This window comes from Heterodontus francisci, chromosome 36, assembly GCF_036365525.1.
Source record: "Heterodontus francisci isolate sHetFra1 chromosome 36, sHetFra1.hap1, whole genome shotgun sequence".
In the NCBI taxonomy this organism is placed as follows: Eukaryota; Metazoa; Chordata; class Chondrichthyes; order Heterodontiformes; family Heterodontidae; genus Heterodontus; species Heterodontus francisci.
Window position 1 is genome coordinate 18,069,407 of NC_090406.1, and position 72,089 is coordinate 18,141,495.

The 72,089-nt window shown below is 43.9% G+C and overlaps 1 long non-coding RNA gene across 1 annotated transcript; it reads right to left on the bottom strand.

Moving 5' to 3' along the window:
* Positions 1–6,351: 6,351 nt before the first annotated feature.
* LOC137351623 (uncharacterized) lies at positions 6,352–51,378 on the bottom strand. The gene is made up of 3 exons (XR_010969530.1): positions 51,250–51,378; positions 46,220–46,361; positions 6,352–6,762 (listed from the first exon to the last, which is right to left on the bottom strand). It is a non-coding gene; the product is annotated as an uncharacterized lncRNA (long non-coding RNA).
* Positions 51,379–72,089: the final 20,711 nt, after the last annotated feature.

Below are 72,089 nucleotides of genomic sequence, written 5' to 3' on the forward strand. Positions count from 1 at the left end.
AAGGAGGAGGAGGGGAAGGGGGAGGGAGCAGCAGTGAATCCTTACCCAGAAAGCTTTATTAAATGACGAGACTATGATGAGGATAAGGTCAGCCTGATCACAATTAACCATGCTAAGATGTCATTTTCAATTCACTGCACGGAAATGAATTTGAGTGGCTTGCAAAATACAGCTGCTGACATCTATTCATGCAGCTATCTGGGGATGCACAAATGACTTGCAGAAAGACAGGCATGTCACAGATTGAGGCAATTTCTATCAGTCCTCCCAAAGCAGCTAAAGGTCACAGTGACCCAGATAGCCAGCATTCTGTTCTCTGTGTACTGACCACTTCTGATGTCCAGGGTGCTGGGTCTGATATATAACCCTTTGCCTAATGGGATGTTTCTTGCAGTCATGTATGTTATTGTTTTGTCGCATCTGCAAACACAATGGTCTTTGAATTTGTAAGCCTGAATATTATATGTAAATGTTTCATTTTTTTTACAGTGAGCCCAATTTTAATTCTGTATAAGGGGATAGGTTTTCAGTCAGTTAAAATCAGGCCCAATTTAGTGTGTCTGAAAAAGCTAAATTCTAAACCTGCCACAAGGGTTTGTTTGTGTGTAATAGGCCTTCAAGCATTAAAGCCACAATAGTCACATCTCTAAATCTCCCTGAGCCAGCAATTCTTGATTTATGTGAATCTTTCTGTTAAATTACAATGCTATCTAAGCTCTTTATTCCAATGGTAATACTTGTGCAGCACTAAGTCTACATTGTAGATTTTAACATTTTTTGAGACTTAATTTCTACAATGCTTTCTGCGACAAAGTCACTGGTTAGAGATACACATTCCTCCATAAAAGTAGTTATGCTCAGGGGAATTCTTATTCATTCACTCTTCATCACAATTATTTACATCAGTGTATTTTTTTTAAAGGATACAGTCACAAGCAATATCTTATTACAGGGACACTTTTTGCAATGCTGCTACATTCACTACCATTCGGTGTGGAGATGCATGTCTGTTTCCCTAGGTCCTTCACGTGATTTTAATTTTGATTTTAAGAGTTGGCAATCGGCCCTTCTGTTCTGTTCTAGATGCTGAGGTAACCCTTCCTCCTGATAGTGCTGCTTTGTTTCCTCTCACTGGAGCACAATCGAAGAGGCTACAACACTGAATCCGGGCTGTGCCAACATCCCACTGCTGAGCAGGCAGTGGGCAGAAGCCCAGAGACACACCGAACAGCATGGCTGCCAAGGCCCACAGGTGAGTAGGAACCAGGCCGCAAGTGTTTACAGAGCTGTATAATGAATACCAGTGACTTGCACGCACAAAGCATTTAAATATTTGCTTGCACTGTTAGGAGTCTGGGCTATAATTAACTAGGACTTCGTAATGGAAAAAAAAGATTAATTTTTTACCAGAATAGGTATTAACATTTTCCTAAGTGCAGTAATGTTGTTACTCCGGAGAATACTTGGCATCAGGTGGCAGGACCCTATCTCCGACGCAGAAGTCCTCGAGGCGGCCAACATCCCCAGCTCGTACACACTACTGAGTCAGCGGCGCTTGAGATGGCTTGGCCATGTGAGCCGCATGGAAGATGGCAGGATCCCCAAAGACACATTGTACAGCGAGCTCGCCACTGGTATCAGACCCACCGGCCGTCCACGTCTCCGCTTTAAAGACGTCTGCAAACGCGACATGAAATCCTGTGACATTGATCACAAGTCGTGGGAGTCAGTTGCCAGCGTTCGCCAGAGCTGGCGGGCAGCCATAAAGACGGGGCTAAAATGTGGCGAGTCGAAGAGACTTAGTAGTTGGCAGGAAAAAAGACAGAGGCGCAAGGGAAGAGCCAACTGTGCAACAGCCCCGACAAACAAATTTCTCTGCAGCACCTGTAGAAGAGCCTGTCACTCTAGAATTGGCCTTTATAGCCACTCCAGGCGCTGCTTCACAAACCACTGACCACCTCCAGGCGCGTATCCATTGTCTCTCGAGATAAGGAGGCCCAAAAGAAAAGAAGAAGTGCAGTAATGTTGTTACTACTGTTAAATAAGCAACAATAAACACACCAACGACTCAGTGAACAGCTGAACTATACAGACTAGGAAGGTGTCCGTTTGATCATTAGTCTGTGCCAAGTTTGCTGATTTAAATTGGAGTGACAGTTGGGACATTAGAATTGACCTCAGCAACCCTGAGATTTTACTCCTGATCATTATCTGGCTTCTTCTACTGGATGTCAGGTGAGGGCATAGCTGCACCCAAGGAGCAGTCAATACTTTGAGGAGTTGAGAATGGAATGGAGAGAAAATTGGAAGAAAAAGGAAGAAACGATGAAAAAAACAAAGAAAATTTTTTTCACTGTATGTCTGACATTAAAATCTTTATCTAGTTTATGAAGCCATCATCTTCAGCCCCTGCCTGCACCTACAATGCTCTAACCTGCACGACATCAGCTTCCCTGACTGCAACTTTGTCCAGCAGTGTGAAACATTGGCCCACTGCTCGGTCCCTAAGGTAAACTTCCTTCCCCACACCCTTTTCTTTACCAACGCTACTTCCTTTCACCTGAAACATGATCTACCTCCACCCCTACTGCTCCCCCACTTTTGTCAAAGCTTTGTTCCATACCTTAGGCCCATGCCCACACCCAAAGAGAGTCACACCTCCATCACTCCATCAAAGCTCCAGTGGATCCCCAATAAATTGATCTCAAGATCATTATCATTGTCTTCCATTCCCTCCCTGGCTTCATGCTATCCTACCTCAGAGACATCCTAATCTCATATATCCCTGCTTATCTGCTCCTCCCTATTCCCTGCTCCCTGTATTCCACTATTGGGAATTATTCTCTCAGCCACCATACACCAACCCTCTGGAGCTTCTTTGTCAAATAACTCTGCCTTGCCACTACCCTCCCTGAGTTCAAAAGCCTCCCGAAAGCATTTATTTTTGGCCATGCTTTACAGTCCTTTTTGCTAACCTTTCTATTTCCCTTTCCCCTTTCTGCGCAGTGTCCACTTGTTTTCCTCCACTCTAACGTCCTGACACGATGGGATAGAAATCTGAGTTGCAATTTATTGTATATTTGTAAACCCACTCTACATTGGTTTGTACATCATTTTATTTTGCATTTCAAACATTTGAGTGTAATTTTATTCATTTAGCTATGATTAACCCTTTTACTGTAATTAGAAGTAAGTGTTGCTATGCAATTTCTCTTAGATCAGTGTGTCTAATTGTGACAGATTATTTACATTAATGAAATGGCACAAAGTGTACTGTATTTTTGGAAGATTATACTAAATATTAATAATCTAAATCAGTTGTTTTAACCAGGTGAGATAGGGGTCTTGGGGTTCCCTCTCAGCCTTTGCCTGGTTTAACTGTAACAGGGTTCAATTGTAGAAACATCACGTTTTTAGCTCCACCTTAGTGAATCCTTGTTCACTGCTTTCCAATTATAAGGTAAAGAAATCAATTCAGACAGGTTTTCTTAGATTTAAACAAGAAAGGTGGAAGTTTATTAATCTTAACTCTAATTTGGTTAACGACTACAGATATGTGACGTGACCATGTGAAAAACACACACGCAGATAGAGACAGTAAAAGTAGCAAGAATAAAGGGGAAAAGTTTGAGGCAATAGCTGGGTTTCTATTTATGGTCCTTTGAGTTTGATGTAGAGTCTTTGGTTCTTGATAAATCTTGCCATTTCATTGGGGCCTAGTGCATGCTTTAAAACATGTTTCGATGTAGAAGTCTTTTCTCTCTTGAGGTTTAAGTGACTTCACTGGATCTGGAAGATAGTGGGAGAGAGAGAGCCAGACAGAAGAGAGTCTCTTGTTCCAAGTTCAGTTGCAATCTGCAGTCTGACCCAAGCTGTCCCGTGCAGTTCAAAACCAGACCTGAGCCAGCAGGTTAGTCATATGACTCGCTTTTTTAACAAACTCCTGCATTTGTGGATTCCATAGCTCTCAGTGGGGGGGTGGGGGGGGGGGGGGCGGCGCTTGGTGCAGAAGATGTGGATCACCATTTCCCAGACCAATCTCTGTTCATTGGATCAGTGAGCAGTTCCCATTGTCTTTTCCTAGGCGACTGTCTCTTAGAATGCAATTTTTTTACCAACCACTGCTGAACTCTTTAAACAAGTCATCTCTCCACTCCAGCAACAGTTTAAAAATTAATGTTCAAGTGACAAAATTAATATGTCTCATTTGTGGCAGGTGGAGGTCTTCATGACACAGTGGCATACTTCTGCTCCTAATTGATATGGTCATATCGTCATTTATCTCATTGCTGTTTGTGGGACTCTGGCTGCGCACTGACTGGCTGTCGTGTTTGCCTGCACAACAGTGACTACACTTCAAAAGTAATTCACTGGATGTGAAACATTTTGGGACATCTTGAGGATGTGAAATCTGCAATATAAATGTTTACCTGAATCATAGGCCGGTATTTTGTGTGGCCCTTTGAGGCGTTGTCGGAGGCAGGGGGGGACACGGAGTGTCGTGATGAGTGCAGGGGCTGTGAGGGGTCAGAGTGCCCATCACCAAGCGATCTTCCCGGGGGCAGGATAGGCCAACGATGACCTTCCCAAACAGAGGCCAACTGAGACCCTTAAGGGGCCTATTAACACCCAATTAAGGGCCTCCCCACCACCATTGGGATCTTACCAGCAGTGGGGGGGGGGGGCCTGTGATGTGTGGGGAGGACGCCTTGTAGCAAAAGGTGCCCTCCCTGCGGGCTTGGGAGTGTGGGGAGGTTCTACCTCCATGGGCAATCCATGGCCCACGGAGGACACCTGCCAGGAACCAGTTTATCCCCCTGGGATGCCCTCTCCCCGGACTGCATGATCACCCCCACCCACCCTCGCCGGGGCCTTCTGGACTGCCCCCAATGACCCCACCTCACCTACCTCTGGTCAAGGGTTCCCGCGCTGGGCCTGGGTCCGAGGCCTCTGCAGTACCACCAGTGGCCACCGCGCCTGGTGGTGCTGCTGAAACTGCAGAGCTGTCAGCCCTCTGATTGGCCAGCTGCTCTTGGAGGGCTGATGAAATGTTGACTGAAAAAGACTGCTCCGGGGGTGGGGTGGAGCGGGGCGGGGCTGGAACTCCCCCTGCCCATTCGGCTGGGAGCCCCGGCTCCAGCACAAAATGCAGCACATAGTTTGAAGCATAGAGTATTTGCACCACATTGTCCTATGTGTGACATAATTTGGGATGTTTTTGAGAGGCATGATAACAAATATAGAAACAAGGGAAGTAGGAGCAGGAGTAGGCCATTCGGCCCCTCAAGCTTGCTCCACCATTCAACTAGATCATGGTTGATCTTCTATCTCAATGCCATTTTCCCGCACTGTCACTATATTCCTTGATCTCTTTAATATCTAGAAATCTATAGATCTCTGGGCATTTCTAGATATTGAAGATATCAAGGGATATGGGCACTACATAAATCCAAGTTCTTTCTTTCTTACACCTTACAGATCCTTCAGTGGCTGGTCATAGGAGAGTGACATTATAACCTCCACTCCCTGTTCTTCCCAATTTCTATTTATTATTATGCACTGCACATAGTCTGCTTCTTGGGCAGTTATGCACCTTTTGGAAATCATCTATAGCATAGACACATGAAACTGGCTCCCATGTGTTTATCTCCACAGGAAGAAATGTTAGAATGCTGAAGATTGCACACTATATATTTTAAAGTACTTTCAGTACAGTGAGAATCTTGGGTCTGCAGTCAACTAAAACTGCGATTAGTCTGGGTGAGATGATGACAATGTAAGAGTACTAGCTCTGCAGATGTAGGTACAGGAGAATTAAATCCAGATGCCCAACAAAACTGATCAAAAAATACTGACCATTATCCACCAGTCCTCCTTTCAAATGAAATGAGAATTGCTGGTATTAAATCAACAATCAATAAGGGAATCATAGAGGAATTTCCCAGATTTTTCCCCCAAATTGGCCTGAGATTTTATCTTTCTTTGCCTCTTTTTGGGATCACACGGCTTTCGGGTTTGGTATGGAGTAAGGAGCAAAGCATCGCTGTTGTGTGGGGCAAGCTGGATGGGCCAGAGGGTCTTTTCTTGCCTGTCACTTTTCATATGTCCTCATGTAACAGTAATAAGACCTCTGCTGTGCTGAAAGTTCTACTCATGGGGAAATGTTTTATTCACCTCATGGAACTGGTACCTTGTTGACATGGCCAGCATGCATAAACTGAGTTTCAGGAACCAATACTGCAGACTTTTCTCATATCCTCAAATTTATAAATGCTTCATTTTTATCAAACATCTCATTTAAACAAAAGCAAGGCTCTCATTACAAACATAAATCTTATTTAATCCATCATAACAAGCGATGCTTTTATTATGTAAATGATTAGCTCCTTCATCTTAAAGCAGAATAACAAGTGCAAACCAAGTGAAAAAACCTTCATTTATTGTGATTGACACCATCAAAATAAAATGATTTGGTGTTATTATTGGTGATACTAATGTTCAAACACTTAGCACATTCAAATGACATTTCTCTGTCTGTTATTTTAACAAAAATATTTACCCATCGAAAGTCTCTGCTAAGTTAACAGACAGCTGAACATTGTAGGATTTAATTAAGTCTTTGTACACTAATATTAGCAATTATAATTTCTAGGTGACAGAAGCAGGATCTTGATGCATGGTCCAATGTTTAATTCCAAGACTCTGCCGGCATTCAAACTTTACTTCTTCTGGGAATGACTTTGTCAGATGTCATCTGCTCATCTTGGGATAAGGGTGGAATGAGAAAGGTAAAAATTAGTCATGATGAGATATCTTTCTGCAGTCCAGGGAGCAATGTTATCGATGTTATAGCGTCTTGGAGCAGGAGGGCATATCAAAATAATACAGCCATTTAGCAAAATGTAGAGAAGGAAAGTGAATGGGAGCTAAACTGAAGCATGCAGCGCCGCTTCGATCTGTGCAATGAACACCTACCCGGCTTCCCCAGGAGAGGCAGCACCGTTGGCCACTACCTGTACAGTCTGAGGGGCATTCTCCTTTGAGATGGGCCCATGCAGTTGCATCGACTGCGAGTGCCTGAACATGTTGAATTGGTGCTATCCTGATGTCACAGAGCCCAACCAGTTGATGTGATACCCAGATTCCAAATTTGGATAATGCAGGTCCTGGTCATGCCTGCATTGTCCACGCCTGAGAAAAGAAGCATGAAACAGCAAGGTGGGCCCTGCAGTGACATTATTTAAAGGGCCAGGCACCCTCATTGCAGGTAAGTTAAATTCTTGGAACTTTTTCTATTGTAAAGTGTATTATGAAAGTGATTCTTTTATGTTAAAAAATATTTTTAAAGGAATTTATGGTTAAGCTGAATAAATGTTGGAACAGGCTTTTTGTTTTAAAAGGAAGCCAAGAAGGGGACACTGAGGGAACCGGATTGGCAACAGTGTTGTTGGTTGTCACATGACTCGGGTTGGAGAAGGAGTGGAAACCCTGGTAACAGGAGCAGAAATTGACAAGCGCTCCTTTGATTGGACAAGCCCAGTAGTAAGAGAGAGCACCTGGAAGGGCAGAAAACTGACAAGCTTTCTGGTTGTCATTCAGTGGGCATGTGGTTTTACCTTCTGAAAGGAAATAAAAGTCAAGTCTGCTGCAGAAGAAGAAGAGAATTCCAAGGAACAACAGAAGACTATAACCCAGCTCGCTTTTCCGCAGTTCTTTAAAAGATTCTGTGATGTTCACTGTGTCGATTTGTCTTGTTCCTGTATTTCAAGAAAGCCTGCAATTCTCAATGCCCCCTGAAGAGAACTGTTCTGGAAGATTCTAGTGACCTGTCTGTGTGTGCTCGGAAGTTGGACTGTGTGCAAGTTTGATGCAGCGCGTCTCATCTGCTATTTTCTTCAGGGGTGGGCAAGTGATCTGCCCGGGGATTTATTTTGTCTGTAATGGAGCTCTGATCTCAAAATCCTTTAAAAAAATTTTTTGGTTAACCCATGTATCTGTGCGTATGTGTGAGTCTGAAGGGACTAAGATAAAAAGTGACTTTAAAATTTGGTTAAGGTGGAAAGGGGACTTAAAAAAATTTAATGTTGGATTTTTAAAAATGTGATCTGTGTGGTATTGTTTTTCTTCATTACTAGTTAAGACTGTTAATTTTGTTGTTCAGTAAAGAAACCTGGTTAGCGTGTTCTATTCTGGGGAAAATAATATATCTGATTGTTTCAGTAAGTGGGAAATTTTTTAAAAATATGTTGTCACCAGTGGAGGAGTGGGACTGAATTAACAGTGCACTCCTCCCACCTCAGTTGTAACAAGTGTCTGAAAGTATTCTTAAGTGTTTTTGGAAGTGTTTTGGTGCATTTGCCAAAGAATGTTGCCGCATCCTCACAGGGATGGCAGAGGAGTAGTTGACATCTCCACACAAACTCTGCAACAGGCATGGGCAGTGTCAGTGCCTCTGGGTCTGCAGCAAGGAGATGGAGCAAAGGCTGTGGAGAGGGCAAGCTCCATACCATGCCCTCTGCAAAGTTGGAGCTGGACTCCTCCATGCCGCTTAATAGTGAGATGAGGCTGGCTGGCAGGCCAGGCATCTCAGTGTGCATGCCCATTCAGCACTCTCCTGTATGCTGCTCCAAGGACGTCCTCATCTTAATTCCTGCAACAGTACTTGTTTCCAGTAGTACCTCACCCGCCAGTGAGCTGGCAATTGAACCATCCTTTACCCCGGCCTGGCTGCAGCCCATTCAAGCCTGGTGATGCACCATGTGCTAATCCCAACTTTATACAAGCCTTCAAAGTAAGTGCAGTGCCAATACATGAGCTGGTGGCTGCGCGTGTCAAATAAAGTGAGGGGGGCCTCTTCATCAGTGCTGTGATGTTGCTCTCTTTCCTCCTCCTGGTGCTCCTGTGGCTGGGTAGGTGAGAGGTCTAGGGTGTCTGAAAGCAGCAACTCAGAAGGGGAAGGTTGGTTTGAGGGAAGTGGTGTGGGATGGGAAGCAAGATGTTCATGGTCACACGTTCAGCAGCTTGTTCATCATGCTAGATAGCAGGATGAGAGTGTGCTAGGAGTTGAGAAGGGACATCAAGGCAGGAAGAAGCTGTCATCAGTGTTCTCAATAACCTCGGATGTTGCGGATCCTTTCGCAGCTGACCCCATGGTGCTGAGAGCCATCTCCTCTGTAGGTCTCAGGAGATGCAGGCATCCTTGTCCCCCACTGGCTCTCTTCTGCTTCTTTCTATTGTGTTATTGTGTACCACCTTATCTTATATGAGAGAGGGCAGAATATCAGTGGATGTGTAGCACTGTGTTTGGGTGAGCTGCCTGCCAAAGCTGAATAGCTGGAGGTAATTGGAAGCAGTGAGAAGTGAGAGTGAAGCTGCCAGCATTGGTAGGTGTGGAAGGGTGAGGTGCAGTATCTGGATGTTAGGCGTGAGTCTTGAGTGCCGGGGAGTGCTACTGAGTGAGTGATGGTTGTGCGGTGCACTGAGCAGCATGAGATGTCGATGGAATGGTTGGTAGGGGATGTCATATGAAGTTGCTTTCACTGACTTTGATCACCCATGTGAGGTCATTATACCTCATGACACTTCTGCCAGGTTCTCGGGTCCAGACTCTGGAAGTTGACCTCCCTGGTCATCTGCTCCCACTCCCTTCTGAGGGTGGTCCTGAGGGTCTCCTGGTCCCCCATAGGACCATGGTGTCTCTGCTCGCGCACTTGCACTATAGATGTCTCTTGTGCTTTATCCGTCAGTCTGGATCCCTCTGTCTGCCCTGGCGTTCAGTTTGCAAGAATTTACATTGCAGCAATCTTTTTGTGCCTCTTCCCATTAAGAAGCAGCCTGCCTTTAAGAAAGAGCAGGCTGCTTGTTCCAAGTGTTCTGTTGCAATGGTGCCATGCTGTTGCAATGCTGTGCGCTGATCTTACCAGCAGCATCAAGAAGGAGATAGCAGCACTGGAGATACAGGAACTAACACCAAAATCATTCAGAAGAGGTGGGTAGACAAATTTTGTCTTACCAACCTCAATCTAAACAGGCACGCAGTGAATCACAGTCCTGCGCCCAAGAATCAGGGAGCTTGAATTTCGTACCCTATGTTTTCTTTATCAAATAATATTTCAACTTAATTCACCTTAACCAGCTGCACAAAGGCGCTGAAATTGCACTCTGGAATTTTTAATTAATTCATCTGAAATTCCTTACCATGCAGAGGCTTTATTTTAGATGGGTTAATGCTTCCACTAAAATATCAGAGAAAGTTATTTCAGATCAATGTGTTAAGCATTCATTCTCTGGAAGGCTTCAGAGTAATTTCCAGGTCAGTCAAGTTAATAACTAGCTCAGTGGGTTGAGCTGCTTTAAGTTACATTTACCTTAATGTTCTCTTTCAGAAAGGGGATAATTCTGACCATGCATGGTAAATCATTAAAGATAAATGATTTGATTAATATTGTTATTACTCCTGCTTTATTGTTGGCATGACTATTATTGATACAACATTTGCTAACTTTTGTTTGAGCAGGAATTCATTAGAAGATGAGGAATTCAATTTTCATCATTATTAGAATTGGTATTAGCTTCGCAAGGTATCTATAGAGCTGACTGGAACAACTAATCTCAATCTTGATTGACCAGCACTTGGACACATTCCCCGACCCACTGAACTATTAAGTAATGGCAAAGTAGTTCTTAGGAATTTATTTTCATTGTTATAATTAGTATTCTAGTTGCATACAGAGGTAGCACAGTACAAAGCCCCATTTGTAGGCCTGCTGAGTTCATATCAGGACATCATGCATACACAGCCCACAGATATCCATCCATTCACTTTAATGAGCACTAAATCTGAGATAAACATGTGCAATCTTCTTATATGGGTTCCTGTTGAGCAAGGATCCACAGCAGGAGCATGAGAGTGGAATTTACCTTACAGATCCTCTCCTTAATATTTGACACCCTGTTCCCACATGGTTCAAGCACATATCTCTTCTAATTTCATACCTATGCTGACTTTTCACATCATACATCATACTAGTTTACCAAATTCCAGTCTGTATACTATTTTTCTATTTTGCTTATGCTGCCAGCTTTGAGTTTCCAAAGAATATTTAAAAAAACTATGAACCTGTAAATTGAGTGGGAGGAGGCTCATGTGGAGCATAAACACCAGCATGGACAATATTGGGCAGAATAGCCCATTCCTGTGCTATAGCTTCCATATAACCTTTCAGTGACCTTGCAACACCAGGACTCTTATTTAATTAAGCTTTAATGGTGCATTCACATCACAAGTTTAGCTTCTGTCTGAAGCTGTTGCATGCTGATGGTATACTTGTGTAGTTAGGCTTTCTGGCCTTATGCCACCAATTTTCCAAAGGATCTAAGGTGAGTAGGGCTGAAATGCACATGGAATGCATTCCACCATGTCCCCACCTTGCTTCAGTTTTCTAAAAGGAAATCCCGATTCTGTCAAATGTGCTTGATTAAATCTGTGCGGTTGTGTGCAAATGGCAGGCTAATGAGGGAATGAGGGAAACAGCCTCCACCGTCTTGCCCCCATTTGTACTGGTGCAATACTGTTAGGCCCTTGTTTTAATGGAAGGAACCCTGGGCTAACTGGAAAAGAACAGTATGTTCAGAGCACTGCCATACATAGGCCCAACAGGATGAGGTGAATTTAAGCATGTAAAAGTAATTTTCACAGGCAGTGGACTGACTGCAGCCTGCTGCAGCAAGTTTCTTTTCTATAATGATGTGACTGTTCAGAAGAGACTGGAGAGCTTCCTTTCAGTATGTTAATGATTTCAGTGTTGAAGTGCAGCTAAGGTTCTATGGGTTGATGATGCTTCATCCCACCAGAGATGTGGCTCAATTAAGTTAATGTAGGCCCTAGAGGACAAATCAGGTGTCCCGGCCTAAATGGACTCCAGAGTGAAAAACAATGAGACTGCTTCCTCCGGTGTCAGGTTTGACCCTCACACTGGTTTCAGACTGTATTTATACTATTACTCCAGAATTGGTATAATGTCAACTACTTCATACCATGTGGTTATCTTCTGTGAATTTTACTCGCCCTATAGGAATGGCTGGGAGGCGGGTGGGGTGGGGCCATAAAACAGTGAGGGAAGACTGGGGGCGGAGTGCCTGTCGCCTTCATGACACCGTGTCATGTTATCAGCAACGGGGAAAGTCGAGGATGTCCTCCCTGTCCAGAAGCCAATTGAGGCCCTTAAGTGGCCAATTAAAGGCCACTTAAGGGCCTCTTCCTGCTGCCGGCTGGGGAGGCTGCCCAGTAAAAATCTGACGGCCTCCTGATTGGGCACTCTGTGGCCCACAGAGGGCCTCCATGGCAGCAAGGGTCACCTCCTCAGAAATCCCCCCCTTCCCTAAACAAAGTCTTGGAGGTGGGATCTTCACCCTTAAAGAAGCCCTGACGCCAGGCAGTTAATTACCTGACGTGCATAGAATTGCGTGGGGCTTCTGTAAGCGGCCGTGGCAAGGTTGCCCCCAGCTTTACTGCCTGGCCACTGCCATGGCCATTAAATTCAGCCCTAAGATTGCGACAGCTTGGAAAGCAAAGGTTTACAATTCCCATGCCAACTCTTGATTGAAGCAATAGTAACACCCCTTCACAAAGGCTGATTTTCAAATTCTACAAACTTCAAGCACCAACTTTGCACGTACAAACTTGCCTCATGAGTACGGGATCCATCTGATCCCACAACCCTGCATGTGTAGAACATCATTCTGGGTCAGCCTCTGAGCAGAGTGGCAAGTTTAAACCGCACGCAGATGTTTGACACCAAATGCTGACAGGTGGATGCTGGATGGAAAAGTCTGAATGCTAGCACGAAATGTTCATAGTTGGAATGTATATATGCACAAAGGAATAACCAATCCCATCTCAAAATAACCTGATTAGATTACATTCAGATATTTGCGAATAAACCCAACACTGCCTGATCCATGTTGCTTCAGATTGGTCAAGACCTTCATCCTGCTCATTAGGTTTGTGGTATGCAAGGAATTGCATCATTGAGGTAATTAAGGCATTCAAAGTAGAGTTCATGGTCTGCAAGTCAATGGAGTATTTGCTGCACTTAAACTATTTGACAAAAGATTTCCATTTTCAAAGCCATAGTCAGAAATTTAGATGTGAATGCCTAACTCCCTAATCTGAAACCTTACACAACCTTTCTCCATTTCAAGAAAAGCAGAATAACATTTAGTCAAACAACAATTCAGTGCCTCCTAATATATGACTGAAATAATTCTTTGATGGGAGGAGGCTTGCGTGGAGCATAAATACCAAAATAGACCAGTTGGGCTAAATGGCCCGTTTCTGTGTCCAGACATTCGATGTAATCTATGTAAATATAGTATGAGATTCTGAATCAAATTCATGCAGTTCCACATGGATGCATATGACAGTCTTGATGGAATCATTGGGATGGCTTAGGGACCTTAATCCATTTATATCAGGGTTATTCAAACTAGACTGACTCAAATTCATGCAGTTCCACATGGATGCATATGACAGTCTTGATGGAATCATTGGGATGGCTTAGGGACCATAATCTATTTATATCAGGGTTATTCAAACAGACTAGACTGGAACATCCTGATCTCATTGCTGATTCCACTCCAGAAGAACTCTGGGAACACATCAAAGCTGCAGTACTGGATACTTCCAACATCGGACCCAGCACCAAGAAGAATAGGGACTGGTTTGATGAAAATGACAAGGAAATTCAAGTTCTGCTAGAAATAAAAAGGTCAGCTCATCAGGCTCAGCTGGCCAGCCAAGAGAAAAGACAGCCTACCATCAAGCATGCAGCACCCTTCAATGTAAACTGAGGAACATCCAAAATGACTGGTGGATTGCACTTGCGGAAAAAACTTAACTATACGCTGATACTGGCGACATAAGAAGTTTCTATGAAGCATTAAAATCTGTTTATGGGCCAGCATATGAAACCCAAAACCCCCTGAGGAGCGCCGATGGCAAGATCCGACACACCAACAAGTAGTCAGTCCTGGATCACTGGTCGGAGCACTTTGAAACTCTCTTCAGTGCTAATTGCACAGTGCATGATACTGCCATCAATCGCATCCAACAACAGTCTGTCAAAGAAGAACTGGTTAAGAACCCAACTCTGGAGTGAACTGTGACTGCCATCAACTAGATGAAGAACAACAAAGCCTCTGGAGCTGGTGGAATTCCACCTGAACTCTGAAGCATGGTGGCCCTGCCCTGTATACCAAGCTCCATGGGTTTTTCACGGCCTGCTGGGAACAGGGCAGGATTCCACAGGATCTTCGTGATGCCTTTATCATCACCTTGTACAAAAACAAAGGAGAAAAATCAGACCTCTCCAACTACCGTGGAATCACCTTCCTTTCTATTGCTGGGAGGATCCTGGCTAGAATACTTCTGAACAGGCTTGTGCCTACCATTGCAGAAGCAAACCTCCCAGAGAGCCGGTGTGGTTTCAGAGCAAACAGAGGCACCATAGACATGGTATTTGCACTCAGATAATTACAAGAAAAGTGCCGTGAGCAAAACAAAGGCCTGTACGTCACTTTCGTAGACCTCACCAAGGCATTCGACACTGTGAGCAGAGATGGACTTTGAAAAATCCTTGAAAAACCTGGATGCCCACCTAGGTTCCTGGCCATGGTGAAGCTGTTTCATGAAAATCAGTACGGACAAGTCAAGCACAACAGCGACCTCTCAAGTCCCTTCCGTATCTCCAATGGCGTGAAGCAGGGACGCGTGCTGGCCCCAACCCTATCCACCATCTTTTTCAGCAAGATGCTGCAGCAGGCAACAGAAGACCTTAAGGAGGGAGTTTATGTACACTTCCGGACTGAGGGAGGCCTTTTCAACCTCAGGCGTCTTCAGACTCACATAAAGACGCAAGAAAAACTCATCCGTGAACTTCTTTTCGCCGATGACTGTGCTCTCCTAGCCCACAGTCAGTCAGACCTGCAACGTATTAACAACACATTTTTCCGAGGCGGCACAACTCTTCGGACTAAAAATCAGTTTAAAGAAAATTGAAGTCCTGCATCAGCCTGCAAGCGAAGAAGAATATAGACCATCAAGCATTGTCATTGAGGGAACCAAGCTGAATTCTGTCAAGCAATTTACGTATTTGGGGAGCATCATCTCGTTTGATGCCACCATAGACAAGGAAGTGGACAATAGGCTCACAAAAGTAAACAGTACATTCGGAAGACTCTACAAACGTGTGTGGAGCAACCACAGCCTCAGAGCACAGACCAAACTCAAAGTGTACAAAGCCATAGTCCTCACCACCCTTCTGAATGGCGCCGAGTCATGGGTCCTTTAACGCCGTCATGTACGCCTTCTAGAGCATTTCCATCAGCGCTGCCTCTGCAGCATCCTCAAGATCCGCTGGCAGGAATGCATCTCAAACATTGAAGTCCTGGAAACAGCCAACATCACCAGCATCGAGGCCATCCTCCTGCAAAGCCAACTGCATTGGGTGGGTCACGTTCCCCGGATGGACGACAGTCGCCCGCCCAAGATCGTGTTGTATGGAGAGTTGACCACTGGTAAAAGGAACAGACAGACTCCATGCAAATGTTTCAAGGACTCCCTGAAGAAGTCCCTCTCTGTGTGCCACATCGACCATCGCCAGTGGGAAGCGCAAGCCATAGATCGTGATGCCTGGAGATGCTACATCAGGAGAGCTACAGACACCTTTGAGACTGAGTGAAGAACCAGCATAAAAGAGAAAAGGAGCAGAAGGATAGATCCAATTGCCCCCCAGCAGCGACTACACTTTCACATGTACCCGTTGTGGGAGAATCTGCCGGTCAAGGATAGGCCTGACAAGCCCACCAGTGGGCCTGCAACCGATGACTACAACCTTCCCAAAATCTTCGTCCATGAAGAAATGGCAAGAAGAGAAGATTCCAAGATGAGAATGCTATAGACCAGGATAATGAATATTCCCTTACATTACCAAATTCAAAATGTAAATTGCAACAGTGGGTGATGCCATGAAATAATAATGCACTTACTTATCTAAAACAATTTTGAAACCCTATTCCTTATAGTCAGCAGAATGGCTTTGCAATCCCAGAGAGTCAGAGAGAAATCTTTGCCAACCCTCTTTTGACATCGGTGCGACTGAGATATTCTTGGTGTTTGAATTGAAAAGCAAAGTACAAACTATGACCTCCTTTACCTTATGACATCCTGGAGATGTATTGAGGGATCATAGATACTTGATCTAGACTTGTCGTTGGAGTTACTATGACAAGTAAATTAGGTGGCATTCAGCTCCCTGCATGGGTCAGACTGCCCAATGAGATAATACAATTAGACTTCAATTCTGGGTTGCAAAAAATTAGGGTAAAGCATCTTTCCATCACAATAAATAGAAACATACAAAAGGTGATCCGTGCAATACTGCCCATTTTTCTCAGCACTAACTTCTACCCCATAGAATGGAAGGAAAATAACTCAAAATAATTGGGAGTTGGGGACAGGGGGAAGAGTACTCCCAGATCTGAAAAATGAATTAGTAGAGCACAGCACATCAGGCTATTCGTGCTGGCATCCTGAAATGGCATAAAATGTCTCTTGTTTTCTACAGGGGTGGGGGAAAAGCATCATAAAGTACTGTTGTCTGGTGATGATTATTCCTTCCGGATTAACTGATCTGGGACATGGGTGGAAAGAACACATTTATTTTGGATCATCCGAATGTAATGAGAACTTTTTCTGTTGTCTGATGCAAGGTAAATGAGATGTATGGAGTTCAGTTAATTGAAGATCTCAAAACAGGTTTATTAAACAGCTGACAAGTATATACAGTGCAGAGCTAACCATTTACAGGACTTGCCTCTTGGTGTTACAGTAGCAGAGTCTGGCACGTAATCACATGACCACATCCTTGTACTTAGCACATTATCATATTAAGATCTTAAAGGTACATTACTCTTAAAGGCAATCACACAACACCTAACACAAATGGAAGATTCACTGGTACACTTGCTGTAGAATAAATGTAACTTGAGAGTGGTACAGAATGTTGGCAGCAACTAGAATCAGTCACTGGATACAAGCCTGCTTCATAGTCACATTGCAATCCTGTGAATTAAACTTAATTTCTCCCTGACTGTATAAAGTATGACAAATCAACAACATAGCCACTTAATATAGGAGAACAAGGCTTTATAGAGGCAATCGTTTAGAATGTGGGGAAAGATATGTAATAGCGTAAATGTCAAATGTTTGATGGGCTGTATTATGCTCAGCTATATCTTACATAGAGTAAATAATACCTTTGCACCTTGTGCCTGCTGATTTTAGTTTAGATTTTAGATTTTTGATACGTCTAGTGTTTCATCTCTGTACCTCAATGCTTGACTGTTTTTGCAGTTCTCGGCATATTCTATCCAGATGACGCATTAACATCCTTCAAAAGTGGACTTAGGTGAGGTTACAGCATAGTGCAGCTACCTACACACAGAGAAATGGTATAAAACAGCCCTGCCTTGCACCTCCTAATTCATGCAAAGGTGGTATCTGATGGCTATCAGTGATAAAAGGTCAAGTAGGGGAAACGTGCTAAAAGCTTTGTTAGAAATAAGCACTGTTGTAAAAACATTTATTCTAACTGCCACTGTGCAAAGAAGGTCAAAAGTTTTCAGCTGTTTAACCCTTCTCAGCCTGGCAATTAGCCAGTGGCATCTTTTATTCCCAGGAAACTCAGCTACCCACATCCCTTGGCCAGTACCTCCCAATATTTCTCTCACCAATTCAGTGATTACATCACACTTAAGATACATGATTTATTATCACACAGATCTACTCACAAAATTCCATTTGCACTGCCTCTGGGCCTTTTGATGCAAAATTGCAATACATGGTCAGTAAACCAACATCACACGCAAAAACTCCAAATATCTGAGATATTTTTTAGGGTGTTACACTATGCCAAATCACTCAGTCTCATCCTGATATAATTATTAATTTAGTGGCTTAACTAACAGTTTCAATCTCATTTTGAAGAGCTGGTACCTGTCATAGCCGCTAAGCACATTGCACTGTTGAACTACAAGAAAGACCCCAGCGAGTTAACATCCGTAGCACTTAAAGTAGCCAGAAGCGCGGCACAAAGAACAGCCAGGCACTGTGCAAATGACTACTGGCAACATCTATGCAGTCGTATTCAGCTGGCCTCCGACACTGGAAACATCAGAGGAACATATGATGGCATTGAGAGAACTTTTGAGCCAACCATCAAGAAGATCGCCCCTCCCTCAAGACTAAATCAGGGAAAACGATCACTGACCAACGCAAGCAAATGGACCGCTGGGTGGAGCACTACCTAGAACTGTACTCCAGGGAAAATATTGTCACTGAGACCGCCCTCAATGCAGCCCAGCCTCTACCAATCATGGATGAGCTGGATGAACAAAATCGGAAGTCAGTGATGCCATTGATTCTCTAACCAGTGGAAAAGTCCCTGGGAAGGACAGCATTACCCCTGAAATAATCAAGAGTGCCAAGCCTGCTATACTCTCAGCACTCCATGAACTGCTTTGCCTATGCTGGGATGAGGGAGCAGTACCACAGGACATGCGCGATGCCAATATTATCACCCTCTATAAGAACAAGGGTGACCACGGTGACTGCAACAACTATCGTGGAATCTCCCTGCTCAGCATAGTGGGGAAAGTCTTCACTCGAGTCGCTTTAAACAGACTTCAGAAGCTGGATGAGCGTGTCTACCCTGAGGCACAGTGCAACTTTCGAGCAGAGAGATCCACCATTGACATGCTGTTCTCCCTTCGCCAGCTACAGGAGAAATGCCACGAACAACAGATACCCCTCTACGTTGCTTTCACTGATCTCACCAAAGCCTTTGACCTCGTCAGCAGACATGGTCTTTTCAGATTACTAGCAAAGATTGGATGTCCACCAAAGCTACTAAGTATCATCACCTCATTCCATGACAATATGAAAGGCACAATTCAGCATAGCGGAGCCTCATCAGACCCCTTTCCTATCCTGAGTGGCATGAAACAGGGCTGTGTTCTCGCACCTACACTGTTTGGGATCTTCTTCTCACTGCTGCTCTCACATGCGTTCAAGTCTTCAGAATAAGGAATTTTCCTCCACACAAGATCAAGTGGCAGGTTGTTCAACCTTGCCCGTCTTAGAGTGAAGACCAAAGTACGGAAAGTCCTCATCAGGGAACTCCTCTTTGCTGACGATGCTGCATTAACATCCCACGCAGAAGAGTGTCTGCAGAGACTCATCGACAGGATTGCGGCTGCCTGCAATGAATTTGGCCTAACCATCAGCCTCAACATAATGAACATCATGGGACAGGATGTCAGAAATGCTCCATCCATCAATATCGGTGACCACGCTCTGGAAGTGGTTCAAGAGTTCACCTACCTAGGCTCAACTATCACCAGTAACCTGTCTCTCGATGCAGAAATCAACAAGCGCATGGGAAAGGCATCCGCTGCTATGTCCAGACTGGCCAAGAGAGTGTGGGAAAATGGCGCACTGACACGGAACACAAAAGTCCGAGTGTTTCAAGCCTGTGTCCTCAGTACCTTGCTCTACAGCAGCGAGGCCTGGAAAACGTATATCAGCCAAGAGCGACGTCTCAACTCATTCCATCTTCGCTGCCTCCAGAGAATCCTTGGCATCAGGTGGCAGGACCGTATCTCCAATGCAGAAGTCCTCAAGGCAGCCAGCATCCCCAGCATATACACACTACTAAGCCAGCGGCGCTTGAGATGGCTTGGCCATGTGAGCCGCATGGAAGATGGCAGGATCCCCAAGGACGAATTGTACAGCGAGCTTGTCACTGGCATCAGACCCACCGGCCATCCATGTCTCCGCTTTAAAGATGTCTGCAAACGTGAAATGAAGTCCTCTGACATTGACCACAAGTCATGGGAGTCAGTTGTCAGTGATCGCCAGAGCTGGCGGACAGCCATAAAGGCGGGGCTAAAGAGTGGCGAGTCGAAGAGTCTTAGCAGTTGGCAGGAAAAAAGACAGAAGTGCAAGGAGGGAGGCAACTGTGTAACAGCCCCAACAACCAATTTTATCTGTAGTGCCTGTGGAAGAGTCTGTCACTCTAGAATTGGCCTTTATAACCACTCCAGGCGCTGCTCCACAAACCACTGACCACCTTTAGGCGCTTACCCATTGTCTCTCGAGACAAGGAGGGCAAAGAAAGAAGAGTGGCTTAACCTGCTTTTAATGTACTGATTGCGCTTTAAACAATAATTCCATTTTTCCTCACATTTTTGTAATATACTCAAAGGAATGTACACTAGGAATATGCAAATTTGGAGCTGCTGTATGTTACAATTAAGGCCCAACTGAATAGCCAATCATAAAAAGCTGCATTAATGAATCACCAGTTAATTCCCATAGTAAGAAACAACTTGCATTTACACAGCATATTTCATCTCCTTAGGACTTCCCAAATTCCCACAATATTACAGCCTCAGCGGAGAGGAGGGTGATTAAGCCTAGTGATAGGGGAACCAATCAAGCAAGCTACTCTGACCTGAATGGTATCAAGTTTCTTGAGTGTTATTGTGGCTGCATTCATTGAGGCATGTGGTGAATATTCCTTGCACTTCTCTGTTGGTTCAGTTGGATGTTAAAGATCCTGTAGCTCCATTTGAAGAAGAGCAGTGAATTTTCCTGGTGTCCTGGCCAACATTCCTCCTTCACTAAAAAAGTTGATCATTGGTCTTCTACTGCTGTTGCAATAATAGTGTACCTGCTCACTTTGAGATGTCTCTATCAGAGAGAAAGTGCTACATATTTGCACTTCTTTGTTTCATTTTCATTCTGAGTGCAATGATTTTTTCTTCTTATTCCTTCATCTCAATGGGAAAGTAATTGACTTATCTTGACTTTTATTCAGTCAATAATTCTTTGATTTGTAATGTACATTTGTATGTAAATTGTGCCCTATTCTTCTCAAAGGGCTTTCACCTTGCAGCTTTTAGGTGCTGTGGTGAGGCATTAGAGGATGTTCTTGCCATACACTGAAATGGAAAGAAAATAAAGGGTGTGCATCTCTATAAGCATCTTTCATGACCTCAGGACATCCCAAATCTTCTTTACAACCAATGAAATACTTTTGAACTGTAGTCACTGCTTTAATGTAGGAAACACAGTGGCACAGTGGTTAGCACCGCAGCCTCACAGCTCCAGCGACCCGGGTTCAATTCTGGGTACTGCCTGTGTGGAGTTTGCAAGTTCTCCCTGTGTCTGCGTTGGTTTCCTCCGGGTGCTCCGGTTTCCTCCCACATGCCAAAGACTTGCAGGTTGATAGGTAAATTGACCATTATAAATTGCCCCTAGTATAGGTAGGTGGTAGGGAAATATAGGGACAGGTGGGGATGTGGTAGGAATATGGAATTAGTGTAGGATTAGTATAAATGGGTGGTTGATGGTCGGCACAGACTCGGTGGGCCGAAGGGCCTGTTTCACTGCTGTACCACTGTAAAAAAAAACTAAAAACAACTGCCATATTTGAGCACTGTAAGGTCCCAAAAACAGCAATGTGATAATGACTAGATAATCTGTTCTAATGATGTTGGATTATTGACAAATATTGGCAGGACACCAGAGAGGACATCTCTGTCTTTTTTGAAATAACGTCTTGGGATCTTTTACATCCACCAGAGGGGGCAGACGGAGGGTCCTTCGTTTACATCTCATCCAAAAGACGCGAACTCCAACCGTGCAACCCACTGTTGCCAGGCTAGATTGTGTACTCAAGTCTCTGGAGTGGGCCTTCTGACTCAGAGGCAAGAGTACTAGCACTGAGCCATAACTAACACTTACAAAATGTAATGCAGTCAAATGTTGTTAAAAAGTTACCCTAATGCAAATGAGAGAGTCAGTACATGAGGGCATAAAGAGGAGGTGGGGAGATGGCAATTAATGTAAAAGTTCAGTTTGGTGTACTTTCTGCAAAACAGACGTTGTTATCTTCTCGCCTTCAAGTTTGATCCTGTGGTCTCACATTGTGTGAGCATTGCAGCCATTGGCGAAACATTACTGGCTACAAATACAGGCTGTCACCTACGTAAACCACAACTGAACTTTAAAAATAAAAAATCCAGCTAATGGTAGTTATTACAAGCTATAATATTTTACCACATCATAATATATGGGGCTGTGGTAAGACTTCAAATAGAAAGAACATGCTGTTTCAGTGGACTTAAACTGTTCAGGTCATTGGTAAAAGAACGGGGGTGTGGCTGTCCAGGGTTAAATTCTTAGAATTTTCTGTTGTAGCCATTAGCCCTTTGCGGCCAGATGACATTTAATACTCGAAAAGGTGAGTGTCACTCCTCAGTTATCTAACTTGCTGAGTGGGAGGACTGCTTAGTCAGTGAGCTTTCCCTGCTGAAAGAGATGAGAATAGTGCTCCTGCTGTGGGGGACTTGGTGTGGGGAAGGCCTGAAAGAGTGTCCCCATTTGTGTGGTGAAATAATTAGGTGTGCCTTGCTCCCACCTACACCCCTTCCCATGAGGAGGTGAGTGTTTGCAGCCTGGTCACTGTGCTCAGGGGCTGAAGCCTTTCTGAAGCTTTCTGGCTGTAAAAATTCAGAGAAAGTGAAAGCTGAACTTACTGCAGTACTTGTGACCATAATTTAGAATTTCTCAAAGAGCTTCCTCTCAATAAATGTTTTGGTTATTGTAGGGCCAGAGTTTGCTGTAGCATAACATCTAACAACACCTGTTGGAATTTAGGTGTGTCCCTGCATCCTTCCAGCTCAAAAGATTTTTGCCCATTAAGTTCCCAAAAGCGCAAGCTGATAACATTGCTGAGAGAAAAACAGGGCATCTGGAACCTGAGTGAACAGGGCAAGCTATAGGTTATCTCCTTTATCAATGAAATTTAAGGGCTGAAGGACTGAGAAGGAAGTGTAAATCAGAGTGGGTGAAACCAATGTCAAAGCAAGTACAGAAATAAAAAGAGGGAAAGAAAGATTGGATAAAGAGAGAGACAGAAGAAAAAATAAAAAGAAAAAATTGACATTTGATATTTTTAAAATCTTGACATAAAGTTCAAAACTTAATGGAGTGAGTCTCCACACTTACAATAGTTAATTGTTGCTGTTAGAGCAGTTGTTTGGCAGTCATTAACACTTCATCATCACCATCATTGCCAATCCCTCGTGTCGAGGATGATTCTTCCTTGCGGATGACTGAGTGAAGTGAGATGTCACGGTTGGCTTTGGGTTCGCAGATGCCCTATCTTAACCTCATAGTCTCTCCCACAGTGAGGACATTGGTTTTTGGCTGGTAGAGGTGGTGGTGGATTGTTGGCACGAGCAGCTGCCCTCTCTTTCCATCTCTTTCACTGTTCTCTCTCAGTGGCTGCTCTGTTGATTGGAACATCCTGACACCATTTTTAATGATGAATCGCTGTTTTGGTTTCGATTGCGCATCTGCTTCCCATGTGTGGATGTTAATACAGCAGATGTTCATGGAGCCTTTGAGATCATCTTTGAAATGTTTCTTTTGGCTCTCATGGGAATGGTCTCCCTGGCATAGCTCTGAGTAAAGCATCTTGGGCAATCTTAAGTTGGGCATTCTGATGATATGTCCCCTCATCTCAGCTGATCTGAGATTATCATGGCCTCTATACTTGGCATATCTGTGTCTTGGGAGATGCTCATGTTTGTTCTTTTGTCCTCCCACATGATTCGCAAGATCCTTCTAAGACAGCATTGATGATGTTTTCTAGGGCCTTGATATCTAAAAGTTGACAAAGCTTCAGCATCATAGGGAAACATGGGGAGAACCACTGCCCAATAGACTTTGAGTTTAGTGTCTGGTCTGATATTACGATTTGCGAAAACACGAGTACGTAATTTGCCAAAGGTTCAGCCAACACATTGGATTTGGTGGAGTATCTCTTCATCAGTCTCAGCATTTTGGGATTGATAGCTTCCAAGATATGGGAAGTGAGGGACATTGTGCAACACTTCACCACTAGGGGAAGGGGCTAGAAAAGGTGCCCTAAGAATAGCCTATCTCACTCCAAACACAGCTAGAAAAACACATCCAGCAGGATCACTCATCAGCGGTCGAAACTCACAAAAACAATCAAGATAGGATCTTGGAATATCAGGACATGAACGGAGAACTCAGAAAGACAAACAGCAATAGTAGCCCATGAGCTCTGACGCCTAGACATTGGCGTAATGTCCCTTAACAAGACTCGTAGAGCAGATGAGGAACAGATCAAAGAACATGGCAGTGGCTATACTTTCTTCTGGAAAGGGAAATCATAAGAAGAATGGTGAATTCATGGAGTCGGCTTTGCCATCAAAAACGATCACATGAAGAGAGTCCACAAACATCCTGTTGGGATCAATAAGCTCAAAGGCAATCAATCTGCCACCCTCATCAGTGCTTATGCACCTACCTTGGACTCCCAGGACAAAGTGAAATAAACCTTCTATTCCAACCTAGTTGCAACTCTGGCAGCTGTACCATCACAGTCAAAGATAATATTTTTTGGGTGATTTCAATGCCAAGATGGGGGGACAACCATGCCCTGTGGCCAAACACCACTGGAAAGCATAGAAATGGAAAGTCCAATCCCAGTGGTGTACATCTCCTTACCCTGTGCGCTGAACACGATCTTGCAGTCACTAATACCCTTTCCACCAAAAAAAATTTCTAGACATCCTGGCAACATCCAAGATCGAAGCCCCGGCACTTATTAGATTATGTGATGGTCAGGACCCAGGATCAGAAATATATGCACATTACACGTGCTATGGTCATGGCTGAGGAATGCTGGACAGACCACTGACTCATTTGCTCGATACTGGCATTTGAGGCAGCCGCCCACCACCCCACCCCCACACACACAAAAGTAACCGACAGCTGCAACAGATACAGAGGAAGTTTGAGCTTTCTGGCCTGTCAAATGACACCAAGTTCAAGGAATTTCAAGAAAGAAATCAGTTGGAAACTACAGGAAAAGATATCGTCACTTCATCAAGCAATGTCCAAGATGACTGGCAATCATTGAAATCCATCATCACTCAAACATACCAAGAAATCCTTGGACACACCACTAAAATAACACCAAAACTGGTTTGATGAGAGCAATACAGAAATATGCAAACTCTTCGCTTGTGATTGGAAACCATTCCAAACCTAGCAACATGACTCAAACGCCACAAAAATAAGCTCGCCCAGCAGACAGCCGTTAACCCTTATCACATCATTAAAAAAAGTACTTAGCTTGTAATTACTAGCCTAAATATCTGTGGTGGGTTCAGTTCATATCTGTGCACAAATACAGTAACTTCATGACATTCAATGCAACACTTTGATTTTAACATTTTCATCCTCATTTTCCTCTCCTTCCATGGCCTCGGCTCTCCCTTTCTCTGCACTCCTCCATTTCTGGCCTCTTGCACATTCCTGACTTTAGCTGCTCCACAGCCGGGATGCCTTCATCTGCCTTCGTCCTAAGCTCTAGAATTCCCTTTCTAAACCTTTCCACCTCTCTGCCCTGCTCTCTCCTCCATTCAGACTCTCCTTAAAACTTACTTCTTCACTTGTCCTAATATCCCCTTATGTATCTCAGTGACAAATGTTGTTTGGTAATATTCCAGTGAAGCATCTCGGGACATTTACTATGTTAAAGGTGTTACATAAATGCAAATTGTTTTGTTGCTGTTTTAATTAACTTCAGCTCAGTAGGTTGCAATAAAAGGTACTATTATTTAAGACTCGATTCCCAACCAGAAACTATAATGTTAAGAGTTACTTGCCATTTCAATACTTCCTTGGCCTGGTTGAATAAGGTTTCTGCCAATTTAAGGGTGAGGAATGAGCATCATGAATGCTCTGAACTTGAGTGGGAAGTTGAGGGGAGGCAGAGTGCCTCTGTGAATAGGGTGAGTGTTGGAAGGTAGTGAAATGGGAGGAGGACATGAGGCCAGGCAGAGCATGCTGCAGGAGAGAGAAAGAGACACACAGGAGGGTGTGGAGGGCAAATTGGCATCCTTCCCCGCAGCAGGTATAGGACATCTCTCCTCCTCTACAGCGCCTCCACCAGGACCTCCAGTGCCGCATCCGAGAACATGTGTGCCCTCTCCCTCAGTTCCTGAGCCATGCTGTAATGTGCCACTGTGTGCCAGAGCGCACCACACTTTCAGTGGAAGTGGGTGTTGGGAGACTACGGAAATTGTGTCTAATCAGCACTTGAGTACCAAACCTGCAGCTTTCTCATTTCATACCTCCAGGCAAATTCAAATTATGCTAATCAGCAATTAGGACCAAAATTGTGTGCTAAATCCAGACTTTCAAACAGGCTAGTCTCATTAGCACTGCACCCATTTAGCACCTGTTTTCACTCTTTAGCCAAAAATAACAGCAAAATCATTTAATGTAATTACTTGCACAAAAAGTTCGATTAAAGTGTGAAAATGCTAAAAAGAAAATAATTAACTTAATAGCACCAATGCAGAATACAGTCAGCATTAAAATGCTCTCAATATTTTTGACACACCAAAGCTAGATAGGTTCCAGTTGGTGAATAAGGTATGATAAGTGCCTAACAAAGTATGGGCACCCATCCATGTCACCATGCCAAGGACATTGCCTAATGAATAGTCAAACTCAAGCACAGTGTACACATAATATCAGCACCATAATCTGTGGTAAACTATGTTCACTGTTGCTATTGATCCCCACTGCAACTGACCAGGAAACCTAACTGAAGTCTTGCTATCATGATCCACTATCTTCCCCAATAGATCCAGGAAATTTTTCACACAAATGCCTATAGTTTTTCTGAATGGATTGCGATGTTATTCTAGTGAGATTTATCCTTTGCTGGAATTTCAATATGGCTTTATGATCCTTTTGGCTCACCCAATAACGTGACTCTGAAGCTACTTTTCAGAAGTATGTTCTACCTTGGTGGCCCCTCCCTCTTTAAATAGCTTTCTGGGATCTACTTATAGCTCAGCATGATCATGCAATGAGGAGCTGAGCAATACACATAATGAACATTCAAAGTTCAAAGTCTAGTCTGAGCTGAGTTTGGTGGAATCAAGATCAGTTTGGTGATCCCAGCTAACGTGGTGGAAGGAATGCTATCTTATTACCCCTGGGGTAAAAACTGGAAAAATAGGCCTTCATTACAAATCCTGATTGCTATCTATCTACCACAGCTGCAAATGTGAGTGTGCAGATTTCAGATGAGGCTCTGTCAGGCTTGGATGCCAAAGATCACACATGAATAATGGACACTTCAGAAAGTGTCCATGGAACCATACCCAAGGAAAAGTCAGCATTCTGAGGGATGCGTGGGGACGGGGCGGAAATAATTCAGTTCCACTACAATTGTGCATGCTTCTGGCATACTTTAGTTGCTCCAGGCATTTACTGTAAGCGACAAAACATTACTTACAAGGCATTTTGTTCTGACAGTCCACCTCCCCCCTGAGTATTTGGAGGTTAGAAGAGCATGCAGTGCTGGGCTAAGAATCATATAGCACAGAAGAGGCCATTCAACCATCATGACTGTGCTGGTTCTTCAAAAGAGCTATCCATTACTCCCACTCCCTGCTCTTTCCTCATAGCCCAGAACATTTCATATTTTTAAGTATATTTTCAATTCCCTTTTGAAAGCTTCTGTAGAAATTTCTTTCACTGCACCTTTCAGGCAGTGCTTTCAAATTCAGAACAACCCCCACCAACATCGGCTTTTTTTTGCCAATTATCTTAAATCTGTGTCCTCTTGTTATTGACTGTCCTGCCACTGGAAACAGTTTCTCCCTATCTACTCTACCAAAGCCCCTCATAATTTTGAACACCTCCATTAAATCTCCCCTCAACTTTCCCTGCGTTAAAGGAGAACAAATCCAGGAGGGAGGACAGTCACAACACCAGCATGCAGTTGAGAACAATAAATCCAAATGAAGCAGGCTTCTGCTGTGGAAACCTGCTTTTGTGTCTTTGCTATAAATGGGAAGATTTTGTTCTTTGTGGTCATTGTCTCATGACGCTTGTACATTCCATTGATCAGAGGTTAAAGGCAAACTATGTCAATGCACCTTATTTCTTTCAGGTACAGAATGTTTGGGTCTCAAAGACTATGTTAATTGATATGGAATTGTGCAGAAAGGCAGCAGACACTAGTCAGCTATTCAGATCACTGTATTTACCAGGTGGCCATTTGAGAGCTAGACAAAGGACCTGAAAATCCACAGAATTGCTCCGCTGGTGCAATTGCAGCAGGGAGGCTGCCAATGACTTCGTTCCCAACCCAGCCGATGTATCCGGATAGGTCACCTCATTAGCATCTGACTGGCAGACACCCACGATACTATGGACTCAACTTCAATGCCTGTCAAAGGAAGAACAGGTGAGAAATGTGCACAAGAGCAACCACTTAACTATGATGGAAACAGATTTTGGGAAGCCCAGACTCAGGCCTAGGCTCTGGGGGTGCCAAATGGAACACCCAGAGTAACAGCAGGTCTAGTTCATCCTGGCATACAGGGCGCTCAGCAGTAAGCAGGCAGGTGCCAATGAGATTCCCAGCATGGCAACTCCCTCAGCTGACCCTACACCCTCAGTTATCATGGACTATGTTTACGTTCTGTCTCAAACAACTCCCAATATAAATGGAGTATAGACTGGTTTAAAGTCAGCCTAGATAATGTAGTCAAGGGCTCGAGTGAGGTTTGAACCCACAACTTGCAAACTGAGAGGTGAAAGTAGAATACACGTATGCTGTGCAATTATCAGCCTTAAAAAATGGACATATGTTTCGTTAAAAAAATGCTGATCTATAACATTTTTTTTTCTTCTTTGGCCTCCTTGCCTCGAGAGACAATGGGTAAGCACCTAGAGGTGGTCAGTGGTTTGTGAAGCAGCGCCTGGAGTGGCTAAAAAGGCCAATTCTAGAGTGACAGACTCTTCCACAGGTGCTGCAGATAAAATTGGCTGTCGGGGCTGTTACACAGTTGGCTCTCTCCTTGCGCTTCTGTCTTTTTACCTGCCAACTGCTGAGTCTCTTGCACTCGCCACTCTTCATCCCCATCTTTATGGCTGCCACCAACTCTGGCGATCACTGGCAACTGACTCCCACGACTTGTGATCAATGTCACAGGACTTCATGTTGCGTTTGCAGACACCTTTAAAGCGGAGACATGGACGGCCGGTGGGTCTAATACCAGTAACGAGCTCGCTGTACAATGTGTCCTTGGGGATCCTGCCATCTTCCATGCGGCTCACATGGCCAAGCCATCTCAAGCGCTGCTGGCTCAGTAGGGTGTGTATGCTGGGGATGTTGGCCGCCTCGAGGACTTCTGTGTTGGAGATACGGTCCTGCCACCTGACGTCAAGGAATATCTGGAGACAGTGAAGATGGAATGAATTGAGACGTCACTCTTGGCTGACATATGTTGTCCAGGCCTCGCTGCCATAGAGCAAGGTACTGAGGACACAGGCTTGATACACTCGGACTTTTGTGTTTCGTGTCAGTGTGCCATTTTCCCACACTCTCTTGGCCAGTCTGGACATAGCAGTGGAAGCCTTTCCCATGCTCTTGTTGATTTCTACATCAAGAGACAGGTTACTGGTGATAGTTGAGCCTAGGTAGGTGAACTCTTGAACCACTTCCAGAGCGTGGTCGCCGATATTGATGGATGGAGCATTTCTGACGTCCTGTCCCATGATGTTCGTTTTCTCGAGGCTGATGGTTAGGCCAAATTCATTGCAGGCAGCCGCAATCCTGTCAATGAATCTCTGCAGACACACTTCTGTGTGGGATGTTAATGCAGCATCGTCAGCAAAGAGGAGTTCCCTGATGAGGACTTTCCATACTTTGGTCTCCGCTCTTAGACGGGCAAGGTTGAACAACCTGCCATCTGATCTTGTGTGGAGGAAAATTCCTTCTTCTGAAGACTTGAACGCATGTGAGAGCAGCAGTGAGAAGAAGATCCCAAACAGTGCGAGAACACAGCCCTGTTTCACACCACTCAGGATAGGAAAGCGCTCTGATGAGGCGCTGCTATGCTGAATTGTGCCTTTCATATACTTAATAGCTTTGGTGGACATCCGATCTTTGCTAGTGGTCTGAAGAGACCACGTCTGCTGACAAGGTCAAAGGCTTTGGTGAGATCAATGAAAGCAACGTAGAGGGGCATCTGTTGTTCTCGGCATTTCTCCTGTAGCTGGCGAAGGGAGAACAGCATGTCGATTGTGGATCTCTTTGCTCAAAAGCCACACTGTGCCTCAGGGTAGACATGCTCAGCCAGCTTCTGGAGTCTGGTTAAAGCGACTCGAGCGAAGACTTTCCCCACTATGCTGAGCAGAGAGATTCCACAATAGTTGTTGCAGTCCCCGCGGTCACCCTTGTTCTTATAGAGGGTGATGAAATTGGCATCACGCATGTCCTGTGGTACTGCTCCCTCATCTCAGCACAGGCAAAGCAGTTCGGAGAGTGCTGAGAGTATAGCAGGCTTGGCACTCTTGATTATTTCAGGGGTAATGCCGTCCTTCCCAGGGGCTTTTCCACTGGCCAGAGAATCCATGGCATCACTGAGTTCCGATTTTATTGGCTGTTCGTCCAGCTCATCCATGACAGGCAGAGACTGGGCTGCATTGAGGGCGGTCTCAGTGACAACATTTTCCCTGGAATACAGTTCTAGGTAGTGCTCCACCCAGTGGTCCTTTTGCTTGTGTTGGTCAGTGATTGTGTCCCCTGATTTAGACTTGAGGGGGGCGATCTTCCTGATGGTTGGCCCAAAAGCTCTCTTAATGCCATCATACATTCCTCTGATGTTTCCGGTGTCGGAGGCCAGCTGAATATGACAGCATAGGTGTTGCCAGTAGTCATTTGCGCAGTGCCTGGCTGTTCTTTGTGCAGCACTACTTTAATTGTTATGGGATGTTAACTCGCTGGGGGCTTTCTTGTACTTCAACAGTGCAATGCGCTTAGCGACTATGACAGGTTCCAGCTCTTCAAAGTGAGATTGAAACCAATCTGTGTTCTGCTTCACACATTTGCCATAGGTGGTCGTTGCTGAGTCATAGATGGTGCCTCTGATGTGGGCCCACTTAGTCTCTGCATCCCCTGTAGGAGTGTTTTGAAGGGCTTTTTCAAGTGAATTTAGAAACTTATGTAACATACATTTATTACAATATTATTTTGCCTATTTTCACTGTTTTCAATTTCTTTAAGCCTCATCCGCCATCAGAAGCCAGTAGCCATGCATTCTTGGAGCTTCTCAGCCCATCTCCCACTCCTTTACAACTCCCAGCAGTGTTAAAATTCTGGAAACTTCCAGGAGTATTTCCCTGAACTACACACAATCTAGCTAATGTTCCGAATCTCAGGCACATTGCAGAATGTAACAAGTCTTGTTTATACTCAGCAGAGGGAACAGTATGATCTCGAAAACAAGCCTTGTTAAAAAAGGTTTTGTTCAACAATTCAGCTCCTTTTATCGCCATGACACCAGGGAGATGGGTTAAAAAAAATTACAAACATACTTTGAAGAACAATATCAAAGACAGTTTCAGCTACAAATCATGCCAGTCAATGTCAAATGGTGTTCCTTATTGTCGCTTTCAGTTTGCCAGCAGAGAAAATGACTGTAAATGGGAAGTGATATTAACAGGATTTCAATGCGATATGATGTAGCTTTAGTCTGCAATGAAATCACTATGATATAGAAAGAAAGAAACAAAAGGACTTTTATGACCTCAGGATGCCCCAGAGGGCTCTAGAGTACATGAATACTTTTGAAGTGTGGTCACTGTTGAAATGTAGCCAATTTGTATACAGCAATGTCACACAAACAGCAGTGAGCTAATGGCCAGATAATCTGTTTGTGATGTTAGTTGAGGGATGAATATTGACCAGAGGGAGAACAACAAAAACTTGTATTTATGAAGAGCCTTTAACATAACAATAGGTCGCAAGGTGCTGCACGGAGGCATTATAAAACAAAGTGTAACACTGAAACACATAGGAGATATTAGGGCAGATGACAAATAACTTGGTCAAAGAGATAAGAAGCGTCTTTAAGGAGGAGAATGAGGTAGAGAAGTACAGAGGTTCCAGGAGGGAATTCCAGAGATTAAGCCCAGGTGGCTGAAGGTATGGCCACCAATGGTGGATGTCATCAGCGTACATATGGAAACTGACGCTGTGTTTTCGGATGATGTGTCGCCGAGGAGCAGCATGTAGATGAGAAATAGGAGGGTCCCAGGGATAGATCCTTGAGGGACACCAGAGATAGCTCCACTGCCCACTCTTCTTCAAAATAATGTCATGGGACCATATGCATCCACCTGATGTTATATAAAGGGCTGGGATATGCCAAGTGTGAAGGGTTAATACCCTCTGGATTTCTCTAACTTTCTATGGCTGAGTCTGTTTTACTAATAAAGCATTTCTGTCCTGTATGTGGCCTTTCTCAATCTGCTACTCAACCTCATGACCTTTAAACCAACTGGCTGAAATGAACGTGGATATAAGGAACTTCAACATATGCCCAGCAACATTAAAAATCTCACCTAGGTCCCGTGGATCTATTTTGAAATCCATCTCCTCAAATTACTGCCACCCTAGCAAAAGTCTGTATCTTGGTGTAATACAGTGACGGACCTGCACACACCAGTACGATACCTCTATGATATATAAGTAGCAATATTTAAATTGCTATAGCGCAATCACTTGTGAAATTCTGTGGAAATGTGGATTTAATCTCCAGCAACAGACAAGTAATAACTGCATATGATGAGGGGGAAAATGAAGTGTTATCTGCACATTCTCTCCTCCACCATCAGTGCACAGTGGCAGCAGTGTGTCCAATATACAAGATGCACTGTCAACAACTCGCCAAGCCTCCCTTGACAGCATCTTCCAAACCCGCAACCTCTACTCCCTAGAAGGACAAGGGCAGCTCTTTCTTTCTTTTCTTTTGGGCCTCCTTATCTCGAGAGACAATGGATAAGCGCCTGGAGGTGGTCAGTGGTTTGTGAAGCAGCGCCTGGAGTGGCTATAAAGGCCAATTCTAGAGTGACAGACTCTTCCACAGCTGCTGCAGAGAAATTTGTTTGTCAGGGCTGTTACACAGTTGGCTCCCCCCTTGCGCCTCTGTCTTTTTTCCTGCCAACTACTAAGTCTCTTCGACTCGCCACATTTTAGCCCTGTCTTTATGGCTGCCCGCCAGCTCTGACGAACGCTGGCAACTGACTCCCACGACTTGTGATCAATGTCACAGGATTTCATGTCACGTTTGCAGACGTCTTTATAGCGGAGACATGGACGGCCGGTGGGTCTGATACCAGTGGCGAGCTCGCTGTACAATGTGTCTTTGGGGATCCTGCCATCTTCCATGCGGCTCACATGGCCAAGCCATCTCAAGCGCCGCTGACTCAGTAGTGTGTACAAGCTGGAGATGTTGGCCACTTCGAGGACTTCTGTGTTGGAGATACGGTCCTGCCACCTGATGCCAAGTATTCTCCGGAGGCAGCGAAGATGGAATGAATTGAGACGTCACTCTTGGCTGGCATACGTTGTCCAGGCCTCGCTGCCGTAGAGCAAGGTACTGAGCAGCAGACACATGGAAACACCACCACCTTCAAGTTCCCCTCCAAGCCACACACCACCCTGACTTGGAATTATATCACTGTTCCTTCACTGTCACTGGGTCAAAATCCTGGAACTCCCTTCCTAACAGCACTGTTGGTGCACCTACACCACAAGAACTGCTGTGGTTCAAGAAGGCAGCTCACTGCCACCTTCTCAAAGGCAATTAGGGATGGGCCACAAATACTGGCCTTACCAGCGATGCTCACATCCCATGAAAGAATTTTAGAAAAGGAACAGGAGTAGGCCATTCAGCTCATCGAGCATGTTCTGCCACTCAATTAGATCATGGCTGATCTGCACCTCAACTCCATTTTCCCAACATTGTTCCATATCCCTTGATAGTCACATCTAATAAAACTCCATTGATCTCAGTCTTGAAAATTTCAATTGGCCCAGCATCCACAACCTTTTGGGAGAGCGAGTTACAGATTTCTACTATCTTTTTTTGTGAATAAGTTCTTCCTGCTTTCACTTCAAAATGACCAAACTCTAATTTTAAGATTACACCATCTTGTTCTGGAATTCCCCACCAGGAGAAATTGTTTCTCCGTAAACCCCACCCAATTCCTTTATCATTTTAAACACCTTGATGAGATCCATCCTTAAGATGACTCGAGGGAATGCAACTTAGTTAATACAACCTCTCCTGACAATTTAACCATTTAGGCCCCGGGATCATTCTAATGAATCTGTGCTGTACCCCTCCTCAGGCCATTATATCTTTCCTGAAATTCAATGTCCAGATGGAATCTGGCCAAAGCTCTGTACAACTTTAGCATCACTTTCTCATTTCTGAATTGCATCCCTCTTGACAGAAAGGCCAACATTCCCTTAGCGTTTGTGGTTACTCTCTGATGTTCTCTTCTAATCTTGGGATGTTGAAACCATTTGTAGCATCCCAACAAACTCAGCACAGTTCCAAAGATTGAACCTGTGGCCCTTTCTGCTCTCTAACTGCTCAGCTACCTCTTGGCAGCCTCCTTCATGACTCAAAGAGTTCAGTTTATGATGTTCATGTGCAGACCTGTTATATAGTTAGTCAGAAAGCCTGTTCAGTGGATGAGGTGATGTTTCTGGCCTGTTCAAGGTGCCTGAGGGAAGACACCTTTTACTTCAGCTGATAACACAGAATTATTTTATCCACTAACAAAACAGCTGGATTGCCTATGCTCCAGGCAGGTGTAGACAAGTCCACAATCATATGCTGAGCATTGGGCATATCTCTCCTATGATAGCCAGTTATTCTAATTCCCTCCCAAGTATTCAAAACCCAGAACTCAACTGCTGCCGGCTCGATTGCATTGAAACCATCAGAGAATTGTTGATACTAAATCATCTGGTCATTCTCCCATAATCATATGAAGTGAGAGAACTCCATAAAGCAGAAATACATTGCTGCAAAACCTTTTTTTATTTAACCACATGATTAATTTATTTCAGCTATCACCTTGAAGTGACATTTTGAATAGTAAAAGCATCTTGCCATACTCTACTATCTGAGTGTGTCAGTGATGGCCAGTTGGTAGCACTCTTGCCTCTGAGTTGGAAGATTGTTGGTTGATAGTCCCGCTCCAGGACTTGAGCACAAAAATCAAGACTGACGTGCCAGTGCAGTACTGAGGGAGTGTTGCACTGTTGGTGGTGCCGTCTCTTGGATGAGACATTAAACTGTGCCCTCATCTGCCTTCTCAGGTGGATGTGCAAAATCTCATGGCATTATTTCAAAGAAGAGCAGGGGAGTTATCAGTGGTGCCCTGGCCGATGTTTATCGCTCAATAAACATCACAGAAATAGATTATCTTGCCATTACCACATTGCAGTTTGTGGGAGCTTGCTGTGCACAAATTGGCTGCTATGTTTCCTACATTACAGCAATGACAACATTTCAAAGGTACTTCAGTGGCTGTATGGTGCTTTGGGATGTTCTGAGGTCATCAAAGGTGCTATATAAATGCAAGTCTTTCTTTCTTTCAGTGTGTGAAAGAATGGTCATGCGCTGAAGGGTGCTGGCAGTGTTCCAGTACCTGACCCAACTCACTGCACTTCATGCCTGAGTGTGGATATTGAGTTTTGACAGGCAATATCACCATGGGGAACAACATAGCATAACTTGATCCTAACCCTACCCTCCCATACTCATACATACACACACACTTTTCATCAGAGGCATTTGATCAAACAGCACATTTACCATCGAGGCGCAAGAAAAATACAGACACCAGGCTAAAAGTGGGCAGATTATGAGGAGTGAACAAAAACATGGTCAAAGGGGTGGGTTTTAATATTGGTCTTAAAGTGGGGCGGGGGGAGGCGGGGAGGGATATGGAAAGGCAAAGGAATTTAGAGAGGGAACTCCAGTGAATGAAGCCTAGACAGTTGAAGGCATTGCAGTTAGTAATAAAGCAAGGTGGGGGTTGGGGAGGGGTTGGTGTGTGCAGAGGCTGGTATCAAAGGAATGGAGTACTGGGGGGAGTGTGTTATGGGGCTGGAGAAGGTTGAAAGCCAGGGGGAAAGGGATAAAGCCAGAGGGACGAAAAGACAAAGCTAAAAACTTTAAATTTGAGTCACCCATGAACAAGGACTCAGTGCTCAGTTCCAAAACCTAGCAGTATAGTAGCAGAGACAGTGTGAAATCCATGTGGGGAGGCCTCCCAATGCATCCATGGCCCACCTTATGTTTTCTGTTTCAGCATAAAGACTAACAGCCCCTGCCACAAGCAAATGATGGTAGGGATGTAGGGTTTGGCAACCTGCCTGCTTTCTTTGCCTCCCACCCCACAATCTGTCATGAGAGGGGTGATGGTTGTCACTGGACCAGCAGTAGAAGGCCAAATGCTGGCCTTTTTTGGAGGAAGAAAGAACTTGCATTTATAGAGTGTCCTTCATGACCTCAGGACCTCCCAAAGCACTTTAAAGCCAATTAAGTACTTTTTGCAGTGTCGTCACTCTTGTAATGTAGGAAACCTGATAGCCAATTTTCACACAGCAAGATCCCACAAACAGCAATCTGATCATCTGTTTTCAGTGACGTTGGTTGAGGGATGAATATTGACTATGTCACTAGGAAAACTCCCCTACTCTTCTTTGAATAATGCCATGGGATCTTCTACCTCCACCTGGAAGAGTAGATGGTGTCTCCATTTAATGGCTCAACCAAAACACAGGACCTGATTCTGCAGCACTGCTGCAGTATTGCCCTGAACTATCAGCGTAGATAATGTGCTCAAGTCGCTGAAGAGCGACTTGAACCCATGCCCTTCAAACTCAGGCGAGAAAGCAGCCACTGAAGACAATGCTGAGACCTAAGAAGGCCCATTAATGCGCACCTTTCCCTCTCCTCCGGAACCATCCACTTAATGTTTTTAGGCTTCATCCCAGTCCAAGGCTTAAAATAAAAATGTGACAGTTCTTATCTTTGGGGCTCTTCTTCCCCCTTTAAGTGGAATCTCTCTTCTTCCAGTGCAGCAACACTGCTACATTGCACAGTGGTGGTTTCAGTGCTTAAGTTAGGCTTAGGGCAAGATGGCCATTGGAAGTCCCATCCTGATCTTCCTGTGATGGGATTGGGAAATCCAGCCCAATAAGTCTAAATCTGAACAATTTCTTAGAAATCAGACGCTGATGTTAAGATACACACAATTAATAAGGCATTTGTTTTTATTGTTTAGATAGAAACCGAGATAGTGGCACTGATCGAAGCTCACAATGTTCCTAATCAATACCATGGATTCTGTTTAATGTTAGTAATTAGATGATTGACGCATTTTGTTTCATCTCTATTGCAACATCCCAGCGAACAGGCTTCAACAGGCACCTAATTCATCAGCCTGTGACGTCACGAGGGCTGAGTCTTTGATAGGTTCAAATGACACAACAGACAGAATGGATCCTGTTACTTGTGGTGTTTGGTTTTTGAAACGTCTCCTTGGCGATACCGGCCCAAGTTACGCAGAAAGAAAAAATACACTCCACCTTCTCCTACTGAGGGGATTAAGCTCTTTAACAAGCTTCAAAGTAATTAATTCTACGATCAGATGCGGGTGACCCACAGTGCATGGATTTCTTTAGAATCGTGCTTGTATGGTGCTACTGCTGCTGACTTCCATTGGCTCTCAGCCACAATCTGAAGCTTTTCTCTCCAATGCTACTTTTTCTTTCCCTCCTGGCTGGTAGATTTTGCAATAAGCTGTTAGCAGAAATTCGTAAGAACACGGTGGCTGATTAATCACTATGCACTAAAAATATCGCTTCAGCCGGTTTTGTGCTGTTACAAATGTTGGTCATGTGGCACGACCTTCCTTTTTAGCTGATTCTGTTTAACTCCTTGACTCTGCAATGCCCATTAACCTTTGAAACTGCCAACCACTTAGATATAGCGTGTTGTTCCCAATGTATTCACCAGCAGGTTCATGGTTAAGGTGGGGGACCCAGAGCTCAAAATTACTAACAGTAGGCACCACATTGACTGCAAGAGATGCCAACTTTTCTTTTAGAAACAATTTGATGAGACATTTTGCACAGCAAATAGACTGCTATAAACTGAACAACAACTCACAGTATATTGTAGATTTTTACTACACATTAATTTCATCGACATTAGTCTTTCCCTGAGCAGAAAAGCAAAATAATAAATATATATGGTACATGATCATGAGTAGATTTCTGTCTTCTTTCTCACAAACCAAACAGACCTTGTTAGTGGTGTCTGCCATGGCACAGGTGGTAGCCCTCTTGCTATAATCAGAAGGTGTAGGTTCAAGTTCCACTCCAGAGAAGTGAACACAAAAATCTGAGCTGACACTTCAGTCCAGTACTGAGGGACTGCTGCACTGTCAGAGGTGGTGTCTTACGGATGAGATGTTAAACCAAGGTTCTGTTTGCCTTCTCACATGCAGGGCAATTATCCTTGCTGTCTTGGCCCATATTTATCCCTCAGCCAAAATCACTAAAACAGATTATCTGGTCATTATCACATTGCTGTTTGTGGAAGCTTGCTGTGCGCAAATTGGCTGCTGCATTTCCTACATTACCACAGTGACTACGTGTCAAAGGTACTTCATTGGCTGTAAAGTGCTTAGGGATGTCCTGAGATTGTGAAAACCACTGTATCAATGCAAACCTTTCTTTTTTACTCATAAGGAGCTTTTATATTTGGGGAAAGTGGTGCCAGAGAGGAGCCCAGTGCAGGGCTCTCCCATATCCATATGGTGATGGTCTTCATCAGGAGCCAGGGAGAAGAGGAACCACCACATTCAACAGCAGCTTTCAAGGCCTACAAATATAGGTCTCTGCTGCCGAAGGAACAAGGTAAACGAGGCAGTTAATATTACCAACTGCAGCTGATGGTGAGAGAGCTATGTGTTTACTGTTGGCAGTAGTTTTTAAAAATGTAATAGGCATGACAGACAGGAATCCATCACCTGAGTGCCTTTTATCAACAACAATGTCCACCTTTAATGTAGAAAAACGTACCAAGGCACTTCATGGAGATGCAATCAAAGAAAAAATGGAGACAGTACCAAGGCAGATATTAGGAGGGGTGACCAAAGAGGTGAGTTTAAAGGAGGGTCTTGAAGTAGGAGACAGAGGTATGGAGTTGGAGGTGTTTATGAAGAAAGCTCCAGAGCATAGGGCCAAGGAGACTGAACACACAGCCACCAATGGTAGGGTGATGGCGAGGGTAGGTTTCACAAGAGGACTGAGTCAGAGGAACAGAGAGTTTGGGCATTATAGGTAGTGTGACTTAGTACAGGATAGGAAATAGGTATCTAATTTTTGGAATAGCTGAAATATACAGAAGATGGCTGGGAGACCAGCCAGCAGAGAATTGGAATATTTGCATCTGGAAGTGACAAAGACATGGATGAGGGTTTTAGTAGCAAATGGCGGAAGTAGGGGCAGAGTTGGATGATGTGACATAGGTGGAAGTAGGCAGTCTTTGTGATGGACAAGATATGGGATTGGAAACTCAACTAATGTCAAATAAGACATTAATATTGCAAATGGTTTGATTCAGCTTGAAAGGAGCAGGCTGTCCTATGTGGCAAAGGTGCAAAGTTTGTGGCGGGAGCTGAAGACAATAGCTTAATGTTTAGCTGGAGACTGGATGTCGAACAATCACTCTGAAAACACAGAGGCAGTGGAAGGGTTGAGAGAAATGGTGCAGAGGTAGAGCTGGGTGCTGTTAGTGTACTTATTGAAGCTGACTCCATGTATGTGGATTATTTCGCCAAGGAACAAATGAGGAAGGAGGAGGAGGTGGTAAAGGACAGATACTTGAGAGATTCCGGAGGTAACAATGCAGGAAGAGAAGCCATTGCTGGAGGTGCTGTGGATACGATTGGATTAGTAAGAATGGAACCAAGTGAGGGCAGTCCAACTGAGCTGGATGATGGAGAAGAATAGTGTGGCCAACCACATTAAAGGCTGAATAGAGGCCGAGGAGAATGAGAGGAAACTTGATTGGAGAGATTGAAACAGGAAGTTGCAGGAATGATACGCACGCATCTGGGAGGGTTCAAGGACATTGGGGAGTAATGGGAAATTGGAGGTGGAGTGGTAGCTTGCAAGGACAGGATTTTCTTTTTTAGATGGGAGAGGATTTAAAGTGTGAGGGACAGTACCCGTGAAAAGGGGATATTTTACAATGTCTGCTGGCAAGGGGACCAGAAAGTAAAACAAGTCTGTTCTTTTTCCACTCTGTCCATTTTCAGTTTAATTTTTCCGTAGAGCAGCTTTTTTGTTTATAAAAGAACGTTATTAGTTTACTACCTTGGTGAAAAAAAAAATCTTGAGGCATTGCATATTCCCAGAAATATCTGGCAGGGCAGCAGGACTTTAAATTCATGGACAACAATCCCATCATAATTAAAATTAAAATTCTATGCTCCATAATACTGGAGTTTAACTGCTTTGCAGAGGCTATGAACAGCCTTTTATTACCCAATGATAATGTTGAGTTGAAGCATGCAGAATTCCAATGAAACCTCTATATTTCAAGCTCTAATATTTTTTCTCCCAGTTCATGTCTCTGATCTCCTGACTCATGCTGAGGTACAGTTCCTTGGACGCTGGTAATCTTTTGGTACTTGGATAGGTTTTAGGAGCAAGAGCCCTGGTTGATCTATATTCTCCCCTTTCTAGTCTCGGAACACGCAAGGTTAATAATAATGTCCCAACACTACCCCTTCTAGCCCTGGTACAGACTGGAAGTCAACATTGGGATCTTGTGTACATGCCAAGGCTTGTCGATTGAGCCATCAGGTGAGTTTAGAGCAGAATTACATCTTATTGCTGATTCAATTGGCTGACATGTTCGTTTACATTTCAGAAAAAAACTTCAGGATGCAGGCATGTTATGATTCCCGTGGAGACCACCAACAAACCAAAAGAATCAAAACCACTGACTGACCTCAATTTAGGAAACCAAACCAAACAGACAAGATTTCACTTTTATAAATTTTACTTTAACACTCAAACCAAAACCAACATATATTAAACATGAAGCAACAGAGAGATCACGGTCAATATATATTACAAATTATACCTTAACTATCAGATACAACAGAGATGGGTCTCATGGTTTCACTGGGCAGACCACCCAGCCTATATGAAACCAAATTACAGTCACGCAGTTCTTTACAACTCTGAAGTTCCTCAGGTAGACTTTAGGCTCCTTTCTTCAAGGATTTAACCGCTGTTCTTCTTCCGATAGCAGTGCCCTCTCAATCTGAACTCCACAGGTGCCGGCTTCATCACGAGGCACACTTCTTCAGAACCTCCTTAGCTCAGCTCACGACAGTCTTGATAGCGTGGATTTACCAGTCTTCCCTTTATTCGAGTGCCACAATGACAACCTGTGCACTGTATGACCGGGACTGGTTAGTTGGCTACTTCAAGTAACAGGAACAGCTCCTGGATTCAGTCTTCTGTTTCCCGGCTGTCCACTCCTGCCTGATCTGCCTGGTCTGTCTGATCTGGGGGAGGACTCTGTCTCCTTTTATCTGGTTCTAACCTGCATCAGTTTCCCTGGAAACCTGAAGTTGTTTTTCCAGCTTCTGTTTCAGTTTTTAGGTTCCATTTCTGTTTCAATACTAGTTTCCCCTCTCAGTAAGGGTCTAAAAACAAAAAGCATTACAACCACAGATTCTATCACAGGCATCACTGACAAGGTCGGCGTTTATTGTCTATCCCTAGTTGAAAAGTGGTTTCATACAACTGGTTGGCTTGTGAGGCCACTTCGATTTTAGTCAAGCCCAGAATTTTAAACAAAAATTCACAATATGTACAATAAGGGTTGCAAGAGAAATTAAGGGCATCATTGCATACTTGAGAGAAAAAGGAAATTTATATTTATAACACCTAATCACATCTCTGAGCTACTAAAAACACCGCACAATGAATTATTTTGAAGTACAGTGACTATTGTTATGTCAGCAAACTTAACAGCCATTTGGTGCACAGCAAGATTTCAAACAACGAGACAAATGACCAAGTAATCTGATTTTGCTAGAATTGGCTAAGGGATGATTGCGGGCCAGGACACAAGAATAATTACTGCTCTTCACTGATTTTTTTTTTAGGGTAAATAGATTTTATTAATTTGCCCTCCTAGTGTCGAGCTTCACATACCAATGGGGCATATCAAAAATTCCAGTGTGGAGATCATCAGTCTTTACAAGATTTCCATCCATTATGTAGAACATGATGCCCTTCAGGCTCGAATTCCCAAAATATGATCCCCAAGAGTGAAACTCAAATTCTTGAAAACTGCCTTTTAACCATCACTTGAACCACCAGAACAGGCAGATGAGGGGATTATTTAACATCTCATCCAAAAAATGGTAGCTTTAACTGTGCAGCACTTCCTCAAATGCTGGACTGGAGTGCTGGATTAGATGATAAACTCAATGTCCTGCTAAAGTTCTTGAAATTACCTTCATCTGACCAAGAAGTGGAAGTGCTACCAACTGAGACAAGGTGATACAGCAGGTGCATTGAAGTTAATTGTTGGATCTTGTCTTGTACCGGTACATTTACCTGTGAGGACATTTGTCCCTTTAATGCTTAAACAAATGAGAAATTAACCAATGCCTTTTTCTTTTACTGCCAGGGAAAATCGTAAATGGTTGTGGCTAGTAGTAGTACCGGACACTGCGGCCTACCATCCTTTTTCTCGCCAGATGCAAGCTGACTGCTTCTGTATAATATGAATGAGATCCAATGGCCCTGATATTAATGGGGAGACAGGGAGGGAGCAGGGCTTCAGTCAGTGCCCGGGAAACCTGGATTGCAGAGTTCAAATTTCCGGCCGATAGCTAGACAGTGTGAAGGCTGCTGGCTGCAAGTGCGGAAGCCTGTAGTACAAGGCAGCAGACAGATACAAATGGGGACAGACCCCAGCAATTGAGAAGATGGTGAGTGTGGTGGTGGTGGTGGAGGTGGGGGGGGGGGGGTGTTGCGAGGGAGGTGCTACAGTTGGGGTGGCTTGGAGCACAGTAGAGGGAGAGAATGCGGGGGAATGAGAGAGACATTGCAGGGGAGAGAGATCGCGAGGGGGGAAGCAGATCATAGCAGATTTGTGTGGAGGTCTTGGGGCAAGCATTCTTGCTCATTCTGGCCCACAAGCGGTGGGAAAATCATTTACCTACTGGATCTGATGGCTCAAGCCTCCGTTTAGTTGTTGGGCTACCTGAATCCTGGGAAAGCTGGACCTCGGGTGAAAGGTCTGAAGCATGCAACCTCATTTAAATACTAAAATCGCTGACCTGGGTTACTCGGCCGACCACCAAACCTGACCAGTTAAACTGGAAGTAGGTGCCTTCGTGGTGGCCTGGGGTCCGTTTTCCTATTTTTAACAATTTAACATCCCCCCACTGCCCCCCTCTCCCTCCCCACTTCCCAGCCCAACATTATCTCAGCTGTCCTAGGGAGGGGAGTGTCAACAATAAGCTAGAAAGAATTGCCTTGAAGGGCCTGTATGTGCCAGCTATCAGGCCATTTGGAAGTATTTGATTATTAATGATATTTGATATACATCCGATATGTACATGATGCAGAATATAATGATAGAGTACAGAAGTGCAACATCAGCCGAAGCTCAGTTGGTAGCACTCTCATCTCTAAGTCAGAAGGTTATGGGTTCAAGTTCCACTCCGAAGACTGCAGCACAAAAACCTAGGCTGACGCACCGCTGCACTGTCAGAGGTGCTGCTTTTTAGATGAGATGTTAAACCAAGACCCTGTCTACTCTCTCAGGTGGATGGGAAAGATCTCATGGCACTATTTTGTAGAAGAACAGGAGTTCTCCCTGGTGTCCTGCGGGCAAGATCAGGTCCAGCTGTGGTGACACCTAGAGTAGAATAGACTGATTACTCTCTAGGCTCACTGATAAAGAGCGGCCATGCTTGAGAAACCCAAAAACTATGGGCTGAATTTTGTTCCGCTCTTGGAAGCAGGCGAGGAGACAGGGGGTGGGGGGACAAAACAAATGGCAGGGTGCACCATTCCCGATGTTGCCTGGGCCCCTGCCATTTGGTCCAGGGTGGTGAAGGCTGAGAACGGCCTTCCTGCCCCAGGCCAACTGAAGTCTTTAAGTAGCCAATTAATGGCCACTTAAGGGCCTCTTCTCACCTCCACCTCAATTTTGCTGAAGGTGGAGGGGTCTGTCACCACAGGGAGACACCACCAGGTAAAACCTGGCAGCCTCCTAGCAGGGTTGCGGGATCCCTCCTTTGGGAGTGATCCAGGGTTCCCAGAGAGCTCCTGGCAGTCATTGTCACCCCCCCCCCCCCCGCCCCCAGTAAAGACAAGCACCCCCACCCTCACCAACCACCACCACCCCCCCCCCCCCCCCATGCCACCCTGTCACCAGGGCCTGCCTCACTGTCTCTGGCAACACTGACCCCACTTACCTCTCCTGGGGTCTCCCATACTGCAGGGCTCCTTGCAGTACCAGCAGTGGCCACTGCTCCCAGTTTAGCTGGCAGCTCTAGAGGTGGGAGCTCGTCCCTTAAAGGGACGGTGACCCCAACGGGTGGGTAGTTAATTGGTTCTCCTCCCCCTCCCCACCTTCTGGCCCCCTGCTAGGACCCCCGTCGCTGGAATAAAATATGGCCCTATGTCCCAGTGGGTGTTGAAGCCTTTATGAGAGGTAGAGAGAAGACATGGGAAGGACAATTTTGTTTTTAGAAAACATAGACACAGACAAATATACTTATATATAGTACTAAGCACCCCTGCAGTAACCGAAATATTGACTGAGGGGTTTTCTTGGATGAGGGTGAAGGGGTTCAGAAAAATGCTGACATAGTCAGAATGAATAATCATCATTTTTTCCAGGCACTCATGAGGAGGAGAGAGCTCCTATTCACAGTGGGAGTGCCGATATAGAAAGGGCTCTACCAGTGCTTTTTGTTGTGCAGTTTTGTGGGCTGTGTAATCACGTGTCAAGACAGTGATTTTTTTAAAGATAAAGAATGAGTAACAGACAGGTGGAGGTAGATTCCTGGCAACTGCTGCCTCAGAACATCCGCACCCAAGTTTTCACAGCTCATTAAACTGCCACACGCTACCAGCAGTTCTTACTGATAAAAGTGACTCAATCCAAAATAAGTCCATTAGCAAAATCTTTAAATACTTTAACTGTCAAGAGGTGGAGCATGGGGTGACGGGGTGCATGGGGTTAGTGGGGAAATAACTTTTGTATGATGGGTGTGCCAGTCAAACATACTTTTTTTGTGAAGGGGACAATTGGCCTTAACATTGGCACTGCCACATGTCCACCCTTACTGGAGCATAGAGGTTATTGGCATCTCTACGATTAAGATTTCACTGCCCGACAACCCTCAGCCCTACTTGTCCAATGAGAAATAGGTTTGAGCACAATAAGTGAGATTTGCTTTGACTGTTACTCTTCTTGTTCACTTGCTATCTAAAGAATAAAGCAGTTTAATGGTTCATATCTGGCTTTGTCTTATCAAATGTTTCTCATTCTGCTTTTAAAAAGAATGAAGTGTCTGACCTGCAAAAGACCAGGGAGGGGCAGGAAATAAATTTTTACAGGGGCTCTTCACTTGTCCACTATAACTTCGGGAGAACCCTGGAAAAAAATGACCACTGTGCCTATTCTGATCTTTTCCTACACTGCTCTTTACCCTATACTGGTGCTCTACTGAGGTGTTACTTGAGAGCCACGGATACCAGCTGTGTTATGGTATTATGATCTACATTTGGTTACCATCCCTAACCTTTCCCTCATACACTTATTTTAGCTTCTCCTTTGTGATGTATTTAGGCCATTTATCACATTGAAGGTGCTATGAAGGTTCATACTGGTGTTGTGATCTCTGGATCGTGTCTCAGAACGCTGATATAAATAAATAACCAAAAACTGAGTTCATTTTATTTTTATGTGATCATGATTTTTCAAGGAGGTGGTTTTGCTGCTCCTCACTTATTGAGGAACCCATTGGAACTCAAATTCTATTTCTCATCCTCATTTTGGTATAATTTTCTGACAAAGAGTTCGTACAAACCTTTTTGATGAATCGTCACATTGACTTGTTCAATGATGGAATGATAGACAGGATGAGTACTCACAGATGAAGACGCCCAGATAATTGATGGTGCAAAACTGGCCGAGTCAAAAAATCCAGACGTCGGCTTCTGGTGATGTCACTGTGGAGGAGTAGTAATTATTCATGTGCTTACCAACTTACATAACTTTTTTTGCTTCATAATTGTATAAAGTTCATGCAACATTTGAGAGAACAACCTAGAAAGATGCCATTTGATAATATACGATTGCTTAACGTGTTTATATGACATTACTTTATCTGCTATTGTAAGGGGTGTATCAGTCCATTTATTTTATTGTTAATTGGAGGTCTCATTGGCAATGTTGAGTTGCCTTAACAATTAAACATGACAAAATATGTTTTTAATGTTCATAAGGGAATTAAGAGAATACTGTCAACATGCTTAAAAAATGTTTTAAATTATACTGAGTAATAATAGAAATGTTTTTATTGCCCAAGTCAGAAAAATAACTTGCTGATCATTGCTCATTGGTCTGCCAGTGTGTACAATGTTAAGGCAAGTGCCAAGAGGTGCTTTGCATTACAGGTAAATCCATGGTTTCCATTCCTAATTCATTTGCTGCTCCAGCAGAGATTGGCAATAATTTGTCCAAGGAAAGCTGCAGTATGGATTTGAGAAAAGGCCGAGGTTCAATGAAATCCCTCATCTGGCTATCTTTCATGTCAACAAGTTCCATTGCAAAATCTATACGATTGCTCATTCCAGCATTACATTCCTAAATAAGACCGGATAGTAGAAGCCCTGAAATCCTATGGACCCTTGTAAGAAAATGGAAGTGCAAAATGGAAAATCAGAGGAAGGAGTGACCCTTATTGGTCCAAAGATTGAAATTATAATCTGTTTTTGTGGTGTTGGTTAAAGAATGAATGTTGACCAGGAAATTGGAAGAATTTCCTACCCTTCTTAGAAAAATGCTGTGGGATCCTTTACATCTACCTAAACAGTGTGGGGGGTGGGGAGCGGTGGTGGCGGAATCAGTCTTTATCTTAAAAGCAAAATACTGTGGATGCTTGAAATTCAAAATAAAAACAGAAAATGCTGGAAATACTCAGCAGGTTTGACAGCGTCTGTGGAGAGAGAAGTAAAGGTCTGTGACTTTTCATCAGAACTGGCAAAGGTTAGAAATGTAATAGGTTTTAAGCAAGTGAAGCGGGGTGGTGGGGGGGGGGAAGAGAACAAAAGGGAAGGTGTGTGATAGGGCAGAGAGCACCTCCACCCACCCCTGACTTCACTTGCTTAAAACCTATTACATTTTTAACCTTTGTCAGTTCTGTTGAAAGGTCACAGACCTTTACTTCTCTCTCCACAGATGCTGTCAAACCTGCTGAGTATTTCCAGCAATTTCAGCTTTTATTTCAGTCTTGATCTTATCCTGGAGATACGTTCTCGAGCAATGCTACACTTCTTTAGTACTGCATCAAACTGTCGACCAAGATTAGGTAACTCAAGTCCTGGAGTGGAGCTTGAAACCACGACTTTGACTCAAGAGTGAGAGGGCTGGCATTAAGCCTCTGACTCACGCTTTAATAAACTTATTTCTATGCCATTCCTCTGCTATTTTTACGGAGGTGTTAACCCAGTCATTTTGAAACAAAATAATGTTCTGGTCATACCACTTCTTGAGTCCTGATTATCAAGACATTCAAGTGCTGGAGGTAAGTGCAGAGAAAAGCCACGAGACTGGTTATAGACTCTGAGGTCTGAGCTCTGACCTAAGAATGGATAATGTTGAGTTTCTTTAGCTTGGAAAGCTGGCATCTAAGAGGTAACCTTATAGTTACATTTGGACAAGCTAAATCTGGAAATATGCTTCAATCTAAATTGCAACAGTAAAACAAAGGGGCACAGTTTCAAAGTAATATAAAGGCAAATTTCAGATTGATATCAGAAAGTCCTTCACACAAAGTGTGATCTCCACATGGAATGAACTCTTGGATGTATTACTAAAGGCAAAACTCCTAGAATAATTTAAGAACCATAACAATGCTGCAAAGTGGGTTATTATTGGATGAATGAACCAAGTTGAGCTGAACGTTTTATCTCATCTGCATTGAACGAGTGATTTTGTGATCTCTCCAACAGCAATTCATAGACTATTGTTATGACCCATTGAGAAGGGGTCTAGGGTTCCGTCTCAGCCTTCACCTGGTCTTACCGTAACAGGGTTTAATTTTAAGCACACCGTGTTTTTAGCTCCCCCTTGTTGAATCCTTGTTCACCACTTTCCAATTGTAAGGTAAAGAAACCAGCCAAACAGGTTTTCTTAGGTTTAAAGAAAAGTTGAAATTTATTAAACTTAAACTCTAATTTGGTTAATGCCTACGGATACACGATGCAGTATGCTAGTATGCATATATGATAAACACACATGCAGATAGAGACAGAAAAGAGCAGGAGAAATAAAGTGGAAAGGTTTGAGACAATCTCTGAAGATGGTTTTTGCATACTGTTCTTCAAGCTCACTTTAGAGTCCTTGATTGTAGGGAGATCTTGCTTTTCGTTGGAGTCCAGTATTCTTCTTAAACCTTGCTCGATGTGGGAGACTTTTCTCTCTTGAGGTTCATGTCTTGAGTGGATTTGGAGTTCCGTGAGAAAGAGATGGGAGCAGAAAGGAGAGGTCTTCTCAGTCCAGGAGCAAACAGTCTTTTTCTCTCAAACTGTCTGCACAATTCAAAAAAACTCAGGTTGCCCAGCAGGTTAGTCCTGTGACTAGCTGTTTGACCATGTCTGTTTGTAGATTCGGCCATCTTAGCAGTCATCCTGGAATGTGAGCTTCCTCACCTTCATTGTCTGGTGATCAGAGTCCATTGTGGGTTGAATGTCCTTTGTCTCCACAAGCACTGTCTGTTAGTATGTAAACGTTTTTTCCAGCCACAGCTGATCTGTTTAACGAGTCATTTCCTCGCTCCAACAACAGTTTAAAATCAATGTTCGTATGACAAAATTAGTATGCCTCATTCTTGGCAGATGGGGGTATGCATGACACTATGATTTCTTATTCAAGCAAAACATTTAGCATACAATATCCTGGTTCAACTATTAGTTGTTCTCAAACTTGTTTGTGAATCCATTGCTTGACGCACTTAATATTTTATAGGCTATCCAGCACATATAAGTCATTTTCACACCAACAATTTCTTGCAAAATACTGGACCAAGACACTAATATGACAAATTAGACTTTTTATATACGCAGCCATATGGATCCTCAGCCAAGTCAAACACTTGTTTGGCAAACACAATTTTTCATTTAGCAGGATTCAACTGCACATTTTTAAAAAATCAAAGAAAGCTTTCTATGATAGCTGACAAATGTAAAACTGAAAGAATATTGAACAGTTTGCTTCATTGAAAGAAGATGATACATCTTCTGTTTCTTATGGGGTGAGGTCACCATTGACTCATTCAGAAATTCTTGTTTGATGGGGTATAGGTCACTGATAGGTAATGACGTTACAGATAATATGACAACATTGCCCAAGATCTGAGAGCACCAATAAAAATAGTCCTGTTGTTTTAAATGCCATATTTGGAATCTGAGCATTCAGAGCCAGTAACGCCAGTTGGTACAACTGCAGGGAAGTTTTACAAGCGCAAAGGAGAATAAAAAAAACTGGCAGCCACCAACTTGCTTCTGTCCAGACTGACCCTCTAAGTACGCACTTTAACAAGTGATAGAGCCTGAAGGGCAAAAGAATGCAATGGCGCACCCCTCAACCATACAATGTGGGGGGGGGGGGGGTGGGGGGGGGGAGTGGTGGTGTCAAACAGCCCAGCATGTGGAACCATACTCAGTAAACATACCAGAGCCTCCCCTGCACAGCACCTCTCAAGTATGTCCATTCTTGCCAACACATTGAGTGCACATCTGTAACACATCGATGCATGAAAATGAAGGAAAAACTATTTCACATCTATATAACACCTTTAATGACCTTAGGACATCCCAAAGCACTTTACAGCCAAATCAGTACGTCAATCACTTTGTAATGTAGGAAACATGGCAGCCAATTTGAACACAGCAAGGTCTCAGCAACGGTAATTAAATAAATGACCAGCTCGTCTGTTTTGAGCTTTCGGTTGAGGGATAAGACACCAGGAGAATTCCCCTCGTCGTGTTCAATTAGATCCATTGGATCTTTTACATCTGTCTGAGAGGCAGACTCAGTGTTAACATCTCATCCAAAAGACTGCACCTCTGACAGCGCAAGACTCCCTCCCAGTATTGCGTTGAAGTGTCAGCCTAAGTTATGTGTTCAAGTCTCCAGGGTGGGGCTTGAACCCAAAACCTGCAGCCGCTGAGGTAATTAATTGTGTTGCCATTCAGCCAAGCCTGACACCAAGGAGGCCGCATGAGCACATGTTAAACTATTTCAACCTATTAAATGAATGTCTGCTGAAGTTTATAAAATATTTTTTTAAAACACTTATGGGCAAACACCATTCATGCACATGCACATGTTCTTACACAAATATAATTTCATTTTCCTTGCTTCATTGTTAATCTCCAAGTGATCCAAGGTGACACAGTGAAACTGCAGACGAGATTGAAGCTGCAGTCAAGATTCACCCCAGTGAGAGTTAAATTTTTTAAAAAATGTTTCTTTAGGACTTACTTTCTGTAGAAGGTGTTAAAAAAGAAACAATTGCATTAAAATTGGAATCCAAATGGTTAAACTAAATTATTTCTGAAACCAGAATCACAACGCAAAACTTTGAGGATTTTATGCCCAGACTCTTGCTAATAGTTTCATTGCAAGCTGCTATGAATCAGGATACCTTTTCCACATACATTTCATAACAAATCGGTTATGCACTGAACAGGAAATGACTGTACTACTGTGCTATGTGATTTTGTACTGCCACTTAATCAAAATCATAACCTTCGACTATTTGTATTCAAAATGATATCCCTTCATGTAATCATATTTGATATTTTCTTAAGATGGTCATCACGTCTAACTTGCCTCAGTCACTGGAGAGATGTGGTTTATTTTCCTTTGCTGGCTCCCGGCCCATGCTTATTCAGCTGTGAGCCCAGATGCTGATTACTCGACCCAAGCCCTCACTTGAAACTACCGACGACAGGCTGCTCTCTCACAGCAAACAACAGGAATGACCTCTTTCTTTAAACACTTCTGCTTTATCTCATTTCTGACCTCCAATAGCTGTTTTCAATAAAGTTCGGTGATTCTTATTTGTTGCTCAGATGTGGTTAATTTTTCTTTCCCTTCCTCCCCTCCATCCCCTGCCTCTTGGAGGCAGACAGCATGTTCTTTGATGTTTTTGCCATACAGAGGCCTCACCCTGTTATCTTTGCAGTTACATAAATGGACTGATTTCTGGAAGATTGCTTTTCGTTGCAAACATAACAGTGTAATGGTACATACCATGAGAGTCTGCTGTTTTGATCATCTGTGCAGGGCAGGAATGCTTGTTAGAGAAGTACATGTGCCTTGTTCTATCTCAGACTGTATTTTGGCTCCAAATACAATATAGTCTAGATCTGATCTTTGGCGACTGATATAAAATGTTCATAAGAGTGCTTGCATGGTTCAAAGCTGCAGTTTTAGGTTGAGATGAAAAACGTTTCTGACTGAATATGAGATGCCCCACTTTCATGTAACAATTAGCGTGGGGCTCACCAGATGTTTCAACAAGTTTGTCCTGTTATTTGGTGAACCATAAAATCCAGAAAGGATAAACCTTGGTCCTGTGCTGTCTTATCAGATCTCTGGACAGTGGGAGGGATGATATGCCTGGCCTCAGGATTCCTGAGTTATGAAAGCAAAATCACATAGCACAGTAGTACAGTCATTTCCTGTTCCATGCATAACCGATTTGATTACTCCAGCAAACTCTGATGGTCAATGTCTGTGTTGGATGAAGGCAGGGTATGGCTTATCTCTAAAATAAAAGAAAAATACTGCAGCTGCTGGAAATCTGAAACAAAAACAAAAAGTGCTGGAAATACTCAGCACGTCTGACCTCACAGACCTGAAACATTAACTTTGCTTCTCTCTCCACAGATGCTGCCAGACCTGCTGAGTATTTCCAACACTTTGTTATGGCTTATCTCTGATGCCCTGCAGTAAAATAGCCTTCTGACTCTCAGTATCACACCTCACATGAGAATAATGGGCTCTTATTCAAAATGTACCTGGAACCCACAAAGCAGTACCCCAGCATCAGATAATGCCTACACAAGAGAATTGAAGGGGAACTGTTTTCTGTTACAATTGTTTATGTCAATACGAAATGTTAAAGCGTCAGAACTTGCTGGAGTGAGGCATGTCATGGTGTATGCCATTAATTAGACTTTTTCCTGCACATTTCAGCTGAAAAATCTTTTAAATCGCAATTTACTAAAAGTGCGAGCTGATAACAGCACAGCGAGGGCAAAGGGGCGTCTGGGATCTCAGTGAACAGTGGGAGCTAAGGTGTCACCCCTTAACCAATGAGAATTTAGGGTTTAGAAAGAAACAGGAACAACAGAGAAGGAAATAGGGTGAATTAGAGACAAATCAGGCTTACCTCTAAAATAAAAGCAAAATACTGCAGCTATGAGGGGGAAAAAAGATTGGATTAAGAGAGTGAAACACAACGAGACAGAAGAAGTTGAATCTCATTAGAGGTTACAAACCTAAAAGTCTGGAACAGAAACTGAATCCACCTTGATCTTGCCCGCTTCCAGTTTTAATCGAGGCGGGACGAGAGGCAGACAACCGCTCGTATAAAGCGGTTGGTTATTTCAATGTTATAATTAGGCTTAGTTCTAACTTTAATGCCTTCATTTTAAAGTCATTCTATTTTTAACTAGGCCTCAAGACACTGGATGAAGGACTGAAAGGAGGAGAGATGGACTGAATCCATGAGGTAAGTGCTTTTACACCACTGCTTGTGGGCCAGGAGGAGCAGGAATGTTTCCTTCAGGTCCAATAAGCTACCAACTGAAAGCTGCCCCTCGACCCTGTGATCTGTCTGCTACCCCCATCCCCAACCCCTGACCACCAACTGTCGCCCCGACACCACCTTCCCCTTGATTACCATTGGCAGCTTCCACCAACCAACATCAAAACCCCCGTAATTGGACCTTTGGAGCCCCCATCCAGGGAACCGGACCCCACTCCCCCCAAACTGCCATCAGACTCCACACCCCCAACCCCACTTCCCCTGTGTTCAGGATGTCCCTCTCCCCGCAATCAATGCAGATCCCCCTGTGATCGGGATCTACAATTTGGACATCCTTGTCCCACGATCTCTGTCACTCCCCCAATACGCCTACCTGCTCTCATAGCCTTCAAACTTGTGATACAGGGTTCCTGCCTGAGAGGCCTCCAGCCTGTCAATCAGGCTGTCTGTGGGAGGGAACTTTTTTATATCCCAAAATATTACTTATTCATAAAAAAAACTGTAAAAATTACATTACAAAACAGTTCAAAACAGCACCATGTCAACAATACAAAGAGTGCAAAGGAGATCAGTTTCCTTCAATGCAGGAGTGAGTTGCCTCACAACCCTTCCATTTCATTTTACCTGCCATGTACTTTTTGCAGCCCGAGGGGTTTTCCATGGATCCAGCCCTTGCATTCAGCTTGGTGGGGGGACCTTACACAGTGGTCTTTCCCCATTGAGCCTTTGCTGCGGCTGCCCCAAGCTTTAGTGCGTCCCTCAGCACGTAGTCCTGGACCTTGGAATGTGCCAGTCTGCAACATTCAGTCATGGACAACTCTTTGCACCAGAAGACCAGCAAGTTTCGGGCAAACCAAAGGGCGCCTTTCACCGAATTGATAGTCCTCCAGCAGCAGTTGATGTTTATCTCGGTGTGCATCCCTGGGAACATCCCGTAGAGCACAGACTCCTGTGTTACAGAGCTGCTTGGGATGAACTTCGACGAAGGAATCCCTTGGAGAAAAATTAAAGGAGCAGTTAAATCCTGCAGCACTTCCAGGAAACACACCCTTCTGGGTTTCCTGACCAGCCCCCTCACACTACACCTCCCCCCACTCCCGCATGACAGAACTCGTCTCCAGGCTAAAATCCAGGCCAAAGGAAAAGAAAAGAAATGTAAAAATGTAATATCTGACATCTTTAAAATCTCTAAAAACAATTCACTACTGGAAAAAACAACACTCAGCAATTTACATTGTTCCCTTTCTGGGCCAGAGAAGTTGATTGGCAGTCGTTAACAATTCTTACATCGTTAAAAATTAATTCCCACACATAACTTTGTGGCGAATGTAATGCTAATTCAAGTGTACATTCAGCAAGTTCTTACAAATAATGGGGAAGCTAAGAGCAAGAAGCTGTTTGCATGAAAGAAACAGCAGAGCAGTGCAAAGCAGCTAGCAAGGTCTGGGCACTCGCAACTTAATCCCCTGAACTTACTGGCCAATTTCCATAACGGCATGCGTCATGAACACACTATTCTTTTTCCAGCAAGATCTGGCCGAATAGAGAATTGTAGCCAATGTTCCCTCTAAACTGCGTCGGTGCATGATCGCGCAGCAATCCAGAACATACCACATGGGCAACAAACAGGCCGCGCACAATCACTGTTCCCTTTAAGAAGCCCATGTGTCTGCACGTAAGTCCATAAAGGGACTATGCAGTGGAACAAACAGGCTGTGCACAACAAAGAAAAATTAGAGGGAACATTGTAGTAGACAGGTCTTTATAATGGGTAACACAAATCACAAAAGAAAATTATGGAGGAGGAAGGCTATTCAGCCTCAGAGATATGTTAACTCTGCTTTTCTCTCTCCATAGATACTGTTGGACCTGCTGAGTATTTTCATCATTGTTCTATTTTTATTTCAGCCTTCCAGCATCCACAGTATTTTGCTTATGTGTTCAGCCCCTTTCCAACCAGAAAATACCTACAAATCCATTCAACGTAAATAAAACAGTCCAGATCAACAACAATAATCTACATTTATATCACACCTTTGACAAAAAAATTATCTGACATGTTTTACAGAAGCATTATCCAATAAAAATCGATGCTGAGCTAAAGGAGGTATTAGAAGGGATGACTAAAATCTTGGTTGGAGGTGAGTTTTAAGGAGGGTCTTAAAGGAGTGGACAGGGTGGAGAGGGAAGGAAACCAGAGATTGGGACCTAGATAGCTGCAGCCAGCACTGCCAGTGGTGGGGCAAAGAAAGCAAGGAATGCCCAAAAGCATGTAATTGGGGGAAAACAGAGTTCTCGGAGGGTCGTAGGCTGGAGGAGATCACAGCAAGATCAGGGGTAAGAGTGTGCACGTGCATTTGATTTAACAAAGTGAAAATTAACTATGGCTGTTATCTTGTATATCAAACAAAAATGACAATCGGTACCATCTATTACAATACAAGCCTGGAGACAGGTAATTTCAAGTCCCTCCGAACTTTTCAAAGACAACACACTCCCCTTAATCCCTGAGGTTTAAACTTGATGTCCCTATTTAGTAAACAGGCCATTTTTGGCCATTGAATAGGCTTTCTTGTTGCTCCTTGATATCAGGCTTTGGCAGTTGTTTTAGAAGTGTGATATGAGCAAGGAAACCTTTTGCTGATTACCACCTACCGCCTTCCCTCAGCTGATGAGTCAGTACTCCTCCATGTTGAACATCACTTGGAGGAAGTACTGAGGGTGGCAAGGGCGCAGAATGTACTCTGGGTGGGGGACTTCAATGTCCATCACCAAGAGTGGCTGAGTAGCACAGCTACTGACCGAGACCTAAAGGACATAGCTGCTGGACTGGGTATCTGGCAGGTGGTGGGGGAACCAACAAGAGGGAAAGACATACTTGACCTCGTCCTCACCAATCTGCCCGCTGCAGATGCATCTATCCATGACAGTATTGATAGGAGTGACCACCACACAGTCGTGGAGACAGAGTCCTGCCTTCACATTGAGGATACCCTCCATCGTGTTGTGTGGCACAACCACCGTGCCAATTGGGATAGTTTTCAAACAGATCTAGCAATGCAAAACTGGGCATCCATGAGGTACTGTGGTCCATCAGCAGCAGCAGAATTGTACTCAAACACAATCTGTAATCTCATGGCCCAGCATATCCCCCACTCTACTGTTACCATCAAGTTGGGAGACCAACCCTGGTTCAATGAAGAGTGCAGGAGGGCATGCTAGGAGCAGCACCAGGCATACCTCAAAGTGAGGTGCCAACCTGGTGAAGCTACAACACAGGACTAATTGCGTGCCAAACTGTGTAAGCAGCATGCAATAGACAAGAGTTAAGCGATCCCATAACCAACGGATCAGATCTAAGCTCTGCAGTCCCGCCACATTGCGCCAGGAATGGTGGTGGACAATTAAACAACTAACTGGAGGAGATAGCTCCACAAATATCCCCATCCTCAATGATGGAGGAGCCCAGCACATCAGTGCAAAAGATAAGGCTGAAACAATCTCCATCTCGGCTTCCTCCTGAAGTCCGCAGCATCACAGATGCCAGACTTCAGCCAATTCGAATCACTCCACGTGATATCAAGAAACGACTGAAGGCACTGGATACTGCAAAGGCTATGGGCCCTGACAATATTTCGGCAATAGTACTGAAGAACTTGCTACACCCCCAGCCAAGCTGTTCCAGTACAGTGACAACACCGGCATTTACCGAGCAATGTGGAAAATTGCCCTGGTATGTCCGGTACACAGAAAGCAGGACAAGTCCATCCCGGCCAACTACCACCCCATCAGTCTACTCTCAATCATCAGTAAAGTGATGGAAGGTGTCATTGGCAGTGCTATCAAGCAGCACTTGCACAGCAATAACCTGCTCAGTGACGCACAATCATAAGGACAGAAGTGGGGATGTTCGCTGATGATTGCACAAGTTAAGCACCATTCGCAACTCCTCAGATACTGAAGCAGTCCGTCTAGAAATGCAGCAAGATCTGGACAATATCAAGGCTTGGGCTGATAAGTGGCAAGTAACATTCATGCCTCACAAGTGCAAGGCAACTACCACCTCCAATGAGAGAGAATCTAACATTCTCCCCTTGACATTCAATGGCATTACAATTGCTGAATCCCCCACTATCAACACCCTGGGGGTTACCATTGTCCAGAAACTGAACTGGAGTAACCATATAAATGGCTACAAGAACAGGTCAGAGGCTAGGAATCCTGTGGCAAGTAACTCACCTCCTGACTCCCCAAAGCCTGTTCACCATCTACAAGGCACAAGTCAGGAGTGTGATGGAATACTCTCCACTTGCCTGGATGGGTGCAGCTCCAACAACACTCAAGAAGCTCGACACCATCCAGGCCAAAGCAGCCTGCTTGATTGGCACCCCATCTACAAACATTCACTCCCTCCACCACCGACGCACAGTGGCAGCAGTGTGTACCATCTACAAGATGCACTGCAGCAATGCACCAAGGCTCCTTAGACAGCACCTTCCAAACCTGCGAACTGTACCAACTATTAGGACAAGGGCAGCAAATGCATGGGAACACCACCACCTGCAAGTTCCCCTCCAAGCCACACACCATCCTGACTTGGAACTATATCGTCGTTCCTTCATTGTTGCTGGGTCAAAATCCTGGAACTCACTTCATAACAGCACTGTGGGTGTACCTACCCCACATGGATGCAGCAGTTCAAAAAGGCAGCTCACCACCACCTTCTCAAGGGCAATTAGGGATGGGCAATAAATGCTGGCCTAGCCTGCGACGCCCACATCCCATGAATGAATATTGCTAAAGAGATTTTTCAGATGAGAAAATAAATCGAGGACCTCTCTGCCCTCAGAGGTGGATGCAAAAGATCTGCTGGCATTATTCAAAGAAGAGCAGGGGAGTTCTTTCGATGTCCTGCCAATATTTTTCTCTCAACAGCACCTAAAATAGATGATCTGTCAGATATTTCATTGTTATTTGTGGGACCTTGCTGAACATTAATTAGCTGTTGTGGATTCTACAATACAATAGTGACTACAGTTGAAAGGTACTTCATTGGTTGTGAAGCACTTTGGGATGACCTGAGGTCATGAACAACACTCTTATAAATGTAAGTTCCATATTTCTATGAGAATTCATTGTGAAAGCTCACCAAAGCTTGGCCTGAGGTGCACAGATTGGTACTGAATCTGGAGTTAGGTCTTGAGGAACATTAAGAACAGGAGCAGGCCATTCAGCTCCTCAATTCCTTTGTTCCCTATTACTGGATATCCTGACCAAACAAAAATCAATCTACCTCAGTCTTGAATGCTTCCACCATACATAATATTTTTGGATAGAGCTTCTATTACCGTGTGTGTGAAAATGTGCTTGCTGATTTAATTTCCAAATGGCCTGGCTCTAATTACATAATTATGTCCCCTTGGTCTTGATTCCCTTCATTAGAGGAAACGCTTTCTCAATATTGATCCCATGAAATCCTTTTAAGATTTTAAATGCCTCAGCCAGATCACCCCTCAATCTTCTATAGTCAAGCAAGCTGGGGCTGGGGCAGCAAAGACCAAGGTCACTCTGAAGTCACCTTTTAACAACCTCATCATAAAGCTGATGTAATAGTTCTGTATCTTAGAAATAAATCCCGGAAGAAATGTGAATCACACTCCGAACATTTTTGGGAAGTTATTAAATTTGCTGAATCAAAATATGAATCATATTTTAAAAACAAATCTGTCAATTAGAATACCAATCATTTCCTCAGCAAAACAGTGTTACAAAAACTGTGAATATTTTCACTTAGGTGTCGTCTGAACTGCAAATAGTACAAGATACAAGCTGCAGTACACATCAGCATTGAACTCTAAAATGGCAGTGTGTGATACTATGAGATAAATGATGTCCTATCTCTTAATGAGTCACTGTATTATCAGGGATGAGATGATTTGTCTCGACACTATCATATTTTGCCCAATGTTGACTTGTTGGGCTGGACTTTAAGGAGCCCTCGACGTCGGGATCCGTGGCGGCGGGGTTTGAAGATGGCCCCGGGTGAGGCCCGCCACGGACCTCGAGGCTGGCAGGGTCCGGCCCCATCCGGCTGGCAGCGGCAAGGCACCACGGGGGCTTCCCTGCCACTGGGTGACTGGACCACAATTTGAATATTTATATCAATTAAATTAACAAATTTAAATATATTTACACCTCCTCTTGATGGCCCGCCGCGATCTTCGACCCAGCGGCCGACACTCCCGTGCCTTCGGATCCCCACCCGGGGAAACAGGGCACAGCACTGGTGGGGAGGGGGGAGGGAGGTAAGTTTATCAGTGCAGGGGTGGGTGGGGGGGGAATGGGGTCAAATTAGCATCATGGATTTTGGGGATGGTGGGAAGGGTTGCAGTTTAAAGTTTGTGCATATTGGAGGAGGAAGATCAGATGGTAAAGGTAAGTGTTCTGGGGGGGCTGGTGATAGGGCAAATAATTAATTTTATTGTTACGGGGGGGCTGGGAGAGGAGCAAAAGAAATGTATTTATTTAATTTAATTCAATCTATCTTTAAATATTTAAGTAAGCTGGTAGGGCTAACAGCCCTTTAAAAATGGCGTCAGCGCCTGCGTACAGGCAGCGGACGCCATTGCCAGGGATGGATAGCCCGCCCCCTACATGTGATCAGGGAGGCAGCGCACCCTGGCTATTTAAATGAGCTTCCGCACTTGAGATCGCAGTGGCTCTTTGGCGTACGGCCCACCATTTTTGAATTTATAAAATTTATAAAATACAGCCCATTGTGTTTTGGTCCGGTTTCATTTATTCGCCTGGAATTTCTGTGGTGATTCTCCACTTTCCCAAAGTGAAAGAAAATCGGAAGACTTGCATTTCTATAGCACCTTTCATGACTGCAGGACGTCCCCAAAGTGCTTTACAGCCCTCGAAGTACTTTTGAAGTGGAGTCACTGTTGTAATGTAGGAAGTAGCTTCAGCAGAAGATCAGCAAAAAACCGAGATAAACATTGTTAGTGACCCTTTAGGCTATCTGTCCAGCTCGCCAATCTTCTACTGATGTTATGGGAAGAGATAAGGAACCCCATGGAAATTCTACCACATTGCTTATTTTTTAACACCACTTTTCTTTCTTCTTCACTTGCTCCTAAAGGTCCTGACTCCTGCTGGGATCTAACTGCATGGGTGCAAACCTTGCCCAAGTGACCATTCTCCATAGTTGAGTTTAGATAGTGTCAGCAAACTAGTGGACCATGGCAGGAATCACAGCCAATGCTGTCCTCACCTGATTGTGACACTTGCATGTTTTTCAGAAGGAGACACTGGCTGCTCATTAGGAACAGGAACCCCATCTAATTGTTCTCCCTCCCTAGTCCAGGAACACAGAACGCAATTGTAGTCACCCACGTAGCTGGGAATAGTTGGCACAGCAGAGGCCAGCACAACCAGTGAGTTTATCCTCTGAGCTATCAGAGAAGCAATTGTTCATTTTTAAGCTGCTCAAATCCTTGCCACTATGATCTCAAACACAAACAGAAGAGAGAGCATAATGGTGTGTTGCAGGCAGCAACACTTCTCAAGGCTGATGTGACATTGAAAACCACTTGAACTTCACTCAAACAGTTTATGATATCATGACATGTTGAAAATCTATTGTTTGAAAACACTGATGAATTTATAATATTAAAGCAACATAATAGAACAAGTTTAAAATAGTATTTTATAATTTTATCAGAGAAGTGCACATAAAAAAATTACAAAATATTTCTAATAATGGTATCCCCATGGGCCATTGATCCATAAAGAGGTGAGTTGCCATTGAGCAGAACATACACTTGTCCTGGATTCATACCGTGTGATATTAGTAATGAATACATCCATAGATGTCAAATATCATATCAGCCTTGAGAGGTGTGTAACATTTTTCTGTCCACTGTTTTCGCAAACATCATGACCTTCATTTGATAAATGTCCATTATTAAAACTGCACAACAATTTGCACTTACACCTTTAATATATCAAAATGTCAAAGGGCACTTCATGGGGGTGGGTGAGAAATTGAAAACTGAGCAACACTAGGGGCGGCACAGTGGCGCAGTGGTTAGCACCGCAGCCTCATAGCTCCAGGGACACGGGTTCGATTCTGGGTACTGCCTGTGCGGAGTTTGCAAGTTCTCCCTGTGTCTGCGTGGGTTTTCGCCAGGTGCTTCGGTTTCCTCCCACATCCAAAGACTTGCAGATGATAGGTAAATTGGCCATTGTAAATTGCCACTAGTGTAGGGAGGTGATAGGGGATATGGGATTACTGTAGGGTTAGTATAAATGGGTGGTTGTTGGTCGGCACAGACTCGGTGGGCCGAAGGGCCTGTTTCAGTGCTGTATCTCTAAATAAAATAAAATAAAATAAAAATAAAAAGAGGTGATTAAGACATGGTCAAAGAGATTGGCATTGGAGAAGATCTTGACGATGGGAAGAGAAGTAGCAAGTTAGAAGAGATTGGGAAAAATATTGCAGAGTGCAAGACATTAGCTGAGGTCTCTGCTACTGATCGAGAGGGAGGGGACAGCAGGAGGGGCCAGAAGGGAAACAGTCCCCTTTCCGTTGGAATGTGTGATTGGGCAACTTACTCAGCCATGAGTGATTGCGGGTCAACACATTAAGAGTTGGTACACTTGTACCCAACTGCATCACTTCAGGGGCAAAGTAAACTAAGAACTGCTGCTTGGCAGAAAATGTATTATAATACACTTAACCAGAGAAAGTTTCCGAGCATGAGCTGGCAGCAGGAAACCTCAACAGACACCAGTGCATATCGAAAATCACGAGCATGCTGGACTCTTCTCCCCCATCTATTCAGTTTGAACATATACATTTACTTAGAAAATTGCCCCCAAAACATTATATGTCAAGCTTAACATGGAATAAACGAAGCGAAAACCTAGCGAAAGAATCCGTGACCTGAACATGCACTAGCAAAAGGCTAATGGGTTCATAATAAATTGGAGCACACAAGGAGAGAAAGAGAGAGACAGAGAGAGGAGGAGTGGATCCCTTGAGGCATGATTCTTTAGACTCAACGTCACCTTCCATGATCAATTCAGCTGACAAAAACTAGTTGGATAAACAGAGAATCTGTGATTTATATAAGTAATTAAAGAAGGACTCCGATATCAACCCTGGTCTAATGAAAGTAACTACAGCATTAACCTTTATGTGCTACATTTATTATGTTTATTGGTTAACTATCGGGTAACGAAAAACCCCTCTGCAAAAACATTTCAATTACTGAAGTACCTTCCAGACATCTTTAAGTGGCATTCTTGAGTTTCCCTTATTCTTCATGCACTAGTGAAAAAGTTACATGTCACAGAGCCTGAAATATTAATTTATTGCTCCCTTTATCATGCTGACTGACGTGCTGTGCACTTCCACCATCTCCTGTTCCTATTTCAAGAATTTTTGTATTTACAATCTTACTTCTGTTTATCTTTAAAAGCTACTTTGGTCACGTACATAAATAAATATATCTCTTCCCTACAATTCATGAGAAAACAATAGAAGATCAAACAGGCATTTTTGGAATTGGTGACAATGCAAAAGTAGTGGGTGCCACAGGCTGCTATTAGCAAAGCTGTCTTTTTTTTATTCTTTCATGGGATGTGAGCGTCACTGGCAAGGCCAGCATTTGTTGCCCATCCCTAATTGCCCTTGACGTCTGAGTGGCTTGATAGGCCATTTCAGAGGGTAGTTAAGGGTCAACTACATTCCTGTGGATCTGGAGTCACATGTAGACCAGACCAGGTAAGGACAGCAGATTTCCTTCCCTAAAGGACATTAGTGAACCAGATGGGTTTTTATGATAATCAATGATAGTTTCATGGCACCATTACTGAGGCTAGCTTTCAAATCCAAATTTTCTTAATTAATTGAAGTTGAATTCCACCAGCTGCTGCAGTGGGATTTGAACCCAGGTCGCCAGGGCATTAGCCTGGGCCTCTGGATTACTAGTTGCGTGACATTACTAAATGTCTAAAACAAGGTTTCTCAGTTGGGGTCACCAGGAAGTTTTCAAGGGGATCGCCCAAAATAATCGTGGTTTTTATTCTCTGAACCTGTGACGGACAGCCTAACTCCAGTTTAACCTGAGCAGCGGCGCACTGAAACACATGAGATGAAAGAGTCTGGAAAAAAAATCGCACTAAAATAAAAAGGGCAAGTCTGGTATCGGATGCCAGGGGGCAGCAGCAAGTGGAAAGGCCAAAGGCTCCAAGCTTTGAGGCCCCAAACCACCCCCCCCCCCCCCCCACACCCCTGTACTGTACATGTGGAAATATGCTGTACATGTGGAAATATGGCTGGTTATCGCAATCCTCTGCCAACAAAACTCTGGGCAAATCCACAGTCAGTTTTCAGCAACTTAACACCAGAGATGCACGGAGTTGTCTGGCTGTGGGTTATTATTTTGGCAGCCATCCTAGGAGAAGTGAAAGACCTCAGTGCCAATTCTCGGTAAGTGGAAAGTTGCTGTGGGTGAGAGTGCAGAAGGAACCCCTGCCAATGGTCGTCATTGTACACTCACTCACAAGATTCACATTAAGTAAAACAAACATGCACTTATACTGCACCTTCTGACTCAGAGGCAAGAGTGGTACCAACTGAGTCACAGATGTCACTTATAAAGTAAATAAAACAAAAATAATAAAAATAATAATATATATGTTTAGTTGTATAACTAATTTTTATACAGAAAAAAAACTTCTGTTGTGTTACGGGGGGATCCATGGAATATTTGTAACATGAAGGGTTTGGGGGGGTTGTGGCACTGGCATCAGAAACAAAGAGGTTTGAGAATTCCTGGTCTAAAACACAAGATGTTTTATCAGGAATGCCCTGTTCCATCTCTTTTAAATGATATTATCTGCCCTGTGCCTCTGCAGGTACTGATCACACTCTGCATGCCTTAGAAAAGCCATGGAGATTCCATGGCAGCATTAATGGAGCAGCAACCCAGAGATTAGGTCTCTACCCCTTTCCCCTGACCTTTATGCTTGGGCTACTGGGTGCTACACTGGAGAAAAGGCTGGGAAAACATGCCCTATAGATTCAGCTTTGCTCATTTGGTAGCATTTTGAGCCAGAAGACTGTAAATGCAAGTTGAGAACAGTGAGCTTAACCTTCGCTGATATTTCAGTACTGAGGCAGTGATGGATTGGATGAGATATTAGACTGCGGTCCTGACGACGAGTTAAACTGGACTTAAAAGTTTCCATGACATGATTTGAAGACGGGGGAAGTTCTGGCCAACATTTCTCCCTTAGCCAAAATCAGATTAACTAGTTATCTATCTCATTGTTGTTTGTGGGACCTTGTTATGTGCATTCCATGGTGCATAACTCTACAGATCAAAAGAAGAGTCCATTGCCATTTTACCCAAAGATGATAGAAAGCGTACAAAGCCTGAAGTAAAGAAGAACTGCTCAGATAACTTTCATTTATCCCAATCCAACCAAATAAAATCAGCAAGTTGAATGTAACAGAGTTAATTGCATTTGTCTAAATAAAAAAGATGACTGCATTTCAAAATGAATTCATTGTGAAGCACTTCTGGATGTCTGTTCTATGTGAAAGGTGCTATATAAATGCAAGTTCTTTGTCTTTTAACTGAACATACCTCCTGACTCCGAAATTATCATTTACATGCAAGGCAACCACAATTTACAGTTGTATAGCATCGTTGGCTTAACAAAACATCCAAAGGTGATTTGCAAGAGAGGGGGAAGTCGAACAAGGATCAGATATTGAGTGAAGAATTAGAGAGATGTTTGAAAGCAAGATTGAAGAGGTTCTGGGAGGTGTTTGACAGCGGGGAGGGATGAAGTAGGGTTGAGTGCTTTAGAAAGGGAATATTCCAGGTTTCAGGGCCTTATTGGTGAAACGTCTACCATCAATGGTGAAGTGGAGGGAGGCAGGATGCATAGTAGTCAAATAGTTCACTACAGCAGAGGGTGCAACCTTCGGTAATAAGCTAGAAGAGTTTGCAAAGCTTCCGGAGAGTTTTTTTAAACCAAGCTTGAAATCAGGTGAGATTGGAATCTGTTGGAAAACATAGGTGGCTGAGGTCTACTGTTTCTTCATTATCCTGATCGGGATTTCCCTTTCCCACCTTTCAACTTGACTGCCGCTGCCCAATCCTTCCCCACTCACTCCCCATGCAAATGGCAGTGGGCAGTTGAGGGGTTGGGGGAGGGCCAGGATCCATGTCCCCAGTAGATTTTCCTTCTTTCCGCCCACTTACCGATGCTTCCTGGGGCCACAATGTGGAAGTTGACAACAAAGGCCAAGGTTCGCCACTGGAGGGAAAGGTAGGTTGTCGCAGTCTCCTTTCCCTCCAGTGAACCCTAAAGACTTCAGGTCTCAGTCTCTGCCAAGCCGGTTAATGGGTCCTGGTTTCAGATCTTCAGTGTGCTTCTGCCCCTTGAAGGTCTGGATTTCTTGGTGCTGTAGCAGCATCTGGACATCTTATTTGCACTGGTGGGACTCTTCTTCACAGTTGGACTCCCATCAGGAGTCCACCATGTGTACTTAACATGTGCACAATCTAGGAGAATGGGTCACTGCTGGAGTAGATATGGAGGGGTGAACAGAATTTCCACCCCTCCAGAACTCCACCGTGAAGAGAAGAGTTGCCTCTCCCCAGATATCCCCAGTTATCCAAGAAAATGCTACAGCTTGTTGGGCAGCAAAATAGGTCACAGCACTCTACTTACAGTACAAAGTCACACAGGCCACAAGGCTTCAGCTTTTATTCTAGTCATGTGCTGCCGATCCCAGCAGATAAAACATTCACGTACTATATCACATCACCCTCGGACACAGAAGAGAAAAATCAGCCTGGGTTCTACTGTGGATTGATATTCGTTGACCCTGTTGGAAATTGTGTGTATATTTGAATATCGGGTGTGAAGGGGATCAAACATGGCCTTCCTGACAGGCTCAAACACAAAAATAGACTAGTCAGTAGCTTGAGGAGAAAGGAGAAAAATGAATGGAGGGTGTGACAGGGGTGGGGAGGGTGAAAAGACCTCTATTTTGTCAGATAGGTCTTGCTGGTATACATTAGAATATTGAGCCACAGGGAAAGTGGTTTTTGTGTGAGTCATTGAATCCCTACATTAAGTTTGATGCCAGTGGACCTTGTCCATGTCTATTAGTGTTGTGTGCTGTGCAAGGTAATTCCAGATATGTATGTTTGCAGCTACACTTAATGAGCTCTTGTACCAAAACCAGTGCAGTGCAGATAATAAAATGCAAAGGGGTACACAAGCCCATTGAGTGTGAAATAAAGCATACAAAATACTTGACATTTGTAAATTCGAGTTTTATTGCCTGCTCTGGCCAGACAGCATTGCTTTCCAGGTCTAAAAAATGATTAGATTTTTGCGGCTCATTTCTATGCAATATTGCAATCAGAAGAGGACAGAAGAACAAATTGGCAGCCAGTAATAATAAAGATTGTGAGGATGATAAGCACTGACCTTCAAACCCAAGTATAATCTTATGAGGGTGTAGCCTCCAACTATGACGTGTAGTCAAATTTTCTGGGGATTAAGGGGTAGACTTAGTTCCCCAGAAGCTTTGGGCTGCCAAATAGCCTTCATTTCCTCTGCTGGCTGCATTAAACTATGAAATAAATGAGGTACGTGTGTGTACATTAAAAATATATATCTGGTGATTGGTTTGAAACAAGGGTATCAATCTCAAGATAAAATGAGTTGGAAGCTTTAAGGAAAGAAAGAGCTCACATTTATAACATGCCTTTCATAACATCAGGACGTCCCAAAACACATTACAGCCAATCAAGTGCTTTTGAAATGTAGTCGTAGTTGGAATGTAGGAAATGCAGCAGCCAATTTGCACTCAGCAAAGTCCCACATGCAGTACTGAGATAATTGAGCTGAATTTTCCCTGTGGGCTTCTGAACCCCGCCATCAGACTCAAATGTGGGTCAGAAACCCGCACTCAGTGGGAAACAATCACTCATTGTGATTTTCCCCAGGGCAGCCAATTAATAGCTAGAGGGTGGGCTCGCCGTCCGATTAAGGATGGCGGTGGGGGGTGGGGGGGGGGGGGCAAGCTCTTGAAGCTGGAGGGCTAATCAGAGGCACTCCAGCTAGAAAAGAGCAACAGGCTGCAATGGAAGGTAAGTAAGGGAGAGGGCGCTTAAAAATGGAGGCACCCTCTCTCCAACAATTTTCAATTTAAACTAAAATTTGGCTTTTGCAGCCAGGACACTACTGTTGGGGGTGGGGGTGTGTGGAGCCCCTCCACAGGACAGCCTGCGCCTGCTGCTGCACTCAGGCAGGCAGGGAGGATCTTTAGGCCTGCTTGGAGTGCTGACACCTGGTTTTGCTGCTGGGAGGCTGCCTCCAGGCAGTTAAACCGGCCCCCACTGCCAGCAGGAACTTGGAGGCTGACTGGAGAATCTCAGTTGGCCTCCTTTAATTGGCCGTGAGTAACAAGCATAATCAGCTACCTACCAACTGCAGGCGGGTAGTCATGCTGCACCCCTGGCATCTCACCTCAGTGGAAATGGTCCAGGGATGGGACGGAGCCAGGGAATTGGTACACCAGCTGGAGGCGCTGTTTTTTATGCCTGCCCACCTCCGCTGCCAGCCCCGGTGGGGCTCAAGATCCTGCCCAATGTGTTTTAGTGGTGTTGATTGAGGGATAAATAATTGCCAGGATACCAGGGAGAACTTCCCTGCTCTTCTTCGAAAAGTACCATGGGACCTTTTTACTTCCACCCGTGAGGTTAGATGAGGTCTCGGTTTAACGTTTCATTTAGAAGACGGCATTTCATAAAGGGCAGCACACCCTCTGTACTGCAGTGAAATGCTGACTGCGATCATGTGCTCAAATCTCTGGATTGGGGCTTGAACCCATGTCTTTCTGACTCACAGGGGAGAATGCTACAGGAACAACTTCCATTTATATAGCACCTTTACATAATGAAATGCCTCTCGGTGCTTCACATGAGCTTTATCAAACCAAATCACCGAGCCACATAAGGAGATATTAGGACAGGCAACCAAAAGCTTGGTCAAAGAGGTAGGTTTTAAGGAGCATCTTAAAGGAGGAGAGGTGGAAAGGCTTAGGGAGGGAATTTCAGAGCTCAGGTCCTTGACAGCTGAAGGCATGGCTTTCAATGGTGGCACGATTAAAACTGGGGATGTGCAAGAGGCTAGAATTGGAGGAGTGCAGTGATCTCAGAGGGTTGTAGGGATGGAGGAGGTTACAGAGATAGGAGGTTGGACGGGTTGGGGGGGGGGGTGGTGGGGTGGCTGCGGTGGCGGGGGTGGGGTGCCTTGAAAACAAGGATGACACTAAGTAAAGGTGAAGTAGAAGTTTTGGAAAGATGCTAAAAGTGTTACATGGGAGAACAATGCAGGAGATGCAACTTATCACAAACTCTGCTTTGTAGAGTTTCTTTCAGTCATGATAATCGATGAACAACAACCTGCATTCATACCATGCTTTTAATATAGCAAAACGGCTTTTTTTCTCGAGGTGCTTCATAGGAGCGTTATCAAATAGAACTTGACATGAGCTACATAAGGAGATAATAGGAGTGGAGACCAGAGGTAGGTTTTAGGAGTATCATAAAGGAGGAGGAAGGAGAGGTAAAGAGGTGGAAAGGTTTACGGAGGGAATTCTAGAACTAAGGGCTTAGGCAGCTGAAGGCATGGCTGCCAACAGTGGAGGGTTGAAAGTCAGGAATGCACAAGAGGCCAGAATGTAAACAATACCTTCATGTCTAGAGTGGCATTGTGTCGAAAATGCATGGTCATTAACCTTTTTAATTTAGGACTACATGCTTATGATTCGCTAATTTAAGCACATATATGGTACATTAAGGGTTTTAGGCAGTGCCCCCTTACCCTTTATATTAGCAATCTTGCGATAATGGCCTGGAATCTTCAGTGGTAGTAATAATGGGAAAGCTGTCAGTGCTCAAGGTTATTACTAGGTGAAATTAACAGCAACAGCTGGTGTCTGCACATGCGTAGTTATAGAGTCATAGAGTTATACAGCATAGAAACAGGCCCTTCAGCCCATCGTATCCGTGCCGGCCATCAAGCACCTATCTATTCTAATCTGATTTCCCAGCACTTGGCCCATAGCCTTAAATGTGGAAATCTGGACTTTGCTGTCAGAGATACATTGCTTCACCACAGGGTGCGCTGTTGCAGTCATCACCAATAGAATCAACACAGAAATCACTGTTAGGTGGTGAACATAAACAGATTACCCACTATTCTCGCTGTAAAGATTGATGAAAAACTTAATTCCTGTTCAGTCAAGAGCAACTGAGTTTTTGACAACATATTAAGTCATAATTACTGTTGAACAACCTTTCTGGTACTGAAAAATTAATTGTACAAGTGTGGAGTCTCATTCCCTCAGTAGAAAATTTAAATGTTGAAGATTTTTTTTTAAAATATTTATTTTTTAAGTTTGTGTTTTGCTATTTATATTTGTCTCTGTGACCCATGTGTATGTCTCAACCTTTATTTCAGTTTCTGTACAAGGATATAAATGTAATTTATATTTCCCACTTTTTACTTCCTGCTTTGCTGTCTGGGAGAATTCTTCAATCTGATTGGGGGATCAGCCTCCCTGCTGCCTGCCCTGTTCCTAGACACTACCTTGTAGAAGGCGCCAAATTCAAACCCACACCTGAAATTCGGATGTCTACACTCTAGAGCCAGCTGAAAATTTGTGGGCAGCTTTTCTCAAGGTGAATGGCGAGCGCTTCACCACTGACTGTAAAATCTGAGCCAATATACTTCATTCAGCTCCAGGTGAGGCTCCTTCAATTTATTTGTTTACTTTATTGTGTTTCTGGTGCTTTAACCAGTACCAGTGTGTGGTGCCCCTCTCTTCCCCGCAGCTATCCCAAGCTCACTGGGAGGTTTTCACTGTGCTGGGACTCTTGCAGTGAAATGAGGCATAATAGATGTACTAGATGCAGTCTGCTAACTGAACGAAAGGCACAAGTTTAGCTAGTGCAACTAAACAGTCTGCATAATAGCTCGTAGGCTGTTCATATTTTGGATCAGGTCATGCTGTCCAAAGAGATATTTCAGTTCCAGCTTTCTAGCGTTCTGTGTTATTCCTCAGCAGATCAAGACAAACATTACTGCACTTTGCAATTATCTTGCTATTCACCAAAGAAATGAAGTCTGATGATGGAAGACTTATCTTCACTGCAGCATTGTAAGGTTATCTACCTATAAACTGTTATATATTCTACACACTGCTTTACAGTGGAGTAAATACCCTGAATATATGAGACTGATTCCCCAAACAGGAATGCTGGTTAGGATTGCCAACTTTGGTTGAATGTATTCCAGGAGGTTTTAATACATGATCTTCTGCCTCACCCAGTCAAACAGCCTTTTAATCCCCCTCTCCAATGTTTTTATAAACAAGAAGCAAAACAGCTCAAAGCAAATGATAAAAACAGTTTTATTTTGATGCCCCAATGATTTTTCTTCTGGGTTGCTTGCAGCAGTGTTTCAGATCCTGGAGGTGATGCAGATCAGGTAAGAGATTTAAGGAGAATCAGAGTAGGTCTTAGGCTTTCTTCTCCTCTGTTTCACTGAATGCAGAATTCTATGCCTAGGGCACGATTTTGTGTTGTCTAATTAAGACAGCAAAAATAATTCCAATATATGCTAGGTACCAGGTGGAGCCATTTCCCAGATTCCTTAAATAGATTGCACCAAAGTTGGTGAGCACCCATTTAAAATATGTGTTGGAGATAAAGGGTCAGTCATTTTGATTAGCACATTCTTAGAACTAGTTTCACAAAATGATTTAACTGAATTAATTACTTCTCATTTGGATAATTTTTTTTTGCAGTACATGGGCTTCTGTTTTTTTGGGGGGGGCGGGGTGCTACTATCTGTATTTTTCCAGTTTCTATTTCGGTTCAGAAGATGGCTTCTAACTTTCATTTTGGAAAAAGCGGAGAACTGGTGGGGAGGGATGTGAGGAAGATGGATTTACAGCTTGACTGTTTACACTGGCCTTTAGTCAACCATCCATTTTTACATCTAAAAGGTGCACCTACTTAGACATGAAATCAGCCTACACTTCATTAGGGAAGTAGTTACAGTTGACTCCTTGATCAAGCTCTTCAATGAGGTTCTACAACAGGGATGGTTTTGCCAGTGGCTTTCATGATGACCACTACATTGAACTAACTATTGGATCCTTTCAAGCAATAGTAGGCTGTGTGTGGACTTTCGCTGCAAGTAAATACAAAATGTACATACACTGGAATTTGGAAGAACATCCAGTGTTATCCAAATAGTCAGCCTATTGCCACCTAGTATGAATTCATGAGTATGGAGCATGCAATGGCTTCAATTCCTACATTACAACAGTGTCTACACTGCAAAAGTACTTCATTGGCTTTGGGACATCCGGAGTTTGTGAAAGGTGCTATAAAAATGCAAGTCTATCTCTATCTTTATTTCTGTAGGCAAGCTGCTTGATAATCAGGTCAAAAATGGGCAAGGAAACCTCCTGCTGATTACCACCTACTGCCCTCTCTCAGCTGATGAATTATTCATGTTGAAGACCACTTGGAGGAAGCACTGAGGGTAGCAAGGGTACAGAATGCACTCTGGGCTGGGAACTTCAATGTCCATCACCAAGAGTGGCTCAGCAGCACCACTACTGATCAAGCCCTGAAGGACATATCTGTCAGACTGGGTCTGCAGCAGGTGGTGAGAAAACCAATAAGAGGGAAAAACCTGCGTCATTTCACCCTCACCAATCTACCTGTCACAGATGCAACTGTCCATGACAGTATTGGTAGCAGTGACCACCCAC